General features: G+C 36.1%; 2 protein-coding genes and 1 non-coding gene across 3 annotated transcripts; 2 read left to right on the forward strand and 1 right to left on the reverse strand.

The window, feature by feature from the left end:
* Positions 1-489: 489 nt before the first annotated feature.
* Positions 490-621, reverse strand: LOC117701823 (small nucleolar RNA SNORA17). Its single transcript, XR_004605882.1, has one exon. It is a non-coding gene; the product is annotated as a small nucleolar RNA SNORA17 (small nucleolar RNA).
* A 21064-nt stretch (positions 622-21685) lies between these two features.
* LOC117724606 (olfactory receptor 10W1-like) lies at positions 21686-23231 on the forward strand. Its single transcript, XM_034524555.2, has one exon. It carries the CDS (start codon positions 21727-21729, stop codon positions 22648-22650), a length of 924 nt encoding a protein of 307 aa, XP_034380446.1. The 5' UTR covers positions 21686-21726; the 3' UTR covers positions 22651-23231.
* A 4545-nt stretch (positions 23232-27776) lies between these two features.
* LOC117695302 (olfactory receptor 10Q1-like) lies at positions 27777-35447 on the forward strand. Its single transcript, XM_034486158.2, is given in 3 exon segments — positions 27777-28015; positions 34168-34642; positions 34644-35447. Coding segments are annotated over 2 exon segments (957 nt in total). The 5' UTR covers positions 27777-28015; positions 34168-34172; the 3' UTR covers positions 35131-35447.
* The last annotated feature ends 36642 nt before the right edge of the window (positions 35448-72089 follow it).

Raw genomic sequence — 72089 nt, forward strand, 5'->3', positions numbered from 1 at the left:
TAGGCTGTTGTTCACTATTGTAGTTTTCTCCATTTCTGCCTCTCTCCATTGTCTCCACATCCTTTTGTTTCTCTCTCATTTCTCCACTACGTACTTACTTCTCTTAGTGGCACCTGGGGTCTCTAAGTGTCTGGGGTCATTTCATGAGTGGTCTCAGGAGGGCTATACCCTGTGCTTGACTTATGGTGCCTTGCAAAGGTCATCTTGAACATGGTCTGTCCCCTAGGGCTTGTGCAATATCAGACTTGGGTCATTTCAGGCTAGCTCCCTTTCTAGGTCTCATGGTGAGAGTATGGTGGCCTTCTCCTCTCCCAGTCCATCCATGTGGTCCACTGAGACTGTTGGTTGTCTCAGGTTCACTCCCTCTGGGGCTCACAATCTTATGTAGGGTTCTTCTAGCCTCCAGATTTCTCCCTGTCCTGAGATCCCATCCAGGCCTGCCTGGTGCTAGAATACTGGTTGTCTCAGGATCAATTTCTTCTATCAGAGACTGTTAGTCTAATAATCATTCAGTTGTTCGTAAGACAGAAGACTGAGTATATACACACCCTATCTCCTCTCTGTCCCCTACTCGTACACTTGTGACAAAGAAACTATACCCTCAATGCCTCTAGGGGCTAGAGATAAAATGTATATTTAAAAATACGTTTCAAAAGGAAAATAAGGTGGGAATTACACCAAGGCTTCTGTAGTAAGTAGTTTTGCTGCTGCTGCTGTTGTTGTTGATGTTTGAGTACAGAAAAATTATCCTCAGATCATTTCATGTGCCATTAGACAAAGAAAAAAATGTGTGAGGATGACCAAAAATTTCCTTAGCCAGAGAGTTTAGTAGAATTTTTTTTAAACTTTTGCTGCCTGACTTAGCTGTAATACTGAGAACCTAATAATCAGAGATTCTCTCAGCTAAGCTTTATTTACTCATATCCTGATAAGTAATCTCAGATAAAATACAAACAAACCCTCTGCTATCTCTGCCAAGGTGAGGTTGAAGAACTGATATGGAATTATAACTATAAGGAGACATTAGCCCTCATGTCACTGCTTCCCCTGAGATGTGTAGAAAGTTTGCTGTCTCAGTCTTGATATTTGAAAGAGCATGAGCCATGTTCTATTCCATAGCTTAAACCTACATGTGGTGAAGAACATTCTTCCCTGGTTATGCACAATGAACTCATACTCTTGACAGGAAGTGGTCCATATCCCTCTTTTGTACCAGCAATTGTCTATTCCTAGAACAATAAATATTACAATATTTTACTGCCACAGTCAGAACTGTACATGGAGATGTGATATCTGAACATTTTCATTTTACAAATGAAAACAAGAGATGTAGAAAGAAAGCCAAGAAATGGAAAATAGCTATATTACAGACAGTGTTTCTAGCCATTTTAGAATTACTGTTCTACTGCTATATCTGCACAAATGAGCAGTTCAGCAGCCTCCCCATTGCATGCTCAGGACTTCTAGGTGCTGGAGTGAATTATGGTAAAAAGAGAGTGGTCTTCTGCTGAGATAATATTTTAAAATGGCAACACTCAATTTGTCTTGTGATATGGGGCCACCATGTTCCCAACTAGGTTAGGCCTGAGGCCATGAGCCGTGTCACATTCTTGATGTTGCCATAGCTCAGGCCTCTGCCTCAGACCACTGGCTCAGGTGGCCAGAGACACCCACAAGACTCCAGCATTGCAGTCTCCACAAGGCTGGGCTTAGCCAAGACCATTCCACCATCCATGTAGGCCCAGTGGGAATGATACTCTAATGCTTAAAGATTAATCAAATGCTTTATATATTTGGTAATGCTCAATAATAAGATGCCCACATAATTAAAGGTGTAACCCAATACCCAACCTAGATATATCAAATACCTATGACTGTTAGAGACATGCGGACATCCGCAGCCATTTTCCTCTCTCTCTTTCTTTCTCCTCCTCTTTCTTCTCTTCTTCCTCTCCTTACTCCTCCTCTTTCTCTCCTTACTCCTCCCACCTTAGCTCCTCCCAACTTACAGGAAAATATGCCACTACTGTCTTCCTAATTTTCTTGTATTTACAAGGTTTTATGGAATTAAATATAAAATGCATTGTTTGCTCTTTAAATTTTAGAGGACATGGAAATTTTTATATCCATTTGACATGTCAACTCATTGACTACTTTCTTTAGGAGTAGTTTTACATGAAAATGATAAATTCAATGCTAGTCAGCAGGCATGAAGTGATGGGCTAGTTTTTGGACAGTAATAGCTCTAATAGGTTGCATTTGAATTTTAATATTTCCTATAGTTATCAAAAATCACTTTTATTTATGGTCATATTAGAATAGGAATAGCCTAATAAGGGAGTCTAATCATTTTAAATGTAGCTATTGATTAAGATATGGAGCAAATAATTTTTCACAATGAATGTGAAAAGAGTTTAGTTCAGAGAACAGAGTAGTGCCCAAGATTCTAAAGTCAAATTGCTATACCCTGAAGTTCTCTTAGGATGATAGGTCTTATCCCAAATGCAGCCAGCAGAAAACTAGGAGGGAGCATTGTAACTGCCATATAGATGAGCACAAGAAAATAAACTTTGAAATAAAGGAGTAAAAAATATGGAGAGTTTTAAAAAAATATCTATTTTTCTCCCAACACTCACATGTAGAATATTGGCCTATGAGAAAGTAAAGAGTGTGACATGAAGTGAAAACAACTGAATCTTTTTTCAACATAATATTTTTTATTGATTTTATTGATTCTTCTGCAATTTCAAATTATATACTATGGTCACACTTTTCATCCCATTCATGGCCTCATACCCCCAGCCTTTATGACATTCACCCCATGAGCAAAAAGAAAAAAAAACAAAAACAAGTCCAATGTGAAACAATTTAGTTTAATGCAAATGTTTGAAAATTTCTTGGTCAGTTTTTGAGGTACAAAAATATATTAAGGCACTAGTAAGAGTATGTTCTAGAGATTGTACATTTCCACTCAACTGTATTTAAAGAAAATGTTCTAGTTAAAGTCCTTATAAAGAAAAAAGTGAACCTCTAGGAAAGAGAATAAATCATTACCTGTTTACAAATGTAAGAAAAACATAGGTTGGGTATGTAGCTTAATGGTATAGCACTTAAAATACCTGAGTTTGACCACCAGCAACAATAGCAAAAAAATAAAAAAAGAAAAATAAGTTGAGGAGTTCATTATATATAGAAGATTCACTAACAGCTTTTGCCTGCATTGTATGCTGAAGTTTGGCTGTGTGGCCCTACATTATAGCTTCTTATTAAGATCTCAGTGCACATTTTAAGCAAGAATGCCTACAAGTGATTTCAGGTAGTACAAAATAGTCCTATGTGGATTACCATTAAAAAAAAGATGGTATAACAAGCAAGCTGAAATGAACCCGAGAGTATTACATTACACTGAAATTTTTCCAGTTGTGGTAATCAATGAGGTTTCTATGTTCATCTGTGTCTTACTCAGTCTTCTTTTTCTCTGAACTCAGTGGGTTTTCCTTCACACTGGACCACACATTGATATATGAAGAAGAGAATTTAGTCATGCTTCAGAACTCATGGTACTGTACAACTAGCATGATGTTTAATTTTCTCATTCTAGGTACTGGATGGTAGCACTAATTTCTTTAATTCCTTGAAGAATATGATAATGGATTTGGTTTACCATTTTCTTTGGCAAAGGAAACTTTAAAGACTTCTCTTTAGCATTTTCAACAATAAAAGACCTCATTACACAGTTGAGGGACAACCTTCTAAGTATATCTATCCAAATTATGCATTATGAAATTGAGAAAATAACCACAGAGTGAGTCTGGGCACCTACTAGACATACTGTGAATAGAACTTCAATCATAACTCAATTAATTAACTAACCTCCATAAACTCCCACTTTATCTAGAGGGACATAATGTTTCTTGAGGTCTCACAGAATCAGCATTAACTTATAATTACTATTCAGTAGACCCTGGAGCATCTGATTGTTTCCTTTCCCAGCATGTAGGTTTCTTCATGAAAAGCTGCTTATTTCTCTATGCAGAAGGACTGGGAAAAGGATAATAGTAAAACTTTTAGGTGTTTTATCAAGGTCCTTCTTCAGTGAAAATTGGGTGTCCTTTCATTTAATGAGGTGTCTGTCTGCAAACTGTCTTAAGTCTGGATATTGATTCATGGGCCAAGGTTTCTTTTGCCACAATGTACCTTTCTTTCATTTATTTGAGAAGATTTCTGCTCATATAGATCAAACAAAAATTCAGTAGGTTTCTTATATATTTCATGCCTGGAGACACAATGATTCATTAGCCAGTACCAAATGACCATACCTATCATGGCATTCACTTTACCTGTGCTGACCATTACTGATTAGGACCTTATGGATATTACTTTAATTATATTGACCATTAGGATAATTGTGATCACCTTGTCTTTGAATTCAGTGTTGACACCTGGCCCCTGCTACCAGAGGGCACACTTAAACCCTTTGTATTTAATTATTCCAACTGCACATCAATATTGTCGATGCTAAGTTCTGGCAGGAGACAAAGAATGACAATAAAGCACTTCAAATGTGCTGGTGTCTCTCTTATTATTAGATGTTTTATAGGATTAGTGAAGTGTAGCACACAGCCTCGCCGATAAGGAGAACGCCACACTCAGGATTCTTCTGACAGCATTAATTGAACAGCTCTCATAATGGTGAGGTTGAGGGAAGGACGCTGAGCTCAGAAAGCCCGCTGCTTAAATAGAGCTTTGTGAGACGTGCAGATCCCTTATTGGCTCAAGTCTTTCATCCAATTGTCATACTTGGTTTTCGCGCCATGCGCAGGCGCATTCTCAAGTAAAGCTTCCGTGAAGAACCAGGAAGCAGAAGCCTGCGCCATCTTTTAATGGCAAATGCGGCTCCTCACATCTCCCCCTTCCTTATTAAACTGCAACAACAATCGAGGGCTGTTAGGTTGCAGATCTAGCCCACCGTTCTACCGATAGGCGTTCAAGGCAGTTAAACAGTACGAGACCCTCCACACCTTTTATCCCGTGCAATGGGAACCTGAGCCCCGGGAAGTGTGTAGGACCACCACTAGGATACCTGGTGCAATGGGAACACGAGCCCTCAGGATATCCTGTTAAGTGATGGTGTCTCATTGCTTAAGCAGATTCAACCAGGCTTGAGGGGATGTTCCCTGCTCCACGGCAAGCAATGCTTGTGTGATCACCACCTTATCCTTTTGATGTTGTTGTTTGAATTTGCAGAGCAACCAGAGGGTAAGCAGCACTCCCCCAAAGATCATGCAGCCAAATAACCCTACCCCCACCCATTCCTTACTGCCCGAGTAAAATTTTTATATTGAATGGAGGTATTTATATACACAAGCAGGAGAACACAGGTGAAAACATTTTACCACGTGCACCATACAGCTGAGGTCACTAAACAGCAAAACAAGCTATGTGGGATATATCAATGAAATCCTTGAATTTTGCATTAGCTTAGTAACAATTATACAGATAAAGACAGCCTAATATTAACCACCTCAGTCCCCAAGTCCAGGGAATTGGGGCGCCGACTCATTAACTTCTTCAAGCTGAACATGGGCGTTGAGATATTAGAAGAGGGATGAGGGGAAGGGTAAATTGATAAGCATCTGAAGTCTGTCTTAACTGCATCCAGCTGGAAGTCCAGGGCATCAGTGAACATGCAGGTGATAAGATTCATTCTCCACAGCTGTGTATTCTGCAATATACAAATCTCAAAACAAATTTTAGTATCTAGATAATTATTTTGATTCTCTGAAATCTAGTGTTCTGGAGGCCTACCTCTATCATGTCTGATCCATATAATTCTGGAAGACATAACTACTACCTTAATGACCTCTTCAGAAAACACATAGAAAAACCTTTTCCAAATTAGCCTTTCCTTAAGCCAGTAACCAGAAAAACCTTTACATTGAGTTTTTATCCAGAAAAATATTATACAACTCAGAATCACACCCATTTTGAAAGTTAAATCAATTAACATTATCATTCTGCTTAGCTCTCTGTCTAGAGCAGCCTTCTATTTATTCCTCGAGTCTTTAAAGCCTTTTCATCTGTTTTTACTAACTTATTTTTTTGCCCCATTTTCATTACTATAACCTTTATTTATTTTTCTGTTTGGCTCTCTTGACTCAGAGCAGCCTGCAATTTACTCCTTGCATCTTTAAAACTTTTTTCATCTGTTTCTGCTTACTTATTTCTTGCCCCGTTTTTGTTACTATGCAATCACTTTTGTTTCACTTCCAAATTCAGCCAGCTCCGTCAGTCGACTGGTTCTCCAGCGCAGGGTGTCTTCCACTGTATCCCACTTACTGGAGTTCAAACATTGAGGCTCTGTCCAAATTAGCCTTTCCTTCTTAGTTTTCTTCTCTATCCTAGTTTTCTTTTCTATTTTATTAGCGCTCTCTCCCTTTTCTGCTTCTGATAGGCTATCTTGTTGTTAAGCCAAACAAGATCCACCATACCTTGCAGAAAAGCGTCTAGACTCTCCACGCCGCCAGTTCTGAATCCTCTGCGAGCCAACAGGGTCCTTCGTGACTGGTCAAAACCCCGAGATGTTCGGCTCCACCCGGGTTTCGGCACCAAATGTAGCGCACAGCCTCGCCGATAAGGAGAACGCCATACTCAGGATTCTTCTGACAACATTTATTGAACAGCTCTCATGATGGTGAGGTGGAGGGAAGGACGCCAAGCTCAGAAAGCCCGCTGCTTAAATAGAGCTTTGTGAGACGTGCAGATCCCTTATTGGCTCAAATCTTTCATCCAATTGTCATACTCGGTTTTCACGCCATGCACAGGCGCATTCTCAAGTAAAGCTTCTGTGAAGAACCAGGAAGCAGAAGCCTGCGCCATCTTTTAATGGCAAATGCGGCTCCTCACAGTGAAGGCCATGTCTTCTGGGCATTTCCATTGTAGGGGATTAGATTTTACACAGTGTACCCACACTAGTATTGCTATTTTTCTTTCCCAGAATATTAAAATCCCTTTATCAACACCAAACCAAGGTATTTCAGGCATCTCCAACTCCTTTCCAGTAGCCTATATTTGGAAAAATGCTTCAGCCAACCATTCAAAGAAACTTTTGACACTGTTTTTAATTATGTGATCTTCCATATTAAACATAGAATCTCCACTCAGATGGCCCATTTCAATGAATTCAACCTGATATAGTATCATATTCTTTCCATCACTATTCTGCTCTTAAAATACATTTCCACATATATTCCCAGCTTTCAGCTTGAGTGAATTAGCAAACTCAAAATGGTCTTTAGAAGTGTTGCAGACCTCCGAGTGAACTATGTTTTCTACCCACCCACCCCCATCTATGTGACTGTTTTTAGTACAGTTAAGTATAGTTATAGGCCTAGAGGCCACTATTTGTAAGTTATTATAGGAGGAAAAGAAAAGTTCTGCTGCCAGGTAGCTGCTTCCACATAAACAAACTAAAGTCTTCTTGATTGGCTAAAGTTTGGTGGTGCAGAAAATGACAGGCAATCAGGAACTGTGTCACAGGAACAATGTGACACAGATGGAATGTATAAACAGCACTACCCATGAATTAATAAATGAGCTTGCTGTTGCATTTTTTCATCTGCTCCCTGAGGTTGAGTCATTTATTCTGTGCCTTCTCACCCACTTCCCCCAAAGGGATGCTGGGAAGGACTGAGGATTTAGGTAATAGGTTCTGAAGGACAGCAGTATTATCTTGACTGACTTTTTCTTCAGAGAAATCCACTGCTGGTTTCTCAGACAACATAGAATTAATATCCTCAGTTAAAAGTGGGTGAAAAAAAAGTAGTATTTCAAGGTATAGAGCTGTGAATAAATGGGCTGAGAAAGACAAATCAAGAAATAACACCCTTCACAATATTCACAAATAATATAAAATATCTTGGGCTAACTCTAATCAAAGAAGTAAAAGACCTATATGACAAGAACTAAAGTTCTTTCAAGAAAAAATAGAAGACCTCAAAAAATGGAGAGATCTCCCATGGTCATGGATTGGTAGTATCAATATAGTAAAAGTGGCCATTGTAACAAAAGCAATCTACATATTAAATGCAATCCCTATCAAAATTCCAACAGAATTCTTCAAAGACATGGAAAGAGAGCAATTCTTACCCAGGATAGCAAAAACAACTCTTAACAATAAAGGAACTTCTCGGAGAATGAACATTCCTGACCTCAAGCTATGCTACAGAGCAACAATGAAAAAATAAATTGCATGGTACTGGTACAAAGGCAGACACATTGATCAATGGAATAGAATACAGGACTTAGAAATAAAACCATACACTATGAACACTTGCTATTTGACAAAGAAGCCAAAAATATAGAATAGAAAAAAGAAAGCATCTTCAACAAATGGTTCTGGTCTACCTGGCTGTCTGTATGTAGAAAACAAATAGATTTGCATTTGTTACCTTGCAGAAAGATCAAGTCCAAGTGGATCAAGGACCTCAAGATAAAACCAGATATACTTTCAGAAGTGAAAGTGGGAGTCTGGAACTCATTGCAATAAGAGTAAATTTCCTAAATGTAACTCCGATGGCTTAGGCTCTAAGTTTAAGAATTGATAAATGGGACTTCATGAAACTGTAAAGTTTGTTTAAGGCAAAGAACACAGTCAATAAGACAAATTTTCAACCTATGGATTGGGAAAAATTTTTCACTAATCCCACATTCCCTAGAGGGATAATATCCATAATATATAAAGAACTCAAGTAGCTATCCTCCAAAAATACCAAACAACCCAATCAAAAAATGGGGTATAAAGGCAAAGAAAGAATTCACAACAGAGGAATCTCCCAGAAGCACTTAAAGAAATGTTTAAAGTCCTTAGTGAAATGCAAATCCAAAAGATCCTGAGATTCTAAGGCTCCTGTTTTGTTTGAATTAATTTTATATCCAGCCACTTTGCTGAAGTTGTGCATCAGCTGTAGAAGTTGTCTGGTAAAATTTTTGCAGTTACTGATGTATATTATCATATATATATCATCTACAAAGAGTTATGCCTTGACTTCTTCTTTGCCAATTTGTACCCTCTTTGTCTCTTTCTATTGTCTTTTTCCTCTAGCTAGAACTTATGGTACTATTTTGAGTAGACATTGAGAGAGTGGGCAGCCTTGTCTTGTCCCTAGTTTTAGGTGGGATTCTGTCAAGTATCTCTCCATCTATTTTGATATTGGGTGTTGGATTGCTGGATATTGCTTTTATCATGTTTACGTAAGGGCCTTCAATTTCTGATCTCTCCAATATTTTTAACATGAAACAGACTTGTATTTTGACAAATGGCATTATGAGAATAGAGAGTGTATTTTGGAGGTCTCAATTGGGGCCTTTTCCTCATAGTTATAGAGCCTTATGGAAGTGAAGGAAGAAATATTGCAGGAGTCAGAGGAAAATAATGTTCCAGCATCTAATTAAATGACCTTGTGATTTTTTTTAATTTTGTTTGTTTATATAGTACATTACATTAATGGATTTTCATATATTGAACCAACCCTGCATCCCTGGGATTAAGCTTACTTGATCATAGTGAATAATGATTTTGATGTGTTCTTAGATTCAATTTGGTATAATTTTACTGAATATTTTTTCATTGATATTCATAAGCAAAATTGGTCTGAAATTTGCTTTATTTGTTGGGTCTTCATGTAGTTTAGGTATCAGAGTAATTGTGGTTTGACAAAGTGAATTAGGTGGTGATTTTTCTGTTTCTATATTATGGAATAGTTTGAGGAGTGTTGGTATTAGCTCCTCTTTGAAGGTCTGTTAGAATTATATGGGCCTGTTTCAATAATTTACCTGCTCTTGATTAAAATTTGGTGCATGGTATCTGTCTCGAAAATCGTCAATTTCATCTTGACTTTCCAGTTTAGTTGAGCATAGGTTTTTGTAATAGGATCTGATGACTCTTTTAATTTCATCACTTTCCATTGTTATGTCTCCCTTCTCATTTCTAATTTTGCTAATTTGAATACTGTCTCTATATCCTTCAGTTAATTTGGCTAGGCATTTATTTATCTTGTTTATTTTCTTAAAGAACCATCTTTTGGTTTTGTTGATTCTTTGTATATTTCTCTAAGTTTCTATTTGGTTGTTTTTGGCTCTGAGTTTGATTATTTCCTGTAGTTTACTCCTCTTGGGTATGTTCGCTTCTTTTTGTTCTGAAGTTCTTAGTTGTGCTGATAAGTCGCTAGTATAAGATCTCTCCAGTTTTTTTTTTTTTTTTTTTAACCAGGGAACTTAGTGCTATGAATTTTTCTCTTAACACTGCTTTCATTGTGCTCCATCAGTTTGAGTATGCTGTGTAGTTTTTATTGAATTCTGGAATCTTTATTTTTTTTATTTCTTCCCTGAATATGTTATCATTCATTAGAGAATTGATTAGTTTCCATAGGTATGTGGGCTTTCTGTTTTTTTTTTTTGTTTTTTTTTTTTGTAATTAAAGTCTAACCTTAGTCCATTGTGAAGTGATAGGATGCCATGGGATTATATTAATCTCCTGTATCTGTTGAGGCTTGCTTTGTGATCATTTATATGGTCAATTGGTGAAGATACCATGATGTGCTGAGAAGAAAGTATATTTTTTTGTTATATATATATATATAATATATATATATATTATATATATATATATATATATATATATATATATATATATTAAATCCATTTGATTCATAACCTCTATTAGTTTCACTGTGTCTCTGTTTAGTTTGTTTCACTGACCTGTCCATTTGGTGAGAGTGGTGTGTGAAAGTCTCCCACTTTCATTTTATGGGGTTCAATGTGTGTTTTGAGCTTCAGTAAATTTTCTTTTATGAATGTGGTTGTACATGAATTTGGGTCATAGATGTTCAGAATTGAGACCTTGTCTCGATTGATTTTTCCTTTGATGAATATGAAATGTACTTCCCTATCTCACTTGGTAACTTTAGGTGGAAAGTCTATTTTATTGGATTTTAGAATGGCAACTCCTGATTTTTTTCTTGGAACCATTTGTTAGCAAAAGGGTTGTTCTGGCCTCTTACTCTGAGTAGTGTCTGTCTCTGCCATTGAAATTTGTTTCTTTTCTTTTTTGATGTTATTTTAATTCATTTTCATAAAGTCACTCAACATATAAAATGTTTTCTTTTCCTTTTTTTAAAAAGTCTAAAATATTTTCACTTTCTCTGTATATCTTTTTTCCTGTTTTCTTTAAATTGGCTATTTTATTTATTTACATTTCAAATGTTATTTCCTTTCTCAGTTTCTCCTAAGAAAACACCCTATCTTATCCTCCCTCCCCTGCCTCAATGAGGGTGTTCCCCCACCCACCAACTCCTACCTCTCTGCCCTGGCATTCCCCTATGCTGGGCCATTGAGCCTTCCCAGGACCACGGACCTCTCCTTCCATTATGCAACAAAATATTAGATCCTGACTGTGTATCCAGTCTGTTAGCTTGTATCTTTTTATTGGGGAATTGAGACCAATGATATTGAGAAATGTTAAAGATAGAATATAGTTAGTTCCTATTATGTTTTCTGTTGTATGTGACATTATGTGTATGTGATTCTCTCCTTTTGGTTTTTTTGTGAGATGATCAATTCCTTGTTTTTTTCCTTTGGTGTAAGTACCTTTCTTTTATTGCAGTTTTCCTTCTAGAATCCTGTTTAGAGATGAATTGGTAGATAGATATTGCTTATATATCATTTTGTCATGGAATATTTTGGTTTCTCCACTTATGATGATTGAGAGTTTTGCTGGGTATAGTACCCTGAGCTGGCATTTGTATTCTCTTTACGGTCTGCATGACCTCTTTCCAGATTCTTCTGGCATTTAGGGTCTCTGTTGAGAAGTTTCGTGTAATTCTGATATGTCTGCCTTTATATGCTACTTGACCCTTTTCTCTTAGACCTTTTAATATTCTTTCTTTGTTCTGTCCATTTAGTGTGTTGATAGTTTTCCACAGCCAGAAAGGAAGTAGAGTTTGAGCAGAGGGAATGGTCCTGTGTCTACTGGGTTCTTACCTCATGCAGTTATTTGGGAGGGTTCCTTACCTATTGCTCTGGGTGCAGCAGATCTCCTGGGAGGCCTTCAAACAGTAGGATCTTCAGAGGGGCAGATAAGCTGATGATCTGCCCCATAAGAATGCTAAAAAATAAAATTTTAAATTGTGACTGTGAATAATGAAAAGATTAGTTATATTTCTGTGACATATTACTGTATACTACAGGATTGTGAAATTTTACACCATTTGAAAATGCTGATTGTGAAGTTAAAATATTTACAATATACTTAAGACCTCCTACTGTGAAGTATTATCTATGATGATCAAATTAAGTAACATCATTAAATTACTCATTAATCACATGAATGTGAGTGGAGAGATTATTTTTCTTTTAGAAATTCTAACAGGTTGACAAATGTTTGTAGTACAGAGAGTATTAATATCTACAACATGAGGTTTGAGGCTATGATTCACTGAGCTCTGAGAACAGAACAAATTGTTGAGACATGAAAAATAACAGACAATTTAGTGACTACCAGATATAACTTCCATTTGAATGAATATTTTCTGTGACTGCAAATTGAATTAAAACTATAAACTAAATTAGCAACAGAAACCAAATTTCTTTTTTATTGCATTTTTATTTATTATTTTTTTACATTTCAAATGTTATTGCCTTTCCCAGTTCCCCCTCTGCAAACCCTCTATACCATCACCCTCTCCCTGCTTCTATGAGGTTGCTTCCCCATCTACCCACCCATTCCCACCTCACTCCTCCAGCATTTCCCAAGACTGGGACATTGACCCTTCACTATACAAAGGGACTCCTCTCCTATTGATGTCAGATAAAGCCATTCTCTGTATTAGGTTATACAAAGGGACTCCTCTCCCATTGATGTCAGATAAAGCCATCCTCTGTATTAGGTTTTGTGGCTGGAGCCATGGGTCCCTCCATGTGTACTCTTTAGTTGGTGGTTTAGTCCCTGGAAACTTGGGGGAGGGGTCTGGTTGGTTGATACTATTGTCCTTCCTATGGGGTTGCAAACCCCTTCAGCTCCTGCAGTCCTTCCCCTAACTCCTCCATTGATCCCATGTTCAGTCTGATGGTTGGCTGCAAGCTCTAGCTGAACCTCTCAGGAGCTATATCAGGCTCCTATTAGCAAGCATTTCTTGTCATCAGCAATAGTGACTGGATTTAGTGTCTGCATATGGGATAGGTCCCCAGAAACCAAATTTCTATCTGAATTAAAAAGACATTAAGTATTAACATAGATATTAGCTATGAAGGCAATGATAACCAAGTTAAAATGCATAGAAAAAAAAGAGGGTCGGTATATAGCAAAAGACTAGAAGGAACAGATAGATCTGATTAGAAACAGGAAGTAGATTAAATTGCTATGCAAAGATGGGGGTCCTGGAATGAAGGTTCAAGTGGGGAGGGAAAAGAAAAGGGGCTGTAGGATACTACATAGTGCCTACAAAGAGTCAACTAACATGGATCCTTGGGGCTCTCAAAGTTATAACCACCAATCAAAGAACATATACAGTACAGACATACAAAGAAAATACATAGGTCTCCCTTCTTATATGTAGCCGATGTGCAACTTGGTCTTTATGTGGGTCCAGAACAGCTTGAATGAGGGCTATCCCAAAAGATGTCATCTGTGTGGAGGATATGCTCTTGTAGCTGGACTGTCTTGTCTGTCCTTTGCAGGAGAGGAGGCACCTAGTCTCACACAGAGTTAAAGTTTCAGGGTCAAGGGATACATGGAGGTGGAGGAGGTGGCCCCTACTCAGATGTGAAGGGGAGGATGGGAGAAGGGTTGTTGGATGGGATGAGTGGGAAGATATAAAGTGAAATGTAAAAAATAAAATTAAAATATTCATAAATGATGTCATACTAAATTAAATCACCAAATAATAAAGAAGACAGAGTTACCAAATAAAGCTCTCATTACTGTGATTGAATTACTTATAGTGAATTTTTTAGCCAAGGTTGTTGCTAAGATGTAGATTGTTCTTCACCAACTTAGAGGGATGCCCCATTGCTAAAGACACTACATACATAAATCCTTGAATATAGAGGTGATGAGACAGTGCCTACATAGAGCCTTCATTCATATATTCCATTATCTCTGGTACAGGAATATAGTTTACATACTCTCAAAAGAGAAATATAAACAAAATCTCATCACAAACCTGTTATCGACTATGGTGCCCTACCTTCAAAATATGCTAAGGCAGTGGTTGTACAAGTCTTATGGGAGCAACCAACCACCATCTATCATCGTCATAGGATTGGTTTTGAGGTCATTTTCTCATGAGTCAGCTGAATATCAGAGGTTTGCTGTAATGGAATAGTTGGGCTCTGGTGGTGTCATTTTGCCCTGGCTATTGTGATTTATATTCTTACACTGGCATCTAGGGATTAGGGTTTGGGGGTAATGTTTTTGATGCCAGTTTATCAGTTTATCTTTGTTGGGTGAATGCTTTTGTATATTTTTCCTTTAGTTCTTTTTCTACTGGCCTCAGTGATTCTGGTCACCAGAAAGACTTCTAGTCATATAAAGTATCTCTGCTGGGGTTTTGGTGGCCTGTGTGATCCCTAAGGCTTGGGGTACTGGCATTGCCTCTGAAATTCTAAGAGTTTGGGAACTAGCTTGGCCTCTAGTATCCCTAGAAGTAGCTTAGTCTTCAATTAGAACAGGATTATTCTTCTAGAATTAGAGGCCTAGGTTTCCTAATACTGGCATGCCCACTGGTAGAGCAGGGGTCTTCTGTTCTGCCTGAAAGATATGAGAAGCAGTGGTGACACTGAACTTGTTGGAGTGTCCCACCAATGTGTTGTTTAATTTGAGGATCAAACCAGGAGAGGGAGCCTATGACTCACTGTTCCTACATAGCCAGAAACTAAAGACTGGATAGCCCAGAATGTAGGGCTGAAGCAAACACAACTGGCAAAAAAAAAAAAATTAACAAAATGATTACTAGTGATATTCTACTATACTCATTGATTGATCCCTTGGACAGTCAGCATCAGAGAGGTTACCTGTCTCCACAGATGAGAACCAATTCAGAGACACACAGCCAGACATTAGGAGAATAGAGAGTCTATTTTGGAGGTCTCAATTGGGGCTTTTTCCTCAGAGTTCTAGAGCCTTATGGAAGTTAATGAAGAAATATTGCAGGAGTCAGAGGAAATTGAGGGCACATGGAAAGCATGACCCAGGAATAAACTAAACATGGCTCATTGGAATTGCAATGCATTCTATGAGAAAAGCCATTTTCAATTAAAAATGTTTTGTTTAATTCTTACTTTAAAATTTTAACTCCTTTCTCTATTCCCCACAATCAAAACAAACAACATTGTGTTTGTGAAAAAAATCACATTTCTGGAAGGAGAGTGAGATGATATCTAACATGCTTATTTTAAGCTTATGTTGCCTGGAATTAAATGTCATATTTGAAGTTTCAATGACAGAATATCAAAGTAGATGGGGATGATTGTGCACAATGGCCTAGATATTCAACTTGAGATTATAGTAAGTAAATCCATATAATAAGTACATCTAAATCCTCAAAGTCATTTTTATTCTGAGAGAAAAGATGTTTACAACACACATTACAATTTTCACAAGTAATTTTTCTATCTTTGACAAGTATATTGTCTGATATTTAAATACATAATAAAATAGGAGTGATAAATTCATAGTTCAAGTGTCAGTTATGTTCTATGTTGCAAAGAACATGAAGGTATCATTAGAAATTTTAAATTATTTATATAAAATTTCTAGAGATTAAAAAAGACACTATTTGGTCCTTACAAACAAAAAGGCATGTGTAAGAGTTATTTGCTCTCAGTATTACCTGGAAGGCAAAGAGCAAGTGAAGAGAAACATAGGACTAAGAGAAATTTCCACACTTAGAGAAATACCAGTTTTGGAATCTGCTAAGCAGGCTGTTAAAGCTCTATTCAAAAAGAAAAAGATAAATACAGAAGCACTATGAACTTGTCTAATACTTATACTGTACTGTATGTTTTATTGTTTTAAATAAGTATATATTCCACTGCAAAGTTATAGATTTCTATATGCATTCAATGCATTTTATATTATAAATGCTGTCACATCATCTTCACATCCATCCTACTAGTTTGCAAATATCCTCTTTTCTAGTTTCATGTTTTTCCTTCAGATCATATTACTACACATGGAGGGAAAGAATTCAGTACATATCTTTCTGACACTGAATTATGTCACTTAGATGGTGATTTCCAGTTTACTCCACTTTCATGCAAATGACATGATGTAATTTTTTATGCCTGAAAATTAAGCCACTGTGCACATACAGCATATCTTCTTTACACATTTATCAGTTGTGAAACACCTCTGATTGGTCTATAACTTAGTTGTGACTAGTGTTAAAATAAACAAGAGTATAGAGATATCTTAAAGATATGCTCTTTTAAAATTAGTTTGCAATATATATAAAGATGGTCTAGCTGGATCATGTGGTATTTGTATTTATGTTTTCAATTTAACATTTTTATTTTTCATTGTTTCACCACACAGAGATGGGTTTTATTACACATCTCTATAAATACTGTATTTTGTTGATCCTTCTCCACTTGTTTTGTCATTTTTCACATCTTACTATTATGAGATTTCCATGCAAGTGTGAGAGTTGTTTTTCTTGTTTTATAATGAGTCAGTGAATTTTTATGAGACTGAACTGAACCCATAGACCACTTTGACAACAAGTTTTTTAAAAGACACTATGACTGTATATGTCTTAATTCGGTAGCTAAATCTAGAATTACTCAACTAAAACTTTGGACTCCTGGGAGAGAAAAAGAAATAAATTAGGATAATGAAACACAAATACTAAACATAGCTTTGGTGTATATGAGAGATTCTTTTTATTATTTCATGTATTTTATAGTTTTACATACTGTTTTTACATATGGCATTTAAAACATTTTATATAGGTAAATATACATATGAGTCAAATACTATATTCAATTTTGCTTATATTTTTAGGCTCTCTCTCTCACACTCTATCACTATCTCTCCATATATATATGTATATATATATATATATATGACATAAATAATATATATTATATATATATATATATTTTCCTAAGTTGCAATCAAAGACCCAGAGCAAGAAAAAAGTAGACTTGCAACAAGAAGAGAGGAAAGCCTAAGGAGCCTCAATCCTACATCTCAAAAAATTATACCCATCTAAGGAATAGTGAGAGTGTTTAAAAATAGTTTTCCCATAGAAAAGCATACAAATTGGTTCTGCAATACCAAATGGTCAGTCATGAATGCAAGTAACATTATACAGATAGACCAGGCTATGCATTTGAAAGCAAGCAAGTACAAGTGTATGGGACAATTTGGAAGGAGAAAGGGTAAAGGAGACATGATGTAATTATATTATATTTTCAAAACCAAAATACATTTTAGAAATTAAATACCATATCCCACCATGTGCTTGTTGAAAAAAACAATCCAAAGGTTTCCTTGGATTGATTATGGCATTGGATATATAATAACCTGCTTTGTAAGTCAGGAGATATACTTTACATTTCCCTTTCATACAAATTCATCAGTTCCTGTATCATCAGAATTTCAATAAATGTTTCTTTTCCCCACATATGTAAGGTATCATCTTCGTTATAGACTTGCTTGTCTCACAGACTAGCAAGCATTTTTCTAGCTTTATTATCTGTTCTACCGATAAACTTCCATTTCTTAAAAATATACTTTCATTTATTTTAAATTCATGTTAAGCTTTCACGTCCGGGTGGTCTGTATTTCTCTATGTTACACATTCAGGATATTGTCACTAATTACTATTTCACTGTTTCTTGGTGGAATATTTTCTGCCCAATAACATGTCATTTTGACACAAATCTCCACACAATTAATAAAAACAATGTCTGTTACAATGTTTAGTGATATATATTTTGATAGTTCATTATATATTCTTGTATATACTCCTGTGTCCACTTAAATAGATTAATCAGTGGGTCCCTCAGAATTCTTTGGTAACAAGAGACAGGTGATCATGGAGCTACCTTCTTCTGGGAAATGAATTGTATGTGGTAAGGCACTAGGTGACAAGGCAATTTGCTTCTTCTGTGGCTTTTGTTTGGAATGGTCTACCAAGGCTCAATCCCACAGGGCCAATCTCCCCAAGATCACTGTCTTCTCAAGTTGGTTCACAAGCATTATCAGTCAACAACATATTCTGGATACTAACTTTTGCAGATACACATGAGAAGACAGACTTATTGTATCTCCCTCTTTCTTGAAATTGAAGGTAAGAGAAGTCCTTTTCTATCCCATGATTTGTAAACTATTGATACTGTTAAAAAAGTGATGACCTTAAAAATAGATTGTAGAATATCAGCCATATTTTAGGCAAAGACTTACTGTTCCTTGGAATTCCCTCTAAATTTCAGTTACCTAAGCTAAAAATATTAATGACCAATCTTCAGTAAAGGCTAATATATTAAATATTTATATAGTAAGTTTACAGTTTAATAGAAACTTTGTCCTCACCTAGGCCCTATAAAATGTTTTCTTTGAGTTAGATATTGTTAATATCATGCCTTAAGCAAAAACAAAAAATAAGATAAAAAACATGTATTTCCACTTTCTTAGGTTTCATGCCAAGTTTTTCTGTCAGGTGTTCACTTACATTATTATGTTAGTATTAGTTTTATGTCATTAAACACTAGGAAAAAATTTTATTGGAGATGACTTTTCCGAAGAATATGCTAGTAGTAGAAGAGTAAGAGTCTAAGTGATGTCTTCAGTAAATCATCCACAATATCTATTTTTATGTAACACTCACTAGATACTAGAGGTGCTGTTCTAACTTAGGATATCTAAGTCTTAAGAATGTGCAGAGATATCCATTCTCATGTCCTCCTTTCTGAGTGATTCTGTGTTCCAATGATGTAAACTAGAGAGGAACAAGTTGTGACACTCATTCAAACCATGATGTTAAAAGTACTAAAAATAAATAAGAAAGAATACTTGAAACTGAAAAATAGTTACTTGATGTCTGAAGTGTTTTTTAGAGAAAATATGTGACTGGAAGACACAGAGTAGAAAGAAGTCACAGAGACGGCAGTTTCAGTTGATCACAAAATAAAATTTCAGGGAATTCTACCTTCTAATACTGAAGTTGAGTAATTGTACATAGAAAATTTCCTGATTTCCAGAAACTTACTTAAAGATTCAAATATCTGATGAATAATATACTAATAATTTCTGAAGTACCTTTCACCACTAAAAAATTCATGGCACTACAAATTTGTAACCTCTCACTGCTTCCTTGTGAATATTGAATTAACTGCACTATTAAGATGATATAAGTTTTCTGAATTTTAATAAAATTCTAGAATCTTGTCATTCTGAATGGACATTATCAAAACACTCCATTATCAGACAGGCATTAGATGAACACTCATATGTCTGTTATTATAGACACAGCAATATTATATTCTTATGTAACAAACTTTTTCATAGTTCAGTATATATATAAAATTTTTCATAAGAACCTAAAAAATATTTTATGATGAAATAATTTTTAAAATTGGAATAAAATTACTTACATTTGCAGATAATGTTTATTTATCCATTGTGCAATTATCATGTTTAGAATTTGTTCATCATTTTATATGGTGTTACAGAATGATATAATCATTAATGATGAAAGTGGTTGTTGTGAAACTTGCAGATGATAGGTTGGTCATATTTTATTAATTTTTTCTTAATGTTTATTTTTATAGTTGTTAGTATTACAATTTTACTTAAACACATAATAATACTTTCAATTAAGTATAATTATTATCCCCATTTTCACCTAAAAATTGAAATTCAGAAAAGTTCCATATTCCCTTACAATATAGACCAAGTTATTAGAATTATACAAATCATCTCTCTCTCTCTCTGTCTCTGTCTCTGTCTCTCTCTCTCTCTCTCTCTCTCTCCCCCCTCTCTCTCTCTGTCTCTCTCAGTGTGTGTGTGTGTGTGTGTGTGTGTGTGTGTGTGTGTGCCCTCAAGAAAGCACATGGAAGCCGGGCGGTGGTGGCGCACGCCTTTAATCCCAGCACTTGGGAGGCAGAGGCAGGCGGATTTCTGAGTTCGAGGCCAGCCAGGTCTACAGAGTGAGCTCCAGGACAGTCAGGCTACACTTAGAAACCCTGTCTCAAAAAACAAAACAAAACAAACAAAAACAAAAACAAAAACAAAAACAAAAACAAAACAAAAAAAAGAAAAAAACAAAAAAAACCTGAAAAAACAAAACAAAACAAAACAAAAAAAAAAAAAACAAATCATATTATTTACAATCAACATTGTTTTCATATTCATATATTTCTATTCCAACTGATATTGTACTACAACATTCAGAGTAAATATTATGAGCAATTACTTGAAGCATTTTTGAAATTCAGAAGAGGATTTAAAAAATGAATGCAAAAGATGTCACTTGCTAGATATAAGAATAAAAAGAGCTATAAATGTCCAAGTTGCATGTGATGTTGCCATGGTGTTCTGTAAATGATATTTATGGTAAGAAAGGGTATTGGAAAACAGATTTCTTTTAAGCAGAAATATTGACCAATAGGCAAAAACAAAGTTTGGTGATTTGAAATAAGTGTAAAAGATATACCTCATTGGTCTTCCTACATATAAATTGATTTATGGAATAAAAGCATATTGAGCAGTTTGTGAGTTGTTCCTGTTCATTGAAATTTTGGTGATTTTTATGCTCCAGGCTTTTTTGACTTTGACTTTGGTTTTTAAAAAAAATATATTTTCCCTCTAGATTTCAGATTTTCTATAAGAAAAAGAAAAATATGGAAAAAAATTCACTAGATTGGCCTTCTATTGTTCTGTGAAAAAAATCACAGAAAATTTCCAGTAGTTTTGATCATATTTTTTAATGTATTAGGATGAAACCTAAGATAAAGGACAAGTGTTCTCACCTCATGCCTCTCCTGTTTGGATAAGCCCAGAAAAATCAAAAAGTGGAAGCATTCATTTATGCAGCTTATTTGAACCCCAGACAAGGCTAACTTGATTTTGCCAGATTATTATTATTTCCTTTATAGTAACTTTTTTTTGCACCAATCTCTTTTGATTCTACATCTTGTGATGATCTGTGAGTATGTCATTCACATGTCTCTTAATGCCTCAGAATACAAGAATAAAACATATAAGCAAATTTATAAACAATAAGCATATGAGTTTACAAATACTTAAAATTGTTTTCTACCACACCTGGAGTTTTTTCAATGCATAAATTTCTTGAGGCTTAATAATGGGTTTACTAAAATAGTTTTATTGTTATGTTATGCCTTCAAAACACATTCTGAATACTCATATTATCTCTGATGCTGTTGGTTGATAGTATCTCACTGCCAAACTGTTTGCAGGTAGAAATTAACATGTAGATTTACATTTGAACAAATTTTATAAAAATACAAAAATTTTAAAAAGTCAAGTCCTTATATGACTTGCATCTAAATAGACATTTGATTAGTAAAGTAAAATCATTGTCTATAAGATAAATGACCAATCTGACAGGTATTTGGTTGTTTTTTGTTGTTGTTGTTTCTTTTTTCACTCCAAAGAGAATGCCTCTGGACTCAGTGACTTGGGAGAACCACTCATTGTTCATGGAGTTTGTGTTCCTTGCCTATCCAAAACGTCCAGAGCTACGTATGCTCTGCTTCTTTGGAGTTAGCCTGGCTTATGGATTAATAATCTCTGGGAATATCCTCATTGTGGTCTCCATCCAGACTGAAGCTCGTCTACATACACCCATGTACTATTTCCTGGGCAGCCTATCAGGGATAGAACTATACTACACTGCAGTGGTGGTACCACACATTTTGGCCAACAACTTTCAATCTGAGAAGACCATTACTCTGATGAGCTGTGCCACTCAGATGGTGTTTCTCATTGGACTTGGTAGTGCTGATTGCTTCCTCCTGGCTATCATGGCCTATGACAGATATGTTGACATCTGTCATCCCTTGCAGTATCCTCTCATTATGACTGCAACACTTTGTGTTCACTTGGTTGTGGCTTCTGTTGTCATTGGCTTGTTTCTGTCCTTACAGCTTGTGGTCTTCATCTTCTGTCTGCCATTCTGTCAGGACAGAGGAATAGAGCACTTCTTTTGTAATGCTCCACCAGTCATGCATCTTGTGTGTGCCAAAAGTCATATTCATGAGCTTTCTGTGCTAGTGGCAGCCACACTAGCCATTGCTGTGCCTTTCTTTTTTATTGCCACCACCTATGCCTTGATAGTGGCTGCTGTACTCAAACTGCACTCAGCGGCTGGCCGTCACAGGGCCTTCAACACCTGTTCCTCCCACCTCACTGTTGTAATGTTGCAGTATGGCTGCTGTGCCTTCATGTACCTGCGCCCCATCTCCAGTTACCATCCCAAGCAAGATCAGTTCATCTCCTTGGTATACACACTGGGGACACCATTCCTCAATCCCCTCATCTACACTCTGAGGAACAGTGAGATGAAAGGGGCCATAGGGAAAGTTCTTACCAGAAAGTATCTCTCCTTGAAAATGATAGCATAGGGAAAAAAATCCAAATTTTAGTTCCAACCAAAGCACATCCCTGTGCCTCTGTAAAATAAAAGACATAAAGTACCTAAATGTTTATATATGTGATAATATTCCATAATATTCACTACTTTTAGACTAGTTGATTGATTTTATAAAAATATAAGCATGTACATGAGCAGAATTTAATGTTAAGTGTCAAGTAAATGTTATTACATATTAGGAAAATCTTAGTTTTTTCATAAGCTTTAGATAAAAAAAGATAACTAGACTGTCTGCAGTTCTTGGGAGCCATGTAATGTAAAGGCAAAAAAAACCATGTTTGACTTCATGCGATTACTATCATTAATACAACTAAAAAGTAAGGAGAGGTGTACTCTTAACAGAAACCAGTGAGAACCAGATGCAAAAGAGAATTTATTTCAAGAATGGTAGTTTTTATCAAAGGAAACATACTTTTCACCAATAAAGTCTAAAAAGAGACACTTTGTAGAAAAAGACTTTGAAGGCTATAACAAACAGAATGACTCAAGTTGTTTGTTATAGTATTATATGTAAAATAAAAGTACATGATTGGTTCGATTTTCTCCAATAAAGTATTTCTTGATTATTAGTTATTTTTGCATTAAGAATGTAAGTTAGCTTAGTCTTTAACTTAAAATGGTATGTATTATTGGTGTTATCATTAAGTGCTTTCAGTGTTCCTAAAATATCAAAAATGCAAATAGCCTATAATATTCATGTCTATAAACATACACATTTTAAAAAGTATTTTTAAAATTCAAAAGTATTTTTTATAATAATAGAAGAATTTCTCAGTAGAAAAATCCAGAGAGTTTGGCCAATATTTTCAGAAAACTACATATGCAAATAAAGTCCTACACAGTATAATTTTTTACAAGTAAGGAAGTTAATTTGGTGCCAGATCTAGGAAGCTGGTAAAGTGCTCAATTAGAGTCACTTTTGTACTTAGAATGGTTCCAAAGTGACTCCTCTTCCTCTCTCTTAATTGTGGAGCTCTGTATTCAACTTAAATAGGGAACTGGTACTAACAACAACTACATTTTGAGTATAATTTGCAGTTTGGAGCACTGAAATGTATTTCAGGACAAAACATCTGATTGAGTGAATGTTCCATATGACTTTGAAAAGAATATGCATCCTATAGATCACAAAGGATGTTCATAATTTTAAGTTAACTCATAGCATATGATTTGGATTTTTTCATTTCAGTGTTATCTTTCTTTAAACTTACTACCTTTCTAGCTCAGCCTCTAATGGAATAGAAATACAGACACAATACACTACTCCCTAGTAATTGTATGGCCATTATCTTCTATTTTTGTAATACTTATCTATGTACATTATCAATTATTACTTAATATTTTAAGCTGAAATGTCAATATTCTGACTCAAATTCTGATTGCCCTACATTTTTGAAAACTAAATGCTATTTAAATTTGTGGATAACAATATATTTTGTTTTATAAGCAGGTAAATCCCACATAATAATGAAAAACTCAAAACACACACACATACCAACTAAAATCCAAAAAAAGACAATATTTATCAGAAACTGTAATATAAAAACTAATAATAGAAAAAAGCAACATAAAACTAAAATGTCTACAGAAGTATTATTTAGTTTATTTTGTGTTGGACATTTATTACTAGACATGGGACCTCAGTTTAAGTATAGTAAATAGACCCTATAAAATCCATTGGAGAGAACTGATTTTTCTATAGCAACTGACGGTTTTAATGCAGAATTCTACCAGCTTTTCAAAAGAGAGCTAATTCCAGTACCCCTCAAATTATTCCCCCAAATAGAAACAGAAGGAACCCTGCCAAACTTATTCTATAAGGCCACAATCACCTTGATATCTAAACCACACAAAGAATCAACAAAGAAAGAGAATTTCAGACTGATTTCTCTTATGCACATTGTGCAAAAATACTCAATAAAATACTTGTAAACCTAATCCAAGAACATATCAAAGACATCATCCATTATGACCAAGTAGGTAATTGAATGTCAATTGGAGATAGTTTCTTGTTTATGGAAAAAGTCCACTTTTTCCTCTCAGTGTTCAGACTCGATGTACTTGAATATGTTAAAGGCTCCATGAATGCTACTGTAGTCTCTGTGCATCAGAAGATGGAAAAATCACCCATTTTCATAGTTTGATAGGATTATCATTGTAAAAATGGCCATCTTTCAAAAAACAATCTACATATTCAACGTCATTCATATCAAAATTCCAACACAATTCTTTACAGATCTTGAAAGACCAATTCTCAACGTCAAATGCAAAATCAAAACAAACAAAATAAAAACAAAATACAAACAAAACAGCCATAAGGATAGGTAAAATAATTTTGAACAAAAATAGAACTTTTGGAGGTATCCCCATTCCTGACCTCAAGCTAAACTATAAACAACAGTAAAAAAAAAAAAAAAAAAAAAAAAAAAAAAAAAAAGTACTACGTATCAGAATAGAAAGGTTGATCAATGGAATAGAATTGAAGACCCTGAAATAAACCTACCCATATAGGAACACTTGATTTTTGACAAAGCTGATGACCATGAACAGTGTAGATGTCAAATAAATATTAATAGACTTTATACTATGGCTCATTTTTACCTGTACAAACCCTTCAGAAGAATTGTGCTATTCTTTTTCCAAATTTAAGTATACAAGAACAGATAAAAATGATAACTATAAAACTATCTAAGGAAATAAAGCAGTATAATGCACAATCAGGACTAGAATCAGACATTGGCACCTATGCACACATATCCCATCACATTTTTGAGCCTGTCTGGGTCTTTGGGATACAGCAAGAAGTTTGTGGTCTTTTGAATGTCCAAAAGAAGGAAGAACACCAAGAGAGGAGGATGTGAGGGTTATGAGATTATAACTTACAGAGAATCAGGAACTTGGTGACAGTTACACATCATGGTGAAATCAGATTTATTCTGGGTGAAATGCAAAATTACAGCAGAGATTTGAACAGAAAGGTAAATTTGAAAGTTTTGTACCTTTAATAAACCACTCCTACAGCAGGAGAAAAACTTTTTTATTTCAGGAGAATGATTATTTGACTTTCTATTTTCACATTACCAGCAAGCAAGCATGTTCATGTGTGCTTAAAAGGTATAATAATAATAATAATAATAATAATAATAATAATAATAATAATAATAATAATAAATATGGACTTGATGTGAGGTAAATAGTAGCTCCAAAATATTTTTCATCTGTGTAAGTGAATGCTGAGGTTTTATTTAATTAAAAGTAAAAGGCTGTTGGGGAATTGAATTCAGTAGAGAAAGATAAATTGTATGCATTTTGTGAGGGTAGATGCATCAATTCTCCAAAACAAAATGAAGAAAATGCATTTACTGATTTGAATGTACTATCTTGGTTGTCTTTGGAATATTTAGATCAGGAGTGCATAAAAAAGTGATGGCTACAAACATTAATTCAGAAATAATCTGCTTCTTGTTAGTATTTAAATCTTACTCTTTTATAATTAATAAAATTTTACTATATCTTCAGGTCACATAATAACTCTCATAAACCTTTCTACAGTCATAGCTTTATGTGAGGTAAAGACCAGAGGATTTCTGGGCTGTAGATCATGAACACAGCCCCAGGTTCTCACATTCACAGCATCTTACATAAAATATTCCCTTCTAACTGTGCTACTCTCACCTCACTTTGATTTCCCTCCTTCTGGAAATTTTGTCTGCAGTACCTCATGTAATTTAAATTTACATTATTTGAAATGTCATTGGTTAGTTCTATGATTGTTTGTTGTTTCTTATGTGTCTTTTCCCCTAAAACAATGTAATCTCTATTTATAACCTCTGTCAATGATAGTAGACTCCGACCCTTGGGGGTAAAATGGCCCATAGCATAATTCAAGAAGTACTTGTGGCATACTGAAAGAAAGCTATGTGTTATTGATTATGCTTATGAGGCAGTATAACTACACATGTATAAAAATTAATAGCCTCAATAATAAAGTTCATGCATTTAAATATGAAAGAAGAGAAATATAAATAAAGTAACAAATAAAGACTGAGCTAAAAATTGGGAATCCTTAACAGTTTTAAAAACAAAAATAAATGGAATTTTAAAAGTTCTAGACAATATTAACTAAGACATTGGCCAAGGGAAATCACTTAGGAGTTAAGAGTCTTTGCTGTGCTACCATGAATTACTGTCTTGAAATCCCAAAATCCCTCATAAAATAACTGGACTGCTGAGCCTACAGTCATAGGTTTATGTGAGGTAAAGACCAGAGGATTTCTGGGCTACAGATTATGAATACAGCCCCAGGTTCCAAAGAAGAGAATGAGGTAGAGATTGATAAAACAGGACATCCAGTATACCCTGTGAGGTACTGAGGGACAGAGACAGAAAGAGAAAAGAGCAAAGGGGTAAGAGAGAACAGCTAGAAAAATAGCAGAAGGAAACTTGATTAGAAATGAAAATAAGTAGAATAAAGAAAATTAACCAAACATAAGAATGTCCATGAAAAAATCCTCCATAAACTCGGATTTTCAAGAAAACAATTCAGTGGATTGTAAACCTAACTGTCAAATGGAGTCCTGGTTGTCCAACACCTCCTATCACAGACAAGAAAGTCCACTTGTAAGATTTTTCTCATGAGTAACAATCACCAGATATTAGAATCATAGCTAAAAAATCTAGATCTTCAGATGTTGGGCTTGTATTAGGAGAGTGTACACAAGCTTCAATAGTTAAAGCTGGCTTGAGTATCTACATTAAGGAACTCTTGTGAGATATCCTATCTGGAATGGAACAACAGTATGTCCCTGTTGGGTATAAGGCAGGAATTAGGGATACCTGACTGGAATCTTAATGCAGTAACTTTTTATAGTTGGTCACACTGAAGAAATTCTCCTTCAACTTTGGCTTTCTCCAGTTAAATTGTATTTAAGGGGTCCCACTGGGGATTTACTTCCTTTTGAACTCATTAGTTTTTCAGAAATTCCATAGAGGACATTCAAAATATGACTAGGGAGGCAAGACTGGACTCAGTAATTATATCAGGATCTATTTTATAATGTTGAAAAAGACCTAGATTTTGTCAGGGCATAAATTTGAACTAATCCATAAAATTACGGTTTTTATGGCTATCCTTCTCACCTAATTCTATTCCAGCCACTAATATTAAAGGATATTTTCTTCTTTTGAGTGTCAGCATATAATCAAAAACACTACACATCATAGAAGACATCATACACTATCTTCTTGTTCCCTTTGTAAAAAGCTGACCAAAAGTCCCATGAACAGGCTTCTTCAGTCATCTGTGGTAGCAATATCTTGGCAGCAAAATTAATTTGGTGAGTTTTCTTACATGACAAATGGAATGAAACAAATTTGAAAATGCTGAGGGAGTATCTAAAAGATTTTATTTCCTTGATAATGCTGCTGCTGATTTTCTTTCCAATATAAATAAATATTAAATTTCCATAGTACTTTATAGTTGAAATGAATAACCATAAATATCAACATTAAATTGTAGATCACATGTGAGTTACTAAAGTATGTGTTTTTGTACTGACAGACATAGAAAAGGTAACTGTGATAAATGGTTGAATTGTCTAATTGGATAAATTTCACATATCTGATAAGGCCATTCTAAAGTGTGGGGTTTGTGGCTTTTCTGCATGTTATTGAAACAAGCAGGCCAACTGTTCTTTGTTCAAACTAAATATATCCAAATAATTTTTTATGTACAATTAAAGTGTTAAAATCAGGACTTAATAAAACCTTACATGAAAATGTGTACTATAAATTTCAGAGAAAAATGAGCATTTTTCAAGTTGATCATTATATATTTTATTTCTAAAGAAGAACAAAGTTTATATTATAAGAAAAAAGTTCACAATTAGTTCTTCAGGATCTTTAAATTCATATTTTACATGTTGTGTTCCTTTATGAAATTAAAGTTATCAGTCATTTCCTTTTATCCTCTCAAAGTCTTCAGTATGTTTGGTAAAATATATGCATTTTTAAGTGTTTCATTGCACAATACCAACTTGTACTATATAAAATATTTTTATAACATTTGCAAGTAGTTTAGATGTTTGGGAATACACCTATCTCACAAACTTGAATATCCCCAGCAGTTCTCATCCATCCGTTACAAAGACTTTGTAATCAGAAATTGTATTGCATTTGGTTTGTGTATTTATTTGAATATTAATACAATTCAATTTTTATATATTTATTTGTTTTTACATTTCTTAATTTTTAAGATATTTTTATAATGAGAAGCTTTTTGCAGAATATAAAACTTAATTGTTATTAAAACTGCTCAATGTGTTCATCCCTAAAGAATTTTGCATGCATTGTTTGCTAAAGTAAACAGCTTCTCTCCTTTGGTCATTGCTTAAATATATTTATGTACTTTGATATTTGAAAAAATGTGTTCTAATTTTTAAATTTTCTTTAATTTTAAAATATTTCAATACTTCCCAAAAGGATGAATTTTCTTGAATACAATTTGGAAAATAACTTCAAAATTATTATCCTATTGTCATGTTAAGATGTTGAGGCTTTGTCGTTGTGTTGAATTAGTAACAATTAATAATACACAATTCTTGAGTGTTCTAACACTATTGTTTAAGGGAAGTTGGGGATGGATTACAAGCATACAAGACACTGTAGGACTTAGCAATATTCAGATATACTAGAAGAGCAGATTATGAATTTTTTACTCAAGGACAGGATGTAACATTTGTACAAAGAGAATAAAAACATGTCTTGATCATACACACAAATTGAATGTGTGAATGTGTGTGTTGGTCAAGAAGTTCTCCACTGTATTCACTTCAGAGTTTTCATCATTGTGACTCTTATTTTTTCCAATGTATTCTGCTGCTTTGAGTAAACAGTCTTCTATGGCTTTGGTGTTTTCTGTCTTTTTACACTGAATAGATAAGCATAATGAAAAAAGTGATGTGAGCATTTTTTTTCATTTTACATAGTCTTGGGTGAATGTGTATGTGTGTATATGTGTGTGTGAGTGTAATTTGAGTGTGACTGTCTCTTTGAGAAAATAAAACCAATTTGAACTTATTTGTAACAGTGAAATAGTTACTGTTTTTGTTTTATTTGTAACATTTTCTAAAAAAAGATTGATCACATTTTGTTTTCAGTTCAGCTCACTATTACATTTTCAATCCCATAGTCTTTAGGATTTAGTAATTTGTGTCTTAAACCATGTACAATTATTCTGAGTTATATCATTGTTAGTTATTAATGAAATATCTTCTGAATCTTCTTTATTTATGATGAAGGTATTTGCATACTTTTATTTATCTTTCCTCCCTATAATTATATAAATTATGTTTCAAAACTTTGTGGCTATTTTTATAGATTATATTATTACATTAATAGTGTATGTATTTGTTATATGAATATACTTCATATTAAGTTTTTTTTAGGTCTTATATTTCTTTCTCCTTTTGATTTCTATAATTTCTGCATTAGCCAGTTAATTTTAATGCATATTTTATATGTGTTTATTCAAAACATATTATTTAATATCATAGTTACCTAGTCTGGAGTCACATATATTTTTAAACATAACTTATTTATATTTTCACTTTACATCCCAATGTCTGCCCTTCTCCTAGTTCCCCCACAGTTTTTCTACTCATCTCATAATCTCCTTCTCCTTTCAGAGGATGGAACCTTCAAACCTAGTATCCCCACCCCTGCCGTATAATGTCTCTGGCTCTTGGTCTTGCACTGAGGTCAGACAAGGCAACCAGCTAGAGGAACATATTCCACGGATAGGGGACATCTTTAGGGATAGCACTCACTCCACTTACTGAGGACCCACATGAAGACCAAGCTGCATATCTGCTATATATGTGGGGTGGGAGGGCTAGTTCCTGCCTGTGTCTGCCCTTTGGTTAGTGGCTCAGTCTCTGAGAGTCCCCAAGCATCCAGATTAGTTAATACTGTTGGTCTTCTTCTGGAGTTGTATCCTCATTGGGGCTGCAATCTTTCCTACAAATCTTCCACAAGAGTCCCCCAAGTTCCATCCATTTAGCAATGAGTCTCTTCATCCATTTGAATTAGCTGCTGTGTAGAGCTTTTCAGGGGACAGCCATGCTAGGCTCATCTCTGAAAAAGCATCAGAGTATCATTAGTAGTGTCAGGAATTACTGTTGCATGGGATGCATGTCAAGTCAGGCTGGTTATTGATTGACCATTTCTTCAGTCTCTTCTCCATCCCACGTTCCTGAATTTCTTCCAGACTTGACAAATTTGGGGATGAAAATTCTGTTGGTATGTGGGATTCTCTGATAGTATTTTTGGTGTCATTTATGTATACTATCATATCATCTGCAACTAGTGAATTATTACTTTCCAATTTCTATCCCCTTGATTTCATTTAGTTGTCTCATTGCTCTAACTAGAAATTCAAGTACTATATTGAATAGATAGGAAGAGAGTGAACAGCCTTGTCATGTTCTTGATTGTAGTAAAAGTGCTTTAAGTTTCTCACCATTTAATTTAATGTTGACCATTTGCTTGCTTTATATTGCTTTTATTATGTTTATATATGTGCCTTGTATTCACAACCTCTTTAAGCATTTTAACATGAAGGGATGTTAAATTTTTGACAAAGCCTTTTACATCACCTAATAAGATTTATGTGATTTTTTTTTCTTTTTTTTTTTCTTCATATGGCAGACTGCCTTCATGGATTTTTATATATTGAACTGTCCCTACATTACTCAGAAGAAGCCTAATTAATCATGGTGGGGGATGTTTTTGATGTGTTCCTGTATTTGACTTGCAAGTGTTTTGTTGAGCATTTTTGTATCAATGTTCATAATAGAAACTAGTCTGAAATCCTCTTTCTTTGTTGAGTCTTTGTGTGGTTTAGGTATCATGGTGAATGTGGCCTCATAGAAAGTTTGGCAGTCTTGTTTCTGTTTCTCGTTTGTAGAATATTTTGAGGAGTGTCTATAACAGATATTCTTTGAATATCTGCTAGAATTCTGCACTAAATCCATCTGTTGCTGGGTTTTTTGTTTGTTTGTTTGTTTGTTTTTTTGGTCAGGAGACTTTTAATGATTCCTATTTCCTTATGGGTTATGGGCTATTTAAATAGTTAACCTGATCTTCATTTAACTTTGGTAGGTAGTATCTTTCTAGAAAATCATCCATTTTTGTGTATTAATTATTGTGTGGCAGGTGAATTTTCTTCTCTGGTCCAGTCTAATTGGTATTCTATAATCTTCGTGTGTGTATATAGGCATCTCTTTATTTAAGGTAGAATTTTTTTCTTCTATTATTTTTTTGAAAATGTTTGCTGGTCCTTGGAGTTGGAATTCTTCTTCACCTTCTGTTCCTGTTACTGTTTGGATAGGTCTTTTCATGATGTTCTAGATTTATTTGGATGTTTTGTTCCAGGAATTTTTGGATTTAACATTTTCTTTTACTGATGTACCAATTTCTTCTATTCTATTTTCTACATCTTCATTCTCTGTTGGTGATGATTGTTTCTGTTGTTCTTGTTCTCTTTCCTAGATTTTCCATCTCCAGGATTCTCTAAGATTGTGTTTTCTTATTATGTTTATTTCTGTTTCAGATCTTGAACAGCTTTATTTGTTTCCTTCACCTGTTTGATTTTTTTTTTTGTATATTTTTAAGGGATGTACTTTTTTCTTATTTAAAGGCCTCTATCTCTTTGAGTTTTGAGTGTAATTGTCTGTATTTATTTAAGAGATTTATTCATCTCCTATTTAAAGGCCTCTATCATCTCTATAAGACTGGATTTAAGATCTCTCTCTCTCTCTCTTTCCTCTCTCTCTCTCTCTCTCTCTCTCTCTCTCTCTCTCTCTCTCTTTCTCTGTGTGTGTGTGTTTCTGTTGTTTTAGGATATCTAGGGCTTGGTGTAGTAGAATAGTTGGGCTGTGAAGGTATCGTATTGCCTTGGTTTTGCTGACTGTGTTCTTTCCAGGATCTTCAGTCCCTGGGTGTTCCTATTGTAGTACTCATTAGGAGAGGACCTATCCTTAAAGGTGCTGGTGTGGGAAGTCTCTGATATGTATTCTTGGGCTCTGTGGTTCTATATCAACAGATTTGATGAAGGTGGACTGAGTGGTAGTGGGGGAATGGGTTCCAGTGGGAACAGCAGGGTGATCAGGGCAACTGGGGGTGACCCAGAAGACTTAGAAAGAAGGAAAAGTATGTGCAAAAAGACAATCTAACCTGATTTTTTCCAGATCACCAGGTCTGTTGTGGGTGGGTAGAGAGGTGGCAGGACCTGAAGTTGTGTATTATAATTAAACATCAAGAAACCTAGACTCCATTGATGAGCTGGTTTAATTATATTTAATAAGATATATTTCCATATTTTTTGTAAATATGGGAGTCTTGCATTAAAGCACAAGTTTCTATGTCTCCAAATAGAATATTTTTAACTTTTTTCAAACTCCAAAATACCATCTATTTCTTTTTTAAAAACAATAAAACTGGAATCAAAACTGAAAATAATTAATCTACACCTACTTTGTAATTCACTATGCATACAAAGCTCTTTTTTATTAACTAATAACTTTCATATAAAATTCAATTCTGCTGCAGAAATTGTGGTTTCTTTTTATAATTTATATAGCAGATATCAGTATTCTAAACACAATTCTTTTTAGTTCCTTGTCATGCAAAATTTTGTCTGGGACCAAAACCTTTGTTTGATGGCTATAAATTTAGAAAAAAGCAAAGTTCAGTAAGGGAAAATATATGAAAAAGTGTATATCGTAAAAGACAGGCTTAAAGAGTTGGCATACTTTGATACAGAGTACAAAAAACATGATGTAAAGTGTCTTATGAAAATTAAACTTTGGCTATAATGTAGAACATGATGAATCTGTGAAACACTGTATTATATGGAACTGAAAAAAATAACTGAGAAAGACATGATGGGAAAGCAGATGCAATAAAGTACATATGTTATCATTACATACAGAAATTGAACATAATAAAGGTAACCTACAGTGACAATAGATAAGAGTACTGACAATTCTGAGATATGAAGAACAAAGGGATAGAAAGGGTGCCTGCATATTAATGTGTATTTTCATTTGGTAGTGACTGAATTTTATTGAAAAAATATGTAGGACCTACACTTACTGTCTATGTATTTTTCACATAAGAATGTATGTTAAAACTGTGAACACTGCATCTGTTCATCTAATTTTGAATGTGGTTTTAGGAAACATAAACAAAATGAGTTTGTTTTGGTTTTTATTTGAGTTTTGTTTTGTTTTTGATTTGTGTTTTGCATACACGGAAGATGTTACCACCTGTCAGCTGAATTAAACTGTAAAAATAAAAGATCAAAGGTATTTGACACATGTACAGGCTTTGGTCTTGGGTAGATAAGCAATTCCATCATTCATGGAGATTTCAAAGGAAAAAAATCAGATCGTTATTTTCGTGAATTCAATCAATGTTCTTCTTGCAGAAGATATGTTCACTGGGAAACTTGTCCTTAACCAATCTGGCACTCCTGAGTTTGTGTTCCGTGTCTTCACCAATGTCCCCGAATTCCAGGCTCTTCTTTTCACCCTTTTCCTCTTGCTCTATCTGATGATCATCTGTGGCAACACTGCCATCGTCTGGGTGGTGTGCACCCACAGTTCCTTGCGCACGCCCATGTATTTTTTCCTTAGCAGTCTGTCTCTCCTGGAAATCTGTTATACCACAGATGTGGTGCCCCTGATGCTTTCTAATATCTTTGGGGCCCAGAAGCCTATATCTCTGGCTGGCTGTGGGACACAAATGTTCTTCTTCCTCACACTAGGAGGTACTGATTGCTTTCTCTTGGCAATCATGGCCTATGACAGGTATGTGGCCATCTGTCATCCCCTGCACTACAGCCTCATCATGACCCAGAAGCTGTGTATCCAGATGGTGATGGGCTCTTTGAGCTTGGCACTATCTCTCCCTGCAGCTCACGGCCTTAATTTTCACCTTGCCCTTCTGTGGACATGACCTGGAAATCAACCACTTCCTCTGTGATGTGCCCCCAGTTCTACGACTAGCCTGTGCTGACATCCATGTGCACCAGGCAGTCCTCTATGTAGTGGGCATCCTGGTGCTGACAGTCCCATTCTTGCTTATCTTCATTTCCTATGTGTTCATTGTTTCTACCATCCTGCGCATGCGCTCTGAAGAGGGCCGTCAAAGGGCCTTTTCCACCTGCTCTTCCCACCTCACTGTGGTCTTGCTACAGTATGGTGGCTGTAGCTTGGTGTACCTGAGGCCCCGCTCAAGTAGCTCTGATGAGGAGGACCGCCAAATAGCCCTGGTCTACACATTCGTGACTCCATTACTCAACCCTCTGATTTATACCCTCAGGAACAAGGAAGTCAAAGATGCTCTGAGGAACTCCATCTTCTGTAAATCAGCATCTCACTGGAGTTAAAGACAAGGAACATATGTTGGTTTTGGGCAACTAAAAAGAATAAACAGAATTATATTCTTTAGCCTGTTAAATGTCACATTTCATTTTCATTTTAAGGTGCATGCCACTGGAATAGCTTTATTCATTTACTTAAAATAATTGAAAAACTTTAAAATTTGAAGTGAGGAAATAAATAAATAAAATAAAATAAAAATAAAATAAAGTGAGCAATAAATATTGTAATTACATAATTTCAAAAACAAAATGGAAAACAGTATCTGTGAAAATTGAACAAAATGCCTAATACTCTTGGAATGTATACCTCTGAATTTGTTTGTATAAAGAAAAGAAAAATAATAAATTATCTTACTTAAAAAGGTTTCTCAGTTTGCTCATATTTGCTTTGTTGTGAAACTCATATATCTGCTGCATTTGAGTACAGGCTGCTATCTGTTTATGTGCACTTTACTGAGGAGGCAGAAATACTCATTCTAGAAAAGGGATTTATTTACCTTATTTTTAAACTTTTTTTTTTGTTATTTGTGAATTTCACCTTGTTGGGAAAAAAAGGCTGAGGATCCCAGGGTTCCTCCCGCCATGCTGTGGGCAGTCTGTTGGGAATGCTCTGGGTTCCTCCAGCTGGAAGTTGGGCCCTGCTGCTCATTAACTAAAAGCCTCTCCCTGGCTCCTCATGGTTCCTCATGGAGGTGCGGCCCCAACACACGAGGAAGTCCTTGGGTTTCCAAAACCGGTTTATTCACCTGGCGAAAGGTAGATGGATCTGGATGCATACCCCCTAAAACCCAGGATCAACCTGAGTTAAAGGGGAGGGGAGAAGGGGGGAGGGGCTGGGGAGGAATATTTAATCGGCTCCACCTCTGGCCTTCAGGTACCTCATTAGTATGTAAATCCCTCTAGGGCCTGTTCCTCCACCTGTGTACCTGACCCAAGGGTGAAGGTGGAATAGAGATTAGACCTCATGTTAGGCCCAACACACCTCATGCTCCTAATCCCACTCATCTCCCTATTCTCTTGTATCCACTCTGCCCCTGCAACCTGCCTATTGGGACAAAAAAATAGTTGTGGAAGTTGTAGTATCATAGTGTATCACAGTGTGTGTGTGTGTGTGTGTGTGTGTGTGTGTGTGTGTGTGTGTGTTGTGTGTGTGTGTGTGTGTACCCTTTTGTCTACACTTCTTTGCTTGTAAATATTACTTGCAATGACTCATTGGTCTGCTATCAGGCCTCTGGCTTCTGTCACACTATCAGTATTGGAACCTTACTGGAGCTCTCACTGGATATCCTGTTGTTGTCCTGTTTAATGGAGATTGTAAAGCTTTGGATCTATAGTAATGGTTCCTTCTCATGCTCCAGCAGTTCATCAATAGGGTAAAGTGGATCAACTCAAAGCCATGGATCTGGGCCTGGGTAGTAGCTGAGCTGCTTAGTTTGCCAGTCTCCTATACCATACCACCAGGGTGCAAGCCAGCCCTTCTATGCTCATGCCATTGAGGGTAGCTCACACAAGCCAGCACAACCAGTGCCAGCTGTACTGTGAAAGGCCCACTCTCCTGAATATTGCTACTGTTGAGGGGTGGGGCCAGTTCTCCCATTATGCCAGGTGAAGGATGGGAGTCATTTCTACACAGTCCCCATATATCAAGATGGCCTTAGAAGGAAGACAAGATCAAGAAATTCTTCCTGGACTTTGATGGTAACAAACCCCATCTCCTGTAGGGCCATAAACTAAGACATGGCCCTCAGCAGCTGGACAGGCCAGGAACCTCACCTTGACCATAGGTGACATCACCTGTTCCTCACATCAGGTTGTTCCTCACTACCTTTAAGTGTCCAGTTCTGCTTCTTTTCATTGGGCATACATCCTTTTGCTACTCTTTCTCTTCCATTTTTCTACCACTTATTTTCTTGTCTTCATGGAGCCCAGAGAGTCCTCTTAGGAGTTGACTCAGGAGTGCTATACCCTGCCCATTCAGTGTAGCACTGGTAGGGGTTATATTTATCATGGTTAAGTATGGTATACTCACCAAAGCCTGCACTGTGCAGAATCTTTGGTCAATTCAGGCTCTGGGTATAGGTCATTTGTTACCATTTTAAAAAAGTATATCATATTTTTCTAAAATCAATCTCTTTTTCTTGTGTTTGTAGTTAAGATATAGTCAGCAATTGTGTGTTTAATGTATGGATTTCCTTAATGTCAGATATTTCCATGGGTGACTTTATCTTCTACTGGTAAGGAGACAGGAATTAGCTTCAGTTGGATAAGTCACCTAAGAAAAACTATGCTAGTGTACCAAGATATCCATCATAAAGCCTCTCTGCAGAAAATTATGGCATCAAAGTTTGCTCTTTCACCCTCCTTTCCACTTCCATTCTTTCTTAATGACTCCTGGACCTAGATGTTCTCAGCTACTCTTCCTCTCATTTCTGCCTGAAGCTAGTACTTGTTTATGCATCTACCTTCCAGTGTATAGACTAAGTCATTTAACACTCAAGTAAATATACATTTAAGTTGAAGTCACTAAAATATGTGGCTCACAGTAGATTCTCTCTGTTCTGTACCCTGCTATCCAGCTCAAAATGGTGTCATCTAAAAGGTATTCTTTCCCAGAACAACTATGTATGTATTCTATGTCTAGACCACAAAAGATGAAGAGAGTGAGATTCTCTGCCATTGTGTTTGGAGCTGGCTTCAGAAATTTGCACAAACTATTGCAGTATCATATAACTCTGTCTAATAAATGTCCAGAAAAATTTTTGCTTTTTGCATATGTAAATTATCAGTATATTAAAAAAAACTCCTCAAGCAAATAGCTTAGAAGCAAGAAATCCTATTTAATTTAACATTGGTATATTGAGAGACAGAAAGCTATATAAATAATTTAACCACATATATTACATAATGGAATGCTGTAGTCACATTATAAAATTCTACAAGGTAGAATGGATGAGTAACAGCATGTGAGTTAAGGAATTATCCTTGTAGATCATTTTAATGGGAGTTTCTATATTGTTCAAACATCCATCTTCAGCCTTCTGGTCTAGTATATCTGACAGACCATTTCTGTAGCATAAATTATGAAAGACTATTTAGCCTGTCTTGGCAAAGCTCAACAATTGATTTCCATGCCTGTGGTTATTTTTTCTAGACAGCATTTTGCCTGAAGTTGATGGATGGTCAGCTTTTTACCCAGGGGCAGCTTCTCACATTTGAGATGAATTCTATATGGAGGATCTTAGATGTTAACCATCTTCTTTGCAGTGGACTGGGTGTTCTGCCAGTAGCAAACTTGTCTCACTGAAAAAAGTATTTTAATAATGAAACAAATTTAAATGACATTTTCTCCAGAACTCTGGGGTTTTTGAAGACTATATCTGTCAGCCTATCTATCTATCTACCTCTATCTATCTATCTATCTATCTATCTATCTATCTATCTATCTATATCTATCTATCTATCTATCTATCTATCTATCTATTATTTATCTATCTATCTATCATTTCTGAATTGTCAAACTCTGTTTAAATTTAGCTGTTTACTATCTGAATAACCTTGAAAATATCCTACGGTAAATAACTAAACTACTATCTAGCATGTTAAAAATTTTGATTGCCTCTCCATTAACTTGAATATCATATTTATCCCTAGGAGTTCATAACAGTAGCTTTCAAAAGAACTAGATGTTACATTGCATCTTGAAAAATTATATAGGTGCAAAACCTCAAGTAAAAGCTGAAAACATAGATTATGTTTATCAAAAATAATGTTAAAATTGGATCAATATACAATAAACTGATGTTAATCTTAAATTTATATCATTATACAAAATTCTATGCCAATGAAAAAAATATAACTTTAATTTTGTATCAATGTACAAAGATTTATATTAATGTAAGATTATGGATATAAAATGGTTTTGTTTTGTTTGCTTGTTTAAGAGTAGATTCAGAAATCTATCCCTTTCACTATTGTTCTTATGTTTTTACATACTCACTTTTTTCAAAATTTCTTTCCCCCATGCCTTTAACACATGATAGGAAATAGAGAAAGATAGAGGAAAGAAAAAGAAAGAGAAAAATAACTCCCTAGATATAACCTCCATATTTTGTTTCCTTCCTTTCCAAGACCATGACTACTTGTTAAGTTTTCCTTATTTAAATCTTAACAAACATCCAACACCCACTGAACCAACAAAAAATCATTCACCTAGGGGTACAATTCTCTTAAAATTGCTTTCTGCTGATTTTGGATATAGTATTTGTTTGGGGGGGGGGGACAAAATTGGGAAAATGGTTAGTTTTAACAAAGCTAGATGTAGCATTTGTTATCTAGTTTCTGCATGATGAGAAAGTGCAGGCTTAAGTGAAGTCCTGATTGGAAAAATATGAAATGCTGGACCAAGTGAGCTAGCTTTTTAAAAAATTGTTCCAGAATTAAGTAATTTAGAGAAAAGAGTATTGAAGTAGTCTGAGGTAGGATTAGGCAGGAAGTTGGAGCAGTAAGCCTCAACATTTCAGCATTTCTAAGGGTGTATCTTGTCAGGTTTACATTTTTTGTTGCTTTAACTATGGGCACAATACATTCACAGGTAATATATCTTTCTGTATTAATGTATGTATGGAAAGTGCAGTGTGTAAACATCAGTGAAAGATAATTTTTTTGTTCCTTGTTTGAGCAGGTGAAAGAAAGACATCTGTATTTTTTGTAAGATACTTTCAATTTTATAACCAAACAATCATATAGATTTCTATCCATTACAGTTGAAAGGATGTCCTGAAAAGTTCTGAGGACTTTGTAGCCAAAGAATTATTGGCGATGTAAGCTGAAGTTTTGAGTGGAGACATTTTTATATCTCAGCTAGTCTCAGCACTGCTCTCATATGTAGATCTCAGCAAATCATGTTACCTGCCCTGTTTAGTCATATTGATTTCTTTCATCCTGTGTGTAGCCAAGATACTCAGGGGGTGTTTCCTTGTCATAATTGACCTTTATTAATTTGGATGGAATCCATACCTTTTGTTCTCCTGTGGAAATATGTATACAAACTCTCCCTAGCATAGCAAATTTCCTTCCCTCCATCTGCACGTTAAGACATTTCTAAAGTAAACAGGCTTATTTAGTTCAGCAGTTTTTCCATAGTCTCTTTTTTCCAATGTCTCTTAGCAGCTTTTGTTTATATTAATTAGCATTAAAAGTTTAAAGTCAATAAAACATTATGTAACCTATCTCTGGGAATCTTTGTTATTTCTCTTCTTTTATTTACTCGATATTTTTATTGGATATTTTATGTATTTACATTTCAAATGTTATCCCCTTTCTTGATCATATCCCTAAATAATCCTTATCCCATTCCCCACCACTGCTTCTATGAGGGTATTCCCCCATCCACCCACCCACTCCACCTCCTTGCCCTCCTTGTCCTCAAATTCCCCTACACTGGGGTATTGAGCTTCACAGGACCAAGAGCCTCTCCCCCACCCCCATGATACCCAACAAAGCCATCCTCTGCTACATACGTGGTTGGATCCATGGGTTCCTCGGTGTGTACTCCTTGGTTGGTGGTTTAGTCCCTGGAAGCTCTTAGAAGGTCTGGTTGGTTGATACTATTATTCTTCCTGTGGAGTTGCAAACACCCTTAAACTCCTTTGGTTCTTTCTCTAACTTCTCCATTAGGGAGCACATTGGAGACCCCATTCTCAGTCCAATGGTTGGCTGCAAGTATCCACCTCTATATTTGTCAGACTCTGGCAAAGCCTCTCAGGAGACAGGAATATCAGGCTGTAGCCACCATGTGCTTCTTGGCATCCACAATGGTGTCTGGGTTTTGGTGACTATATATGGGATGGATCCCCAGGTGAGGCAGTCTCTATATGGCCTTTCCTTCAGTCTCTGCTTCACTCTTTGTCTCTGTATTTGCTTCCGTGAGTATTTTGTTCCCCATACTAAAAAGAACCAAAACACCCACACTTTGGTCTTTCTTCTTGAGCTTCATGTGACCTGTGAATTGTATCTTGGTTATTTTGAGCATTTGGGCTAATATCCACTTATCAGTGAGTGCATACCATGTGTGATCATTTGTGATTGGGTTACCTCACTCAGGATGATATTTTCTAGTTCCATCCATTTGCCTAAGAATTTCAGAAACCCATTGTTCTTAATAGCTGAGTAGTACTGTATTGTGTCAATGAACCTCATTTTCTGTATCCATTCCTCTGTTGAAGGATATCTGAGTTCTTTCCAGCTTCTGGCTATTATATATAAGGCTGCTATGAACATAGTGGAGCATGTGCCCTTGTTATATTTTGGAGAATATTTTAGGTATATTCCCAGGATCTCTTCTTAAAATAAACTGGATCTTTCCACAACTACTTTGTCTTTTTGGATTGTTTGGTATACCTATGTTTTATATTGAAATAGGTCCAAAATAGTTTCATTTTACTAGAAACATATGGTGAAACATTATCAGTCTTAATCTGTTCAGTTCCCATAATTGCCATAATTTCTAATATATATGTAATTACTGAATCAGCTTTTTTAGTCCTTAAATCACTTACCAATTGAAATATTGAGTATCTGTCTATAGTTTGGAAAATATTCTTAATTTTCCAGCTCTGCAAAATGGAGCACATCTATTTGCCAAATTTCCCTTCTTTGGATACCTTTTGGGTTACCGTTCCGGGTAATGGAGTTTGGATATATATATATATATATATATATATATATATATATATATATATATATATATATATAAATTAACACTGACTTATCATTTCCTTGGCTTATTTGCAAGTGATTAAAAAATCCTTTTAAAACTTTTACTGTTAACCTGATCTTACATCAGAGCCAGGGTCAATCATTTCTTCAATTTTAATATTATCTATAAAAATACCTTTAGTTTTGTCCTCTGGTCATCTAGGGAAGTTTCCCAAAATATTTCTGTTTTGACTTTTTTGTTTTTTATTTGTTTGTTTTATCTATTGAAGTTGTTTTGGCTTGATATCTGGGTTTTTAATGTCTATTTTTTTAGCAGTGTTGTTTAATTGTTTTGTAACTAACCTTTTTTGCTTCTGCCCTGAATTAGCTGATTTGAATTTTGTACTGGTACCTGTAAGAGTGCCCCTTGGGTATTTTCAATAAGAAATTTCCAAATTTGTCTGTTTTTAACTTACATTCATCAGTCCAATGTTGTACTTTGTCACATCTAGTGCATATACCAGAAGACTCAGCTCTCTTTTAGACTAAGTTTGATTTTCTTTGTGATTTCTTTTGAAATGATTTTGTTCAATCAAATTTGGAAACTTGTGAGTTTCTATTTTCTCACCACTCCTAGGGAGAGTGTCCCATACTATGTTTATCTCAGGTGAATGAAATCTAATATCAATCACATTCCTACTCTACTCATCAATAGGTGCTTATTATGTCCTCAGTGGTCTGATTACCTCTTTGCATTCAGCAGTAGCATTTTCAAAACCCCAAGATTTGATTAGTGCTTTACTAATGGGTGGATCTGAAGTTTTTCTATCTATAGCTGAAGTTAATCTTTGTAAAAAGGCAGGGAATGATTCTTTTGAACATTACATTAATTGAATAAATTATTCAAAACTTTTTTCTTTTTCTTCAATCTCGTCCCAGGCATTGAAGTATGCTATCTAAAATAATGCCAAAGTTTTTTCATCATGCACATCTGTACATGATGTACAAATCATACAGTTTGCATCTGTACCTGAGCATAATGACTTGCACCTACAAGCTGGATTTTTTAGAAATATTGATGTGTCTGGCTTTATTTCTCTGTCCTCTCTAGCTTCTTCCTGCCTCCACAGAAGGCATTGTAACTGTGGCCCAGGATCTAATATTGCTCTTGTCATATGTTTTCAGTCTTGAGGGATTATTCTAGTTTGTTTATCTAAGAAGTTACAATATTTTATAATACTGAATGTATTTCATAACCATTGCTACTTTCCTTAAATTTTATCAAATCCAGCACATCCATAGGGCACTATTCATATTCCTTATAAATTTGTGGATGATTTTTATCCTCTTGCCTTTTCTATATACTAGCCAGATAAGCTTAAGTTTGTTTTATAACAAATTTTGGGTGCCTTTCTTTATTTTTATCTTCTGTCTCAACTTCACTTTTTCTTATTTTTATTTATTAATATTTTAAATTCCTCTTTTAAGGTTTGTGTCCAGATATCATATATCTCTTCTGTTTATAAATATGGTGAAAAACTGGGATCTATTTTCATTTTTCTACATAAAGACCACTACTAAGACAAACATCATTTACTGAAAATGCTTTCTTTTTTTCCACTTTATATTTTTGCCTTGTTTGTCAATGATCAAGTATCTGCTAGTATGTGGATTTCTTCTGGGTCTTAAATTCCATCCCACTGATCAATCTGTCTGATTTGTACCAATATATTGAAGTTTTGGTCACTATTGCTTTGTAGTATGTATAGCTTAAGGTCATAAATGGCAATTCCCATGGAAGTTATTTTATTGTTGAGAATTGTTTTGGCCATCCTGGGTTTTGGGGGGTTTTTTTTGTTGTTGTTTTTTAATATGAAGTTGAAAATATCTCTGTCCATGTCTGTGAAAAATTATATTGGCTTTGATGAGATGGTATTGAATCTAGAGATTGCTATTGGTAAGATGAGAATTTTCACTATGTTAATCCTACAAATCCATGCTCATGGGGGACCTTTTCATCTTCAGAGGTCTTCGAATTCTTATTTTTACAGATTTGAAGTTTCTTGTTATAGAGACATTTCACTTGCTGTGTAAAAGTTACAAGTTATTTTATACTATTTGTGACTGTTTTTGAGGGGTGCTATTACTCCCAATGTTGGGGCAGATGTTGTGGCCTCCAGACCTGGGAGTCAAGCTTCTCCATTGTCTGTGATAACAAGCTGGTATAACCATTATGAAATCAGTCTGGTGGTTTCTCAGAAAAAAAAAAATGGACCCAGATATATTACTCCTGGGAATACACTCAAAACATTCTCCAATATATAACAAGGACACATGCTTCACTATGTTGATAGCAGCCTTTTTTATAATAGCCAGAAGCTGTACAGAACTGAGATGCCCTTCAACAGAGGAACAGATACAGAAAATGTGGTACATTTACACAATGCAGTACTACTCAGCTATTAAAAACAATAAATTCATGAAATTTTTAGGCAAATGGATAGAACTAGAAAATATCATCCTGAGTGAGGTAACCCAATCACAAAAGAACACACATGGTGTGTACCCACTGACAAGTGGATATTAGCCTAAAAGCTTGAGATACCCAAGATACAATTCACAGACCACATGAAGCTCAAGAAGATACAATTCATAGGCCACATGAAGCTCAAGAAGAAGGAAGACCAAAGTGTGGATCCTTCCATCCTTCTTAGAAAAGGGAACAAAATACACATGGGAGCAAATACAAAGGTAAAGTGTGGAGTAGAGGCTGAAGAAAAGGCCATCCAGAGACTGCCACACCAGGGGATCCATTCCATATACAGTCACCAAACTCAGACAATACTGTAGATGTCAAGAAGTGCATGCTGACAGGAGCCTGATATAGCTGTCTTCTGAGAGGCTCTGCCAGACCCTGATAAATACAGAGGTGGATGCTCGCAGCCAACCATTGAACTGAGCATGAGGTCTACAATGAAGAAAGGGATACCCTCATAGAAGCTGAGGGAGGGGGGATGGGGTAGGGAGATTCTGGAAGGGAAACTGTGAAAGGTCATAACATGTGAAATGCAAATAAATAAAATATCCAATTAAAAATTAGTTATATACATTAAAAAAGATTATCAGAAATATAATCAGATCAGCATAAATCATTGGGATCACTGACAACCAGGACTTTGTAGTCTGCCACTTTGAAGGAAATGTTTTAGTAAGACCTTGTAAGAGGTGTAGGCATAATGATTTGAGAGGACATACTACAGGCAGAAAGAAGCATCTGAGCAAAGACACAATGATGATTAGTCCTGATATATTTGACGACTTTCAGTAAGGTCCAGCTGGCTGACACACAGGAAATGAGGGAAGAATGGTTAAAATCATGGGTCTATGAGGACTGAAGCCAAGTGTGTATGCTAGGAAAGACCAATTCAAATATGGTGCTTCATGATTTATCTCATCTACCAATTTTTAGAATGTATTTTGATGTTTCGTGTTGATTCTTTAGGTCTTTGAGAAAGTTGAATAGTTGTCATGTGTATGAATTTAAATATGAAAGGGAATTTACATACCATATTCATGTGTAATTTGTAATAAATTATATATAACTTTTGTATGGAACATTACTTGATAAATTAATAAAAAAGTATATATTCTGAAAAAAAAGATGTCTAAGAAAACCTCACAAGATGGAAAGATCTCCCATGCTTATGGATTGACAGGATCATCATAATAAAAATGGCCATCTTACCAAAAGCAACCTATAGATTCAATGAAAACCCCATCAAAACTTCAACTCAGATCTGTTTCTATATCATGAGTTCCTTTTTGTAACTTAGTTAGTTGCTACTGTTAAGTGCAAGTGAATTGTTGCCTGCATGTGTGTTGTGTTCCAAAGAAGATGGAAGAATTTGGAATGTTCTTACTTTGTTTTTTCCCTAGTTCAATAGAAAACAAAATTAAATAAATATTCTGAGAGTTGAGGTTAGTTTTTATGCCAGTGATTGTGTTCCAATAAGATGTTGTCTCTAGAGAAAGTGAGAGCCAATGTACTTTTCGAAACTTAATTAATTATATTTTAATTTAATAAATGAACATTTAATCAATTAGCTGGAGATATCAATAATACAGTAATCTTGATTTTTCACCAAATTTGACAATAAATCACTTACATTTAAAAAGGAGAATAGTTGGCTTCCTTGAAAACACCATATCCCGAGACATTCTAGAGGAGCCACTGCACTCAGAGTAGTAGGTAAGGACCCTCTCCCACTACCCTACACCCCAGAGCTACAGCTAGGAGCCTGGGGTGCTCAGGACCCATCAGCCACCCAAACCCCGCCCCTCCAGAATAGCACTTCCCTTCTGCCACTCCCTTTTTTTTTTTTTTTTTTTTTTTTTTTTTTGGCTGGGGCAGGCACCTGGCTGGTCTGCTCCTGTAAAAACACCATATCGTAAAGCCATTCTAAAGGAGCCGCTACACTCAGAGCAGCAGAATTTTAGGATCCCAGACGTGGCCTCATCCCAGGAGTTCTTCTACCCAGGAGTTCAGGATCACAGGATTACAGAGACATCTGGACACTGAGGAGTTCTGACACAAACAAAATAACTGGAAAGACAGGCTCTAGCCAGAGACAGTGAGTGCAGGTAGCACTAGAGTTAACCAGATGGCAAAAGCTAAGCACAAGAACATAAGCAACAAAAACCATACTTGGCATCACCAGAATCTAGTTCCCACCATAGCAAGCCCTGGACACCCCATCACACTGGAAAAGAAGGATTCAGAATTAAAATCACTTCTCATGACAATGATAGAGGACTTTAAGAAGCATATAAATAACTCTCTTAAAGAAGTACAGGAGAACACAGGTAAACAGGTAGAAGCCTGTAAAGACGAAACACAAAAATCCATTAAAGAATTGCAAGAAAACACAACCAAACAGGTGAAGGAATTAAACAAAACCATCCAGGATCTAAAAATGGAAATAGAAACAATAAAGAAATCTCAAAGGGTATAGATGAGGGTGAAGATTCCCAACTTAAAGGGCCAGTAAATATCTTCAACAAAATTATAGAGAAAAGTTCCCTAACCTAAAGAAAGAGATGTCTATGAATATATAAGAAGCCTACAGAACTCCAAACAAACTAGACCAGAAAAGAAATACCTCCCATCACATAATAATCAAAATATCAAATACGTAATGTAAAACATAGAAAAATAGTAAAAGCAGTAAGGGAAAAAGGTAAACTAACATATAAAGGCAGTCCTATAAGAATTCCACCAGAGACTTCTCACTAGAGACTATAAAAGCGAGAAGATCCTGGACTGATGTGATACAGACCCTAAGGGAACACAAATGCCAAAATAGATGATATAATTAGACATGAAACAGGCCTCAACAGATACAAAAAGATTGAAATAGTCCCTTGCATCCCATCAGATCACTATGGGGTAAGGCTGGTCTTTTAATAATAAGAAAAACAATGAAAATGTAGAAACTGAACAATGCTCTACTGAATGATGACTTGGCCAAGGAATAAATAAGGAAATAATAAATAAAGACTTTTTTAGAATTTAATGAAAATTAGGTCACATAATATCAAAATTTTGTGGGACTTCATGAAAGCAGTGCTAAGAGGAAAACTCGTAGCTCTAAGTGCCTACAAAAAGAAACTGGAAAGAGCATATAATAGCAACTTGACAACACACCTGAAAGCTCTAGAACAAAAAGGAGCAAATACTTCCAGGAGGAGTAGACAGCAAAAACTAACCAAACTCAGGGCTGAAATCAACAAAGTTGAAACAGAAAGAACTATAAAAAATATCAACAAAAGCAGGAGCTGGTTCTTTGAGAAAATCAACAAGATAGACAAACCCTTAGCCAGAATAACCAAAGGGCACAGAGACAGTACTCAAATTAACAAAATCAGAACTGAAAAGGAAGCCATAACAACAGAAACAGAGGAAATTTAAAAAAATCATCAGTTCCTACTACAAAGGCCTATACTCAACAAAACTGGAAAATCTGGATGAAAGGAACAACTTTCTAGACAAATACCAGGTACCAAAGTTAAATCAGGAGCAGATAAACCATCTAAACAGTCCCATAACCCCTAAAGAAATAGCAACCGTCATTAACAGTCTCCCCACCAAAAAAGTCCAGGACTAGATGGTTTCAGTGCAGAATTCTATCACACGTTAAAGGAAGAGCTAATACCAATTCTCTTCAAATTATTCCACAAAATAGAAACAGAAGGAACACTAATCAATTTGTTCAATAAAGCTACAATCACTCTCCTACCTAAACCTCACAAAGACCCAACGAAGAAAGAGAACTACAAATCAATCTTCCATATGAATATCAATGGAAAAAATACTCAATAAAATTCTCACAAATCAATTTCAAGAACACATCCAAACAATCATCCATCATGATCTAGTAGGCTTTATCCCAGGAATGCCGGGATGGTTCGATATTCAGAAGTCCATCAATGTAATCCATTATATAAACAAAGTCAAAGGAAAAAAACCCACATAATCATCTCACTAGATGCTGAGAAAACATTTGACAAAATTCAACATCTCTTAATGGTAAAAGTCTTGGAAAGATCAGAAATTCAAGGTCTATACCTAAACATAGTAAAGCAATATACATCAAACCAGTAGCCAACATCAAACTAAATGGAGAGAAACTTGAAGCAATCCCACTAAGGGACTAGACAAGGCTGCCCACTCTCACACTACCTATTCAATATCATACTGGAAGTTCTAGCCAGAGCAATTAGACAACAAAAGGAAATCAAAAGGAAGTAAAAAAAAAAAAAGAAGTAAAAATTTCACTATTTGCAGATGACATGATAGTATACTTAAGTGACTCTAAAACTTCCATCAGAGAATTTCTAAACCTGATAAACAACTTCAGCAAAGAGGCTGGATAAAAAATCAACTCAAACAAATCATTAGCCTTTCTCTATTCAAAGTATAAACAGGCTGAGAAAAAAATTAGGGAAATGACACCCTTCACAATAGTGGCAAATAACATAAAATACATTGGTGTGAATTTAACTAAGCAAATGAAAGACCTGCATGACAAGAACTTCAAGTCTCTGAAGAAAGAAAGCAAAGAAGATCTCAGAAGATGGAAAGATCTCCAATGCTCATGGATTGGCAGGATTAATATAGTAAGAATGGCCACCTTGCCAAAAGCAATCAACAGATTCAATGCAATCCCCATCAAAATTGCAAATCAATTCTTCATAGAGATAGAAAGAGCAATTTTCAAATTCATTTGGAATAACAAAAAGCCCAGGAGAGCAAAAACTATTCTCAACAATAAAAGAACTTAGCCTGGTAGTGGTGGTGGACGCCTTTAATCCAAGCAGTTGGGAGTCAGAGGCAGGCAGATTTCCGAGTTTGAGGCCAGTCTGGTCTACAGAGTGAGTTCCAGGACAGCCTAGAACCCAGAGAAACCCTGTATCAAACAAACAAACAAACAAAAAACAATAAAAAGTACTTCTGGGGAAACCACCATCCCTGACCTCAAACTATATTACAGAGCAGTAGTGATAAAAACTGCATGGTATTGGAGACAGGCAAGAAGATCAATGAAATATAATTGTATAATTAAATATACAGAAATGAGCCAACACATCTATGGTCACTTGATCTTGACAAAGGAGCTAAAACCATCCAGTGGATAAAAAACAGCATATTCAACAAATAGTGCTGGTTCAACTGGAGATCAGCATGTAGAAGAATGCAAATCAATCCATTCTTATCTTCTTGTATAAAGCTCAAGTCCAAGTGGATAAAAGACCCTCAGATAATACCAGATACACTGAAACTAATAAAAGAGAAGGTAGAGAAGGCCCTCATATACCTAGGCAAAGGTGAAAAGTTCCTGAACAGAACACCAATGGCTTATACTCTAAGATCAGAAATTGACAAATGAAACCTCATAAATTGCAAAGCTTCTGTAAGACAAAGGACATTGTCAATAGGACAAAAAGGCAACAAACAGATTGGGAAAAGATGTTTACCAATCATACATCTGATAGAGGGCTAATATCCAATATATACAAAGAACTCAAGAAATTAGACTCCAGAAAACCAAACCCTATTTAAAATGGGGTACAGAGCTAAACAAAGAATTCTCAATAGCAGAAACTCAAATGGCCAAGAGCACCTAAAGAAATGTTCAACATCCTTAGTCATCAGGGAAATGCAAATCAAAACAAACCTGAGATACCACCTCACACCAGTCAGAATGGCTAAGATCAAAAACTCAGGTGATAGTAGATGTTGGAGAGGATTGAAGAAATAGGAACACTCCTACATTGTTGGTAGGATTGCAAGCTGGTACAACCACTCTGGAAATCAGTCTGGCAGTTCCTCAGAAAATTAGACATAGCATTACCTGAGGACCCAGCTATACCACTCCTGGACATATACCCAGAGGATGCTGCAAAATATAAGAAGGACATATAATCCACTATGTTCATAACAGCTTTATTTATAATAGCCATAAGCTTGAAAGAACCCAGATGGTAACCCAGGGATAAAAAAGGTAGACTCCAGCCAGAGTCATTTAGACCAACAAACACCAGGGATATCTAGATGGAGACAGACAAGCATAAGAAGATGAGCAACATAAGCCCATGTATGTGAGTGTCATCAGAACTCAGTTCTTCCAGCACAGCAAGCTCAGAATACACCAACACACCTGAAAATTGGGAATAATTCCCAAAATCCTATCTCATGAAGATAATAGAGACCTTTAAGGAGGATATCAATAACTCACTGAAAGAAATAAAGGAAAACCCAGGGTGAAAAAGGTGAAAAAATTGAATACCGCAATTCAAGACCTAAAAGAGAAAGTAAAAAAATAAAGAAAACATAAACAGAGGCAAACCGTGAAATGGAAAGTCTAGGAAAGAGGCCAGGAATTACAGATGTATCACCAACAGAATACAAGAGACAGAAGAGAAAATCTCAGGTGTAGAAGATAACATAGAAGAGATTGATAAAACTATCAAAGAAAATTCAAAACATAAAAACCTCCTAACCCAAAGCATCCAGGAAAAAAAAGGACACAATGAAAAGACCAAATCTAAGAATAATCTGAATAGAGTAAAGTGAAGATTCCCAGCTCAAAGGACCTAAAAATGTCTTCAACAAAATAATAGAAGAAAACCTCCCCAAGCTAAAGAAAGAGATGTCCATAAAGGTACAAGAAGTCTACAGAACAAATAAATGTGACCAGAAAAGTAAATCCTCTGGTCACATAATAATTAAAACAGTAAACATACAGAACAAAGAAAGAATATTAAAAGTTTCAAGGGAAAAGGGTCGAGTAACATACAAAGGTAGATCTATAAGAATTCACCAGACTTCTAAACAGAGACTATGAAAGCCAGAAGAAACTGGTAAGAGGTCATTCAGACTCTAAGAGAACACAAATGCCAGGCCAGGCTACTGTACCTGGAAAACCTCTCAATCAACATAGATGAAGAAAACAAAGTATTCCAGGACAAAACAAAATTCAAACAGTATCAAATTACCATTCCTGGTCTACAGAGGATCCTGGAAGGAAAACTCCAACATAAGGAAGGTACCTGCACCAAAGAAAGGACAAAATATTAAGCCTCTCACAACAAAGCCAAAAGGAGAAAACCATAAGAACATAAAAATGAACATATCAGGAACCAACAGTCATCTCTCTTTAATATCTCTCAATATTAATGGACTTAACTCACCTATAAAAATACATAAGATAACAGACTGGATACACAAACAATATCCAACATTTTGCTGATACAAGAAACACACCTCAAAACAAAACCAGACACTATCTCAGAGTAAAAGGATTGAAAAAGTTCATCCAAGTAAATGATCCCAGAAAACAAGCTGGAATTGCAATCCTAATATCCAATAAAATAGGCTTTCAACCAAAAATTATCGCATGTGATGAGGAAGGACAAATCATATTCAACAAGGAGAAAATCCACCAAGAGAAAGTTTCAAATCTGAACATCTATGCCCCAAATGCAAGAACACCCACATTCATAAAAGAAATTTTACTGAAGTTCAAAACACACATTGAATCCCACACAATAATAGTGGAAGACTTCAACACCCCACTCTCACCAATAGAAAGGACATTAAATAGAAACTAACAGAGAAATAGTGAAACTAGTAAAGGTTATGAACCAAATGGATTTAAAAGATATCTACAGAACATTTTACCCAAGATATTCCATGACGAAACCAAATTTATACAATATTTTTACACATTCAGCCCTACAAAATATAATAAATGGAAAACTACAACACCAGGAGGGAAACCACACCCTAGAAAAGGAAATAAAGTAATCATCTTTCAAGAAACCCAAAAGAAGATAGCCATACAAACATAATTCCACCTCTAATACCAAAAATAACAGGAAGCAACAGTCACTTTTCCTCAATATATCTTAACATCAGTGGACTCAATTTCTCAATAAGAAGACATAGACTAATGGACTGGATATGTAAACAGGACACAGCATTTTGCTGCATACAAGAAATGTACCTTAGTGACAAAGACAGACACTACCTCATAGTAAAAGACTGGAAAATAACTTTCCAAGGAAATGGTCTAAAGAATCAAGCTGGAGTAGCCGTTCAAACATTGAATAAAATCAACTTTGAACCAAAATTTAGCAAAAAAAGACAAGGAAGGACACTTCATATTTGTCAAAGAAAAAATTTACCAAGATGAACACCCAATTCTGAATATCTATGCTCCAAATGCAAGGGCACACATATTCATAAAAGAAATTTTACTAAAGCACAAAGCATACATTGCACATCATACAATAATAGTGGAAGACTTCAACATCAAAATAAATTTGAACTTTATTTTGGATTAATTTAATAACCAATCTTTTTTTGTCCCATGAGAATATTGGATAAAAGCCAATCTTATTCTCTAACAATTGTTACACACATTAAATCTAAAGCATCTTATTTTTAACAACTTTGAATATAAAGGAATTAAAATTATAACTTTTAACCCACGGACTGTTGTAAAGACTTTGAGTCTTAGATTTATCTCTCTTCTCACAAGAACCACTGAAATCCCAGTAAGCACATTTCTAGGATCTAATCTGAAGACTCAGAATGAAAGCTTAGCAGCTGGGCTTCTGTGGCAGCAGTCTGCATGTCTTAATTTAAATGTAAATGCACTTAATCTCTCTCTGCCTGCTCTGAGGTTTGGCGATTCAGGCACAGGCCTGAACTGTGCGATTTTGCTTTTAACTTAAAACCTTAAATTTAAACTGTAAACCTTAAAAGACACATGTTGTATCTTTTCTCTATAAACATAGGCAAATCAAAAATTTTCAAACTCTCGGCTGAGCTACCAACTGTAGCCAATGGAATATTGGCCGGTTAACTATGTTTTAAAGCCTCTGTTGTAAGTAACACTCAATCAACAGCTGTAAACAATAGGCAGTACTAACAGTTTAAGCACTAACTATGTCCCACAATGTATACTTATTCCCAAATGGAACTTTAGTATCAGGAGACTCAGAGCCGCAATCTTGTAATCCAGCTTCCTTCTTTCCAATCTGCACCAGCCGCATAGGGACCCAAATTAAATTATTTTCACCTGTGAAATAAGCACAAACAGCCTCCCTTCCTGGCCTACAGCACGCCCCTAGGCAATCCCGCAGCCTCCCGTTCCCATGAGAGGCGACAGCTGCAAGGCGTTCCGCCCATGGCATCCTCAAAAAGCCTTTGTTGCTCTAAGCTCGCGGGGCTATCTCTCTCCTCTGCCTGCCTGTGCCTCCCAAGTGCTGGGATTAAAGGCGTGTGCCACCACTGCCTGGCTTGCTCTGCCTGCCACATGTAGCAGGACGCAGACACTTCCCCAAAGATTCTTTCATAAAGGCGGATTCTTTTTTCCTCCGACCTCCCCCCACCTGCCGGTGGTTCAATGGACTCTGCAGCAGTCCGTGTTCCCTTTGAACACCCCATTTTATGACCAGGCCTTCCCTGTAGCCTGCTAACACACTTTAGTTCTGGTATGCCAGAGTAGCCATAAAACAAACGCAATGTAAGCAAGAGGCTAGTTAGTGGAGTGGCCGTGGTGAATTTAAATCCACTTGCCACAATTCCCACACCAGGCATATCTCCTAAAGGTGTACCTTGCACACCTGCAGTCTATTAACCCTCCTCGAGTCTCGGGGTCCTTCAGCTGCACCTAGAAATTCCTGCGCGCCTAGAAATTCCTGTGTGCCTAGAAATTCCCGGGTTCTCGGCACCAGATCTAATGTGCACCACCCCCCCCAGCCCTTTACCATCCATGGAAGAGAAAACACAAGAGGCAGAGATCAGGTAGTTACTACAAAACGAGGCTTTTTACTCAGTATCACACACGTGGAAAACGAGGAAGGGCTGAGATGTGGAAGGGGCCTGGCTTAAATACAGTCTAGAGTGACATATTCACTTCTGATTGGCTGTTCGCTCACCACCCAACATTCAGTGACTTTGGCGGGCTCTCTGCCTAGCATCTGCGCAGATAATTGTTTACTTCTGGGAAAACACGAGGCTAGCGCCAACTTGGGGTGGCAGATTATATTGCGGCTCCCAACAGCTGAGCTCAAGCTGTACTACAGAGCAGTAGTGATAAAAGTGCATGGTATTGGTACAGAGACAGGCAAGAAGATCAATGAAATAGAATTGAAAATGCAGAAATGAACCCACACACCTATGGTCACTTGATCTTGACAAAGATGCTAAACCCAAGTAGTGGCATAAAAACAGCATTTTCAAAAAAAATGGTGCTGGTTCAACTGGATGTAAACATGTAGAAGAACGCAAATCAATCCATTCTTATCTCCTTGTACAATGCTCAAGTCCAAGTGGATAAAGAACCTTTACAAAAAAAACAAAAAAAAAAAAAACAGATACACTAAATCTAATGGAATAGAAAGTGGGAAAGGGCCTCGAACACATGGGCACAGGGAAAAAGTTCCTGAACAGAACACCAATGGCTTATGCTCTAAGATCAAGAACTGGCAAATGGAACTTCATAAAATTGCAAAACTTCTGTAAGGCAAATGACACTATTAATAAGACAAAACAGCAACCCACAGATTGGAAAAATATCTTTACCAATCCTATATCCAATAAAGAGCTAATATCCAATGTATACAGAGAGCTCAAGAAATTAGACTTCAGGCAATCAAATAACCCTGTTTAAAATGGGATACAGAGCTAAACAAAGATTTCTCAACTCAAGAAACTTGAATGGTTGAAAAGCACCTAAAGAAATGTTCAACATCCTTACTTGTCAGGGAAATGCAAATCAAAACAACCCTAAGATTCTACTTCACATCAGTCAGAATGGCTAAGATCAAAAATTTAGGGGAATAGTAGATGCCAGTGTGGATGTGGAGAAATAGGAACACTCCTCCATTGTCAGTGGGATTACAAGCTGGTACAACCACTCTGAAAATTAGTCTGGCAGTTCCTCAGGAAATTGGACATAGTATTACCTGAGGACCCAGCTATACCATTCCTGGGCATATACCCTAAAGATGTTCCAACACATAACAAGGACACATGCTCTCCTATGTTCATAGCAACCTTATTTATAATAGCCAGAAGCTGGAAGATGTCCCTCAACAGAGGAATGGATACAGAAAATGTGGTACATTTATGCAATGCAGTACTACTCAGCTATTAAAAACAATGAATTCATGAAATTCTTAGGCAAATAGATGGAACTAGAAAATATCATCCCGAGTGAGGTAACCCAATCACAAAGGAACACACATGGTATGCACTCACTGACAAGTGAATATTGGCCCAAACACTCACAACTCATAGACTACATGAAGCTCAAAAAAGGAAGACCAAAGTGTGGGTGCCTCAGTCCTTATTAGAATGAGTAACAAAATCCTCATGGGAGCAAGTATGAAGAAAATGTGTGGAGCAGAGCCTGGAGGAGGGCCCATCTGGAGACTACCCCACCTGGGGATCCATCCCATGTGCAGTCACCAAACTCAGGCACTATTGTGGATGCCAGGAAGTGCATGCTTACAGGAGCCTGATATAGCTCTCTTCTGAGGGGCTCTGCCAGAGGCAGATGCTTGTACCTAAACATTAAACTGATCATGGATCCCCAAGGAAGGATATAGAGAGAAGACTGAAGGAACTGAAAGGGTTGCGGCCCCAGTGGAAGAGTGACAATACCAACCAACCAATAACCAACCAGAGCTCCCAGGATCTAAACTGCCATGGCTCTATCTGTATATGTAGTGGAGGATGGCTTTGTCACTCACTGGTCCCTGAAGGCTGGATGCCCCAGTGTATAGGAATTCTTGGTCATGGAGGGGGAAGTAGGTGGATGGCTAGGGGCACAAATTCATAGAAGCAGCAGGATGGGGGATTGTTAGGGGCCGACTTTTAGCAGAAAGCGGCTAATCAGCTTTGCAGCCATCTTGAGCCATATACCCTGACATGAGACTTGGATTACAATAGCCTACAACAGCTGAGCACACTCCGATAATCTTGGTTTAGATACCTTGGGTATGTGAGATTAAAGGTGTGTGAGATTAAAGGTGTGTGACTTAAGAGTGACCTAGAGATCAGATTTAGAGACAAGGCCTAAGGGCATGATTATAGGTGTGACCAAAAGGCATGGCTTAGAAGTGAGACATATAAAAGGCAGAGGCAGACAGAGATCAGAGAATCAGACAGAGAAGACAGAGAAGCAGACACTTCAGAGAGTACAACTTGGAACTAGGAATTAGGTTATAGAGAACAACTTGGAGTTAGTTATTAGACATTAGGCACTTGGCACTTGGAAGAAGAAACTTGGAACTTGGAGGCACTAGGAACTAGGGACTAGGAACTTAGGAATTGGGACTTGGAGAGAGGAAGAGAGACTGAAGAATAAATGGGATTGAAACACATTCTGTCTGGTCTCTATTCTTCGAGTCCAGCCTCACTCTCTCTCTCTCTTGCTGAACCCCGACCCTCGGACCGGAGCGGCAGCTTGGGCCAGGATACAGTGGCCGCCAAATGCGCGGGGCAGCCCGGGCCTCAACATTTTGCTCGGGCTGCGACAGGGGATGATGGGATTAAGGGTTTCAGGGTGTAGAATGGGGAAAGAGATATCATCTGAAATGTAAATAAATAAAATATCCAATAAAAATAAATAAAAAACAGAAATGCCATGAATTACATATATATGTATGTGTCTATGTGTATATGTATACACATACACACATACATATATATGTAATGTGTATATATATATACACACATACACACATACATATACAATGGTATATATATATATATAGGTATATATATAGGTATGTATATATATGTATGTATGTATGCATATATACATATACATATACATATATATATATGTATATATACATACATATACATACATATATATATTTATATATATGTATGATACATACATATATATATACATATACATACATACACACACAATGGCAATAGTGAAAACGGCTTCACCTTTAAAAACAGTCTATCAGGTAGAAAAGTTGAACTATGTATGAAATATTACAGGTCATAAACACTTGAAAGATTTAATGCCAATTGGAATTTTTAAAATCCTGGGATAATATAATGTTTCAATCTATTCACATTAATTCACATAGTATACAGCAAACCATTAAATTCTATGTAAAGCATACTAACTTTGACATTCTGATTTCTTTGCAATAGTGTTTCACAACTTAACAAGGTAGGTATGCAGAATGTATAACTGTACAGATCTGTTATATTGCTTTTACCCTGGGGTGTTAAAATTGATCAAAACCTCAGGTGATAGCACATGTTAGTGAGGATGTGGAGAAAGGAACACTCCTCCACTGGTGGTGGGAGTACAAACTTGAACAACCACTCTGGAAATCAATCTGAAGGTTCCTCCGAAAACTGGAAATACATCTGCCTGAAGACTCAACAATACCATCCTTGGGAATATACCAAAAACATGCTTCATAATGCTAGAGGGGAATGTGTTCCATTATGTTCATAGGGGTCTTATTTGTGACAAGAGGCTAGAAACAACCCAGATGTCACACAACAGAAGAATGGATACAGAAAATGTGGTTCATTTGTGCAATGGAATACTACTAAGCTATTAAGAACAGGACCTCCTGAGATTTTCAGGCAAATGAATAGAACTAGAAAATATCACCCTAAATGAGGTAACTCATACCCAAAAGAACATACATGGTATGTACTCACTAATAAGTGGATATTATAAATAAATAAATAAATAAATAAATAAATAAATAAATAAAATGTACAGAATACCCAAGATATAGTCCAAAGAACTCAAAATGGTCAGCAAACTGAAGGGCCCAAGTGAAGACACATAAGTCCCACTGGGGACAGAGACAAAAACAATCACATGTGGGGAGAGAGGGAGGGAAGGATCTAGGAGGAAAAGTAGATGGGAGTGGGGTGGGAGAGGGGAACCTAATCTGATATTGGGTTCAGGAAATAGAATGAATCCCTGAGGGCCAGCAGAAAGAACAGAAACAGACAACCTAAGAAGATAGGAGGTATGGGGTACCCTTCAGATTGCAAGAGAGACCTGGAAGATGAGAAACTCCCAGGACTCAAAGGGAAAGACCTTAGATGAAATGCCCTACAGTAGGGAGAGGGAACTTATAGAGCCCACCTTCAGCAGGAAGACAGGGCATCAAGTGAGGGAGGGGGTTGCCATCCCATAGTCAAAGCTATGACCTGGAATTGTTCCTGTTTGAAAGAACTATAGGGATGGAAACAGAGAGGAGCCTGAGGAAAAGAAGGTCAAGCAACAGCCCCAAAGTGGCATCCAGCTCAAGGGGAGGTCTCAAGGCCTGACAGTATTACTGAAGCTAAGGAGTACTCACAAAAATGGACCTATTATAACTGCCCTGTGGAAGACCCATAAGCAGTTGAAAGAGTCAGATGCAGATATTTACACCCAACCAATGGACAGAAGCTGCTGACATCTGTGGTTGAATTAGGGAAAATCTGAAAGAAGCTGAGGAGGAGGATGACCATGTATGAGGACCAGCAGAGCAGTCTTAATTAATCTGGACCCCAGAGATCTCTCAAACACTGGCCCACCAAAAAGGCAGGATATACCAGCTGATATGAGGCCCTCAATACATGTACACCTGAGGACTGCCGGGTCTGTGTTCAATCAGATATGATGCACCTAACCCTCAAGAGACTGCATGCCCCAGGGAGTTAAGAGTTCTGGTGGGGTAGGGGTTGGGGGTAGGAACAGCCTCATGGATCCAGGGGGTGGGTTGGAGTTATGAGATGTGGAACAGTCAGAGGGTGTAAGGGGGGGGGATAAAATCTGGAGTGTAAATAAATAAATAAATAAATAAATAATAAAGTAAAAAACCAATGGCTTCACAAATTTTGCACGCAAATGGATGGAACTAGAAAATATCATCATTAATGAGGTTACCTAGATCCAAAATGACATACATTGTATGTACTCACTGATAAGTAGATATTAGCCCAAAAGCTCAGAATACCAATGATACAACTTACCATATGAAGCTTAAAAAGAAGAAAGGCCAAAGTGTGGATGCTTCAATCCCACTTCTAAGGGGGAAAAAACAATCATGGCAAGCAGAGGGAGGGAGGACCTGGGTGGAAGAGGGAAGGTGGAGGGCAAAGGGAGGAAGGATCAAGTATGGGAAGAGACAGGAGAGAATTCTAGAGACCCAGGAGAATGAATAGAAATATGTAGCAGTAGAGGTTAAGAAATAGGGAAGGAGACCACTAGAAAGTCCCATAAGCCAGGGATGTGCAAGGCTCCCAGGACCAAATGGGGATGACATTAGCCAAAATGCTCAACAGCAGTGTGATAGAACCTGTAGAGACAACCTCCAGTAGATAGGGATCACTGTTGAGGGATGGGCCACCCACCCATCACAAAATCTTTAACCCAGAATTGTTCCTGTCTAAAAAGCATGCAGGGATAAAAAATGGAGTGGAGACTAGAGAAAAGGACATTTAGAGACCGCACTACCTTGGGTTCCATCCCATCACAGACACCAAATCCTGATACTATTGTTGATGCCAAGAACTGTTTGCAGGCAGCAGCCTGGTATAGCTCTCCTTTGAGAGGATCTGACAGCATCTGACTAAGACAAATGCAGATCCTCATAGTCAATCGTTGGATTGAGCCCGTGAACCCCAATGGAAGAGTTAGGTGAAGGACTGAAAAAGCTGAAGGGGATTGCAACCACATAGGAAGAATAACAATATCAACTAATTGGACCTCTCAGAGCTCCCAGGGACTAAACCACCAACCAAAGAGTATACATGAGTTAGTCCATGGCTCCAACTACGTATTAGCAGGAGATTACCCTATCTCTATCAATGGGAAGGGAAGCACTTTGTCTTGTGAATGGTTTTGCCCCAGTGAAGGGGAATTGCTAGTAGGGTGAGGCAGGAATGGGTGGGTGGATAGGGAAGCAGCCTCTTAGTGGCAAAGTTGAGAGGGATGAGATGGATGGTTTACAGAGGAGAGACTGGGAAGGGGGACAATATTTGAAATATAAATAAATAAAATAGTAAAAAAACAGATATTTGCATTTCTCTCTGTGTGTGAATTTAATTAGAATTTTTATGAATTGGGTGCTTTCTTGTTACAATTTTTGGGGGTTTTCTTTATGTGTTCTAAATAATAATCTTACTCAGATTTTTAAATAGCAAAAGTTTTCTTTTATAAACAGCAGAGAGTCTCTTCACTCAGTTAACTGATTCCTTTGCTGTGTTGAGTTCTTTTAATCCCATAACATTCCCTCTTGTTAGTTAGTTGAATTATTTTATAACTGGAGAGCTTTCTTAATGTATCTTCCTTAATTTTCCTAGTATTTCAGTAATAAACTTTGAAAAATTTTGAGAAGTTACACAACCCACAATGTCACCACAAAGTCACAATAAAAACATAGATGTAGTTAAATTTTCTAAAATTCATCGAATAACCTAAATTTCATATTTATATTTGACTTTATCTCCAAAACATCTCCTTATATGTTTAGTAATATTGCCAAACCTAACTTGTAACTACCTTAAATCTGAAATGTTTCTGACCATAAGATATTTTGGGACTGAAAACTTAACATCTTGTGCTATCCAATTCATCTCTTGTACTTGTTCATTTCAGCCAGACCCATATCCGTCCATTGATACATTTTCCTATCCTTAATCTTCACTTAACCTATTAAGTTCATCCTTTTGAAAAGTCTTGTTTATATCTCATTAAAACATGTTTATTTTCTGCAGTGAAGTTTTGAGCACATTTTGCTTGAGAATTTTCTACTTAGCATATTTCAGGAGCAGCAACTATTATTTTTATTTCTTATTTTTCCTTTATTTTTAATGCAAAATATTTATTTTGGTTTGCATTTTTGGATGTTTCAGTTTATCATGCCTTGGCTCCCTCTTGCTAGACTTGTGATAAGGTTCACATCAAAATAAAAACATGTGGTAGAAAAAAATTTGACAGTTTATTGAATGATGAAAACCAGTTGCTGGTTTCTCATAATCAGTCAGTTTGTCTTACTATTTTTTTATTTAGAATTCCTTCCAGAGGAAGGAGTCAATGAAGGCATGGTTTGTTTTTCTTGCTTCTTGTAATGGCCAAAGAGACTATTCTGTTAATTTTGTTTTTCTTTGTTTCCTTTAGTTTAGCTAAAATATTTATGAACTTAGATAAAAAAAATCATTCCACATTTCAAAGAAGAGGATTGGTAATACCCATGCCAACAAAAGAAACTTGCTAATTTGTTTTCTGGGAAACATCTTACTTGTTTATTTCCCTATGGTTTCATTTATTTTTAGGAATAAAAAAAGAAAGTCTGAAGAAAACATCTGGCTCTGGAAAATGAAAAGAAAAGACACAAAATAGCTTATGAAGTGTTTTGAAGCACAGGTACTCAATGCGCCTCTCCCAGATAAAGAAGATAGATCTCCTTTCATTAGGACACAGACACACAGGTGAGAGTGGTTGATAAATGGCATACTTTATTATTATTTTTGACTGGAGTAACTAAATCTATGAACTCTAATTACTTTAGGGATTATACACACCTGGGGGATTTCACTTAGTAGATACTTGTTAAGGCTTTCAGAGCTTGTTTATGGAGAGTACTCTTATTTCCTCTCCTGTGTCATGGACTAGGTACCTTGTTAGGAATACACATAACCAATAATTGCCTCTCCTCAGAGACCATATTAACCATTGTTTGAAAACTTTAGAGATCTTTGTAACAGCAATTAGTGTCTTCTCCTAAAGGAGTTTAAGTTGGACACAAAATTCTATAGGAACAGTTTGTTTTCCCATAATAGCTAACCTAGTTTAGCATGCAATTGAACAACCCTCCTGAGGAACAATACATCATGACCTTGTTTAGCACATCCTGAAACCAAACAAGAGAAAAAAATCCTTGGCAGGACAGATGCCTAGAAAAATCTTGAAGGATATTGGAGGAAGTAACAACCAAGCTGACCAAATGAATTAACATAGTATATTCATCTGTCTCTGTGTGTATGTGCACATGTGCATGAGAGACAGGGGGAGGGAGAGAGAGAGTGTGTGTTGAGAAAAGAAAGGAATATTGACATATCAGGACTTAGTGTCATAACTAAAAAGGTATGGAGGATAACAGGAGTTAGAAAACCTCGTGCAATCCAAATAAATATTTTCTTCATTATATTCTTAGAATAACTTTTTAGGTGATGAAGAAAATGATGCTTTATAGACTAATGGAAAGTAGTATTTTAACAGAATATTATATCAGTGAGATAATGTGAAGTGAAATTCACTGTGATAAAACTGACATGGCTCTCCCGATTGGTATCAATTTCAAAACCAGAACCAATCTTCTTTATTTATATTTTTGCCAGTATATCAGAGTAGCTTTGGTCTAGGGGTCAGAGTAATATACTTTAATGATAATCAGTGTCTGATTTCCAGCATAGGGTTTTGACCAAAATGACATTCTATTCTCTAATTATAAAGCTTCAATCAGCCTTCACATACTCTATACTGAAATATTAGTGTTTGGGTTTGTTGAACTAATAGGGAAGTTCCTACATAGAAACTGCTGCGAAAGCCCTAAAAAGCATGAGAAATCTGGTTAAAAGGTATTCAGTTTTCATAACATATACAGCTTTGCATCTAATGTAATTTCCATCAGTTATACTCTGTGATATCTTGGGATTGTCACTTAAATATCATCTCAATTTCTCATATGTAAAAGGGTGAAGAAAATTTCTTCATTCTAAAATATTTGTTAGGATGAGTTTAGTTACTACATAAGTGTATCATAAAGTCTCTCAATGTTTTTATTATCAACAATATAGTTCCTATAAAGATAATTTTAAGAGATATTAACCTAATGAAATAAAATATAATAAATTAAAACCATCTTAAAGAATTGGACAAGGCACATCAACAGAAAAATAAAAGTGACACAAGAGAAGGCATAAAAGAAGTCTGTTATTTTTTAATGAGTTCACAGAAAAGAAATGGATGTGGATGATAAGGAGACTTAACAACCTAGAAGGAAAGAGGGAGTGGGAACTATACTCAAATTATATTGTGTGAGAAAAGGCCATATTTAACTTAAAAAAGGAAAGAGAATTGACTAATTTGAGTAGTGGCATTGAACTCATTGAAGGGACAAAATAGAGATAATAGTGTAATTGTATTTCAATAAAATGTAAAATTTATTTAAAAATATCTTATTGAATTAAAAAAGAAAAGTTTTATTTTGGTAATTAGCCTGTAAAACTGCTTCACTTTTTGTCAGATTGGCTAATTATTTTTTTACTTCATGCTATCTATAGAAACAAAAGAATGGGAAAATTTGTATTACTTAGCAAAAATATTAAATTATGCTAAAAAGAAATGAATAATATTAAATATTCAGAAAGAATTATCCTCAAGTAAATATATAGCATATAAAGGGATAAGTATTAAAATATCTGAGAGATTTATGAATTTTATGAGAAACAGACAAAGGCAAATAAAAAGAGCCTGAAAAAAATACAAAGAAAATCAGAAAAATTCAGAGAACTTAAGTCAAGCATAGAGAATTTTGTGTAAAAATACACACCTGAGTACACACATGAGTGTGCACACACACATACAATCATTTTTTGTAAAAGCCAACAACATCATCATACTAAACAGCACACTTTCAAGTTAAAGACTGAAGTGTAAATCCATGCTTTTTTATTGTGTGTTTTATTTTATTGAGTATTCATACTTTGGGTGTGTTCTGTTTATGTGACTGGAAGATGGTCATAGAACTGGTGCTTTTTAAAGGTGTTTCATATCTTATTTGATTCCTTCATGCTAGAAAACATATCAAACCCTTACTGAGTTCTCAGGAAGCATACATTGACAAGAGGAGGCTGACTGGAGGTAGGCTTCTTGTAGAAAATATAATCTCTCATTGACCTATAGCTAACATAAAAATCTCTCATTTGGAGAATGAATTTTCAGGATACCAAAAGACACAATACAAGAGTCAAAGGGGGATGCAACCAATAGTACTACCTGTAGGCCGCCGACCTGACTTGGCTGGTCAAGATGGCACTGGCTTCTGGTACAACATATCGGTAAACAAGAGCACTGTGCATGTGATCACCCCCTCCCGAGTGGGGTATGCTAATGAGGCACTACAATCCTGACCAATCACCCCCTCCTGAGCAGGGTATGCTAATGGGGTATGCTAATGGGGCACTGCAATTCTGACCAATCACGCACCTCCATGCGCTTTCCCCGCCCAGGGCTGAGGATATATAAGCAGAAGGCCCTGGGCACTCGGGGTCTCCTGCAAGAATGAAGAAGTGCTTCTACAATAAAGGCTGTTGAGAAGGATCCGGTTGTTTGCGTCTTCCTTGCTGATCGAGTGGGGCGCGACACCTACCCAGTTACAGCACTTATAAATAGAATAACCAGGATGGAAAATTATCCTAAGAATGCAGCAATGACACATATACCATCATGGTAAACAACAATTCTCTAATTAGACTGATTATTAATTATTGGACTGATGAACAACAAAAAAATCATGCCTGGTATTGGAAACCTAGCCTACTGCCCATGATTGGTGATATCATTGAAGAGAATAGTATAAATTACAACTTTACTAAACCAGCATAATCCTTATCCACATTCTAAATATTTGTATGCAGACCTACAGATAAGTGCAGTCTCTACTCTTCATCATGGAAACTCCATTTTGCAGCAAATGGAAATTACTATAGGAAACAACAACCAATGCTGTGAGAGTGTGTTGACTAGGAATGTAAGGACATATAACCAGAAAGTCTCGCCACACAACTGCCAAAATGTGAGCTGAACAAGGACAGCAATAAACAGGCCAAAATAGGAGAAAGAAAGCCCTGGAGACAGAAGAAACTTCTGGCAATTAAGGAATGCTGAGAGGAAGAGAAATAATCTTCTCCAAGAAAGAGCACACTAACAGGTTATGCAACACAAAATATTCAGCCCTGAAAATACACACATAAATAATATCATATACACTAAGTAGTTTGTACTTATGTATTTCAGTAAACAAACACACACACACATATATATATATGTATTTTATTTATATATATGTTATAATATAAAATAAATTATATATTATATGTATACATAACATTTTATAAATTATATTTTATAACTACATATGTTTGTACATATATGTATGCATATGTATGTCTATACATTTTACACATGTACACAGTTGAAACTATAATAAGAAAGAGGCCATATATATAAAAAAGAGGAAGAATGGCTGTGTTGGAGTGTTTGTAGGGAAGAAAAGAAGAGCAAAATGATGTCATTATATTATGATATCCACAAATAAAAAAACAATAAGAAATATTATTTTAACAGAGGTTTGAAGGTATTACAAGAATCAATAAGAATCTCTGAGACAGAAAGGGAAGATGTTTTAGGCACAAATGAAGTTCTGGAAGAAATGCAGAATTATTAGAAAATAACATTAAGATGTCTACAAACCTTCATTTTAATGATGTTTCAGCCTCTCTTTTAGCTCATGACCCATCAGAGGTAGTGGAAAACACAGGCTATAAGGGAAGTGGACCTGTTTAGAGAGGTTCTTTAAAGCAACTCTCATCTGTGTTGTCTAGAAATAAGCAGTTCAGTTCACAGGTTAACAGTGACAGCTTGATCCACTTGCAAACACTTTACAGATAAACTAGCAGTCCAGTTCAGTAGAGCAGGGATTGCGAACAAAGCCCTGACAGAAAGGACCAAGTGGAATACCAGGATAAGCTCTCAGCTGTGAAAATCAGCCAAGAAGTGTGACCAACTTGTACAACTAGTTCTATAAGCAAGCCAAGTTTAACCTCCATCACTATCAATCAAATCCTATTTATATTACATGTCCTCCACTGGTCTTGCTTCAGCAAGGGTCTTGCCTCAGCACCTGTGTCTGTCTCAACTCACATCACTGTGCCAATTATCCCAAGTCCATGGAAGAAGCAATAAACTGTGGCACACCACCAGAAGTTTTTTTGGTGTATTTCTCACTGTGGAGTCCCAACAAATGTAGTTCAACTATGCAATGTAAGGCAGACCAATACATGCATGCATCATTAATGAAAAATCCTTCATCATGTGTCCTTTTATGTGCTTGCTTTAGCAGAACATCCTTTCTTTTGTGTCTGTTTCAGCTAAACATTCTTTCATGAGTCTGCCTTAGCCTTTCATCTGTGTCCACTTTAATGAAAACTTTCTTTATGTTTATCCCAGCAAAACACCAACCAACACAACTGATGTTCCTAAGATCCCTTAAAGTTTCCACTTAAGATGGCAATTTGATGAAAGAGTGAGAAACAATATTTAGTTCCATGGCTTTTTGGTTAACCCAGACAATACATGATGAGGATGGGAAATAATGGAAGTGAAGTAACTATGAAGGAAGAAAGGGAGAGTCCTAAAATAGGCAGCTTCATGGTAGGAAAAAAGACCACATATTAAGCATAGGGGTTTTTGTTGTCTGACACACAAGGATCATACAGCTACTTTACAATGCAAATGGGTTTTCATGCACATTGGCTCTGTACAACCTCATGTGTTTTTTTTTTCCTCAGTACACTAAGGTAACTATCACAGAAGTCTCTTGAGCAGAAGCAAGGATCTACTGTCTTCAAAGTCCTCTGTCTAGTACCTGAATATTCTTAATGTACTGAGTTGTGTGCACTGTACATTCAGATGTATCCAGTGTGCATCTGAATACCTTGTCATGTTCTTTCATGTACCATTGCCTTCAAGACTGAGGTAAGCTTCACTTTAGTGACAGAGTTCCCCCTTATAGCTTGTATAGAACATTCGTATCAGACACTTCCTCTTCCACTTGCTCCTGTTTACCTTCACTTTGCTGGTGAATTTGGCCATGATTACTCTGATTCACAAAGATTGTAGGTACCTCTCTTTCATAGACATATGCTACTACTATATCACTGTTCCTTAAACAATGTCCATGTTGTGTACCATGTAAGGGACAGCTTGCTTTATCCTATGCATCAGTGTGGCTCACGTTGTCCTGTTTACTTTCTTTGGCTTCACTGAATGCTACCTCTTGGACCTCATGGACTACAATGTTCTTATCTCTCTTCTATGAAGCCACCATGATGCAGAAGCATTTCTATGGTTTGTAGCTGGAGATTGTTTTGCTGGCCTCCTCCATGGTTTGATGTGAATAATCTCATCATCCACGCTCTCATTTTGTGGAAACAATGAGACTGGCTTCATTTTCTCTGATCTATCTTCTCAGTTAAAGTTGTCAGGTATGGAAAGCTCCTCCCAGGAATTGATTATTGTTATCTGTGATTTTTATCACTCCTGCTGGCATGTTGGTAATTATGACTTCCTGCCTGATCACCAACATGGTCATTCTGAGGATTCCTTGAACAGGAAGCCAGACTAAGATCATCTCTGTCTGTGCCACCCATCTTACTGTAATGTTGCTCTTCTTTTAGCACCCTCATATTATTGTAACTAGGAGACATCTGTGGGCAGGCTTCAAACAAAAATCAGGTAATGTCTGTGTTCTACACAATGGTATTTCCTTGTTGAATCCACATATCTACAGGTAAAGAAATTTCTCAATACAGCCAAGTTTTCTAACCACTTCTCACACTGGGAATAATATATTTTCTAGTGCCAGCACTTTAGTATATTGTTATTTTTACTATGCTCATTATATAAATGTTTATAATATGATACACGGTTTGCAAAAGAGGAAAAATGTTTAACTCCATGAAGAGATGAGATTATCTGGAGAAGACATTTGAGTGTAGACTATGGCTCTAAGTACACATACAATCTAAATATGGCAGATCTCAAAGGAATGTGATGATAGAAGGTTATAATATTTGAAAAGTATTCTTAGAATTCAATATAGGAAGCTGTCAGGAGCAAGACAGGTCTCTAATCAAAATGAACATTAATACAGGAATGTTTGTCATGTCAATTCTAAGGATTTCTGATGTTTTGAAAACCAACTATCCATGTAAGGTAATCTGGACTGTTGCCTGTTAACTCCACTCAGCTATTTCTAAATAAAACATAGAGTATACCCTTATAATAAACTCCAAGCCATGAATTTGCTATAATCCCTTAACTCTCAGGCTGACCTTCTCAAACCAGTTTTAAAAAAAGTTAAAGAAGGACTGGGTCTAAGCTTTGTATTCCTAAATGTGTTATACTGGTACAATGCCTATGAGAGTAGCAATATTCATCTCACTCTTATATCACTAAGAAGCTCATGCCAATGAAAACCTTAAAATTTGTAATCAAAGTAAATTGGTGCCATTTAAGAACCTATATCTTCATCTTGATACTAATTATACAGATTTCTACTAATAGGTATGGCTATGCAATTAACCCCTAGCTAATCCTCTCTATGCCCACAAAACCACTACTTTTCCCTAGAAAGACAGTTCAACATTTACCACCTTAGTCCCTGAGCCCAGGGAATAGGGGCACTGACTCTTCATTAGCTTCTTCAAGCTGATTATGGGCGTTGAGATATTAGAAGAGGAGTGGGGGGAAGAAATTGAGCATCCTTGGAGTTACTCCAGTTGTAGTGAGACAGCCACTAGGCAAGAATTGCCTCTTTCCTTCTACAGACAAATTACTGTCCAGAAAAGGACACACTTGCAGAATAGTCGACTGATTATATCTGCCTAGACAGAGTAATCGGCCCTTAATAATTCTGCAGCACTAAGGTCTGCCAGATGATCCTGGGCCAGAAGGCAGAAGAACATACGCTCCAACGTTTTGAAGTAGAGCGAGTGTCCAGCTGTTCAGAGGTCTCTATAAATTGGCTAAGTTTTAGAAGCTATGCTTTGTGCTTCCCACAACTATAGTTAACTCAGTCATTCTGGATTTCTGATGGGGTTGAAAACTTATAGCTATTTACCTTGAGAGAAAAGATTTGAGTGGATGGTCATCAGCTGACATTCATCCTAAAGCCAGGTTCAGAACTAAATGTTTTAGTCAGGATAGATGACAGAAGTGCTGGCTAGTCAACAAAAGGATGGACTGGGTAGTAGGACTATTCTTGTACCTCACTGGTACAAATTGGCATAATTATGCTCTAATTGTATTTTGAAAGAAAAGTTTCATTTTAACAGGAAGGGTGACGTGTAGGAGGAGCTAAGGTGGGAGGAGTACTGAGAGGAAGAAAAGGAGTAAGAAGAGGAGAAGAAGAAGGAGAGGAGAAGCTACGTGATGAAAGAGAAAAAGAGGGGGGAGACAGGGAGGCAGATGTTCATGTATCTCTACCAGTCAAAGATAGTTGTTATATCTAGGTTGGGTAGTGGGTTACACCTCTGATTGAACAATAACAAACTTATAAAGCCTATAATTAACATTTTTTTAAAAAAATGTATAAATGCAAAAAGGAAAAGGGGGGATGGGATAGGGGTTTTCTAAGGGGGGGAATGGGGAAAGGGGATGGCATCTGAAGTGTAAATAAAATATCTAATAAATGAAAAAAATATAAAAAAAGAAAAGTATTCTATGAAATTTTCATTGTATAGAAGTTGTGTTAGATATAATGTTTAGTATACTTGATACTCAGTAGATCCTGTAATCGTTAATATTTGTATTTTACAGCATAAATAACATCTATTAATTTACCATCTATGAATATAAGCATCAATCTTTGTTAAATTTTTAATTACTCAAGAGTGATTGTAGGCATTAGCATTAGTTGCAGTCCTCACAATGACAAAGTGAATTATCTCATACCCATGTGCATGTGGCCAACACTAACTGGAGTCTGAGGCTATTAATAATATCAAAGCATTGTATATATTCACAAAAATTTTTAAAGAAAAATTACATAATAATCAGATATTATATTTTAAGAAAGCAAATTGTATCCATCAACATCAATGTTCTCTATTACTATGTTCTTTAAAATTATGTTATAAATTGATATTCAAAATTTTAGACTATTTATTTATTCCTTTATTTATTTATTTAATGTATTGAAGTATATCATATATCATGTATATTACTGGTCCAGAACTTCCTATATTGTGGAGGGTGATGTTGAATTCCTAATCCTACTGAATCTGTCTACTGAGTTCTAGTATTATAACTTGTACCACCATTCCTAGCTATCGCTTTTATAGTACAGGACATCAAGTCCAGGCATTAGTGCATTCTATGCAGTACCCTACAATCTGATTGATCTGTATCTTGAGCTGTAGATGGCATTTTCAAAAAATATATTTTTATTTATTCATGCTTCTCTATGCATGTGCATGTGTGCATAGGTGCCCTCATGCCTCTCTGAACAACGACAGGACTGGAGCCTTTACAAGGTCCCCTTTAATTACTGGAGGTCAGGCCTCTATCCCCACCTTGGCAAGATTAGAATCACCACAGCCCTTCTATACTTATAGAAGGGAGGAGATTCAGGGGCAGCCCTGCTTATGCACTGAAGGCCTAAAGTCAGCCATAAGCCTAAAACCAGCAATAGGCCTGACTTACATGCCTGCTAACACAAAGTCTTGGGTCTCTATGGAAAAAATACTGAAACAGAGGGCTATAAACTATTGTAAACAGGCAGCTTTTGTGGAAATCTACCGGCCTGAGTAGTCATAGACCTTGTAAATAGGCAGCCTTTGGCAGATAGTACCAAATTAGATAAGGACAGGTGAATCATAGGTAGAGTCATAGTGACCTGACCCCTGAACCTTCACCCAGCTGATACCCTGTTCTGAAAGATATCTGTACTCCCCCTGAACACCTATGCTCCTGTGTCATCCCCTTCCCCACATCTTGCATTTTTGTGTTTATAACCCCCATGTTAAAAAGTAAAAATTATGATTTGATAAAACACACACACACACACACACACACACACACACACACACACACACACAGAGTGTACCCCTGGTTCTGCTGACTTAGCTCCTGACAATTTATTTTCTTGTTCTCAGAAATATTTTGAATTATAAAACGTTATTGTGGTTTTTGTTAGTGTGCTGGGTAAAATGATTTTTATTGATCTCATTTTAAACTTCAAAGTTTGTAGTGAGTTAAAATGTCCTTTAACATAATTATAGATCATATTTATTTTTGTATTGTAAAATGCTAGTTGATCTGTTGAACATTTTAAAAAACTGGATTCCTTTTTGAGAATTTCATATATGAACACTGTATTTGCATAATTTTCCCCATTCTCTCCTTCCTCCCACTTTTCCCAACCCCCCATACTTTTTAAATGCATCTTATTATTTAATTATTGTTTATATATGTATATGTGTATAAGTATATATGTTTATACAAATATTGATAAATAAAGTGTTTTGAAAAAAAATCTTGCTCTGGACATAGTGCTTATATTTTCTGGGTAAGGCTGAAACCCAATAAACCCCAGTGAGTTCCCTGTTGTTTTGAACTCAAATCTAAAATTCGAAGTGTTAATGAGTGCTGGGGTGCTAACTTAAATACTTATGATTGTATAGCAACAGCTCTCAACTTACGAGCTATTTTCAGCCCTAGCATTTATTTCTAGTACTTAACTTCAGGTGGTTTAGGGGCCTTGTTAATGAAGATTTTTTTTATTCTGGTAGTTTTCCATGGTCCCCTTAAATAAATCTCTAAATAAGAACTGCAATAGCCTACTTCTTATTAGAAATACGCCCTGTT

This window comes from Arvicanthis niloticus, chromosome 1 (assembly GCF_011762505.2).
Source record: "Arvicanthis niloticus isolate mArvNil1 chromosome 1, mArvNil1.pat.X, whole genome shotgun sequence".
In the NCBI taxonomy this organism is placed as follows: domain Eukaryota; kingdom Metazoa; phylum Chordata; class Mammalia; order Rodentia; family Muridae; genus Arvicanthis; species Arvicanthis niloticus.

Bases quoted from the DNA above. Each gene is read 5' to 3' on its own strand.
- LOC117724606 (XM_034524555.2), top strand. From the start codon at position 21,727: ATGGAGTTTGTGTTCCTTGCCTATCCAAAACGTCCAGAGCTACGTATG.